The 72,089-nt window shown below is 41.3% G+C and overlaps 1 pseudogene and 1 gene segment (V, D, J or C); both read right to left on the bottom strand.

Moving 5' to 3' along the window:
- Positions 1-3,341: 3,341 nt before the first annotated feature.
- Positions 3,342-3,723, bottom strand: LOC116862302. The segment is given in 2 exon segments: positions 3,342-3,580; positions 3,678-3,723. Coding segments are annotated over 2 exon segments (285 nt in total).
- A 3,499-nt stretch (positions 3,724-7,222) lies between these two features.
- On the bottom strand, positions 7,223-40,783 carry LOC116862291 (annotated as a pseudogene).
- Positions 40,784-72,089: the final 31,306 nt, after the last annotated feature.

The raw sequence follows: 72,089 nt of genomic DNA on the forward strand, positions 1-72,089 counted from the left end.
ATACAATAGTTCATTAAAAGGTTTATCCATGACAACCAGTGGGATTTTCTCTGAGCTGCAAGATCCCTTCGACACTTGCAAATCAGCCAATGTGATAGAACAAACTAGTAAGAGAGGAGAGAAGAATAGCATGTTCCTCTCAATTGATGCAGAAATAGCATTCTGTAAAATACAGCATCCTTTCCTGATTAAAACTTTTCAGAGTGTAGGAATAGAGGGAACGTTCCTCAATTTCATAAATTCCATCTGTGAAAAACCCACAGCAAATGTCATCCTCAATGGGGAAAAGCTGAGAAATTTCCCCTTAAGATCAGGAACATGACAAAGTTTTCCCCATTTTGCCTCTTTTGTTCAACATAGTACTAGAAGTCTAGCAACAGCAATCAGACAACAAAAAGAAATAAATATATGGTCAAAGAGTTAAGCTCTCTCTTTTTGCAGATGACATGATACTTTATGTGGAAAACCCAAAGACTCCATCCCCAAACTGCTAGAACTCATACAGAAATTCAGTAATGTGGCTGGATACAAACTCAATACACAGAAATCAGTTGCTTTTTTATAAACTAACAATGAACCCGTGGAAAAAGATATTAGAGAATCGATTCCATTTACAATTGCACCAAAGATCATAAGATACCTTGGTATAAACCTAACAAAAGAAGTAAAGGATCTATACTCAAGGAACTACAGAGCACTTATGAAAGAAATTGGAGAAGACAGACAAAGATAGAAAAACATTTCATGCTCATGGTTCAGAAGAATAAATATCATTAATATATCTATGTCATATATCTGTGTCATAATATGCTGTCAAAAGCAACCTATACTTTAAATGCCATCCTGATCTAAATACCATTAGCATTTTTCAAAGTGCTGGGAATAATAATCCTAAAATTTACATAGAACCAGAAAAGATCCTGAATCAAAACGGAAATGTTGAAAAAGGAAAACAAAGCTGGGGGCATCACGTTGCAGGATTTCAAGCTTTACTACAAAGCTGTCATCACCAAGACAGCATGGAACTGGCACAAAACAGACACATAGACCAGTGGAACAGAGTAGAGAGCCCAGATATGGACCCTCAACTCTATGGACAAATAATCTTTGACAAAACAGGAAAAAATATACAGTGGAAAAAAGAAAGTCTCTTCAATAAATAGTGCAGAGAATATTGGACAGCTATGTGTAGAAGAATGAAACTCGACCATTCTCTAAAACCATACACATAGATAAGCTCAGAATGGATAAAAGACTTCAACGTGAAGCAGGAATCTATCAAATTCCTAGAGGAGAACATGGGCAGTAAACTCTTTGACATTGGCCACAGCAACTGCTTTCAAAATGTTTCCAAAAGCAAAGGAAACAAAAGTGAAAATGAACTTTTGGGACTTCATCAAGATCAAAATCTTCTGCACAGCATGGAAGATAGTCAACAAAACAAAGAGGAAAACCACAGAATTGGAGAAGATATTCACAAAACACATTACAGAAAAAGAGCTTATACCCAAGATCTATAAAGAACTTCTCAAACTCAACACCCAAAAAACAGATAATCATTTAAAAAAATGGGCAGAAAACAGGAAGAGACACTTCTCCAAAGAAAACATACAAATGGCTATCAGACACATGAAAAATGTTCATCCTCATTAGCTATCGGGGAGATTCAAATGAGAACCACATTGAGATATCACCTTACACCGGTTAGGATGAGCAAATTAACAAGACAATAAACAACATGTGTTGGAGGGGATGTGGAGAAATGGGAACCTTCTTACACTGTTGGTGGGAATGCAAGTTGGTGCAGCCACTTTGGAAAACATTGTGGAGATTCCTTGAAAAGGGAGTTGAGGGAAATTGGAGTGGGAGGTGAACCATGAGAGAGACTATGGACTCTGAAAAACAATCTGAAGGTTTTGAAGGGGCGGGGGGTGGGAGGTTGGGGGATCCAGGTGGTGGGTATTGGAGAAGGCACGGATCACATGGAGCACTGGGTGTGGTGCAAAAATAATGAATACTGTTATGCTGAAAAAATAAAAAAAAATTAAAAAAAGAAATTAAAAATAGAGCTACCCTATGACCCTGCAATTGCACTACTGGGTATTTACCCCAAAGATACAGATGTAGTGAAAAGAAGGGCCATTTGTACCCAAATGTTCATAGCAGGAATGTCCACAGTCAACGAACTGTAGAAAGAGCTAAGATGCCCTTCAACAGCTGAATGGATAAAGAAGATATGGTTCATATATACAATGGAGTATTATGTCTCCATCAGAAAGGATAAATACCCAACTTTTGTATCAACATGGGCCAGAGTGGAGGAGACTATGCTGAGTGAAATAAGTCAAGCAGAGAGAGTCAATTACCATGTGGTTTCACTTACTTTTGGAACATTAAGAATAACACAGATGGCATTAGGAGAAGGAAAGGAAAAGTTAATTGGGATAAATCAAAGGGAGAGATGAACCTGTGAGAGAATCTGTGCACTCTGAGAAATAAACTGAGTGTTTTGGAAGGGAGGGGGTGAGGGGATGGATGAGTCTGGTGGTCGGTGTTAAGGAGGGCATGCATTGTATGGAGCACTGGGCGTGGTACATAAACAATGAATCTTGGAACTCTGAAAAAATAAAATAAGATTTAAAAAAGTTTTATATTCACTTTGATGTGTGTGTGTGTGTGTGTGTGTGTGTGTGTGATCTTCAGATTCTGTACCCACACAACATCCTGGTGCACATTTCCTCTTCTTTCCCACGTTGTCATTAACATTGATACTGTGAGTATAGTTCAAGATTGAGACTGTACCAGGGCTGTTAATTCTCTTGCTTTGCTGTTGATGCCTCTGTAGGCTCATATCCAGCACGCACTTTACACTGGTTTTGACAAGTTTTCACATTGGGCTGGGTTCTCCTCTAATGAACAGAGAGAGTAGCTGGGACTCCTTATAAGGTTCAGGTGACATACATGGAGGTATTTATAATTCATTGGTAATTGGTAATTCATAGGCAAAGTTATATTCTTGTGGTTGGCTTCACAGAGAAGACGTGGTATTACAAATGGAAGAAAAAATAAATAAATATCCCTGTGGACAGCTGAGAGTCTAGAGAGGAAGTCCCTGATCTCAAAGAAGCCAACCCCACTGCACCTGCTCCTGGGTCTGATCTCTGCTGTGGATGCTGAGCACTCTCTGCTGCCCTGAGTGCACCTGCAGCTCAGCACATCCTGTGTCAACAGGGAGGTTTCTGTCCTGGCTCACACTGAGGACCCCTCACTGTGTCCTTCGCACAATAATACATGACCATGTCTTCTGCTCTCAGGCTGCTCATCTGCAGATACAGCGTGTTCTAGATGTTGTCTCTGGAGATAGTGAATCGACACTTCACAGAGTCTGTGTAGCTTGTGCTACTTCCATCATATCTAATCCATGCGACCCACTGCAGGCCCTTCTGTGGAACTTGGTGGAAGCTGTTCATGCTGTAGCTACTGAAGGTGAATCCAGAGGCTGCACAAGAGAGTCTCAGGGACACCCCAGACTTCACCAGGTCTCCCCCAGACTCCACCAGCTGCATCTCATACTGGACACCTGCAGACACAAGACATCTCAGTCAGGCTGTCACACACCCAAAGTTTCTCTCACTCATATCCACTCACATCCTCAACTTTTTTTCTCCATAAATTACCTTTTAAAAGAGCAAGAAGGAAAACCCAGCAGAGCACAAATTCCATGGTGAGTTGTCTGTATTCTGTCCTGAACACTGACTGGAATACCTGGGTATCCCAACCTGGGGCTCCTCTCCCAGCTGCAGGATCTTGGCTGTGTTGGTTAAATCAGCAGAGGGAAGGCCCTATTTGCATGTCCTCTGGCTATATATTCATCTTGGGGATCTATTGTTACAGAGAGGCAGTGACCCAAGCTGTTGGAATGTCTTTAATTTAGTGCTAATGACAAATTTTGGAAAAAAAAGTTTTTCATTATATAACTTTGCAGTGTGTATACTTGGGTTTGTAAGGTGTCCATGAACTCATATGGGGTGAGATTGACCCCAGGATCTTGGTCAGTTCTACCCCCACAGGAGCTTCTGCCCTCCATCCTGAATCATCTGCTGGACAGAATGTCAAGCTATGAGGAATGTGGAACCTCTCCTCCAATGGGGATGGGTTGATTTTCTTTATTTTAAAGTTTACTGTAAATACAGAGTAAATCAGGATCATGTAGGTGTATTTTCATATCTGTAACATTCCATTCTCTCTGCTTTCCTCCAGGATCACCTTTGTTATTACCTATAATAAGTTTGATGTGTATATTTGACACAAGATGAACGGCCCACATACGGAGTGTGTGATATGATAAACACAGGTGTCACAATCAACATTATTGACAGTGAGTGTACCAGTTTTCCCTAAAATTTTCAGCATTACTCCTGGAATTCCTCCTTCCCTTTTCCTTGTTTATCCTATTCCCACATAACTATTGTTCTTTCTCATGTCACCTTATACAAGCTTTAATTCTCTAGAATTCATAAATGGGTCATTGTACTCTATGTACTTTCTTTGTGGGCCTTCTTTGCCCCAGAATTAATCCTTGTGGATACAGTCGTGTTGCTGCCTGCATCAGGAATCACTGGTTTTAATGACGGACAACTCTGAAGGCAGCAGTTGGAAGCACCAGCTGGGGGAAGATCTGAAAGAGCAGAAAGAAGCCACTTGCTTCAAGCCTCACCCACATACCCTCTTGACCCTGCAATTGCACTACTGGGTATTTACCCCAAAGATACAGGTGTAGTGAAAAGAAGGGCCATCTGTACCCCAGTATTTATAGCAGCAATGGCCACAGTCGCCAAACTCTGGAAAGAGTGAAGATGCCCTTCAGCGGAAGAATGGATAAGGAAGATGTGGTCCATATACACTATGGAGTATTATGCCTCCATCAGAAAGGATGAATACCCAACTTTTGTAGCAACATGGAGGGGACTGGAAGAGATTATGCTGAGTGAAATAAGTCAAGCAGAGAGAGTCAATTATCATATGGTTTCACTTGTTTGTGGAGCATAGGAAATAACATGGAAGACATGTGGAAATGGAGAGGAGAAGGGAGTTGAGGGAAATTGGAAGGGGAGATGAACCATGAGAGACAATGGTCTCTGAAAAACTTCCTGAGGGTTTTGAAACGGCGGAGGGTGGGAGGTTCGGGGAACCAGGTGGGGGGTATTATGGAGGGCACGTATTGCATGGAGCACTGGGTGGGGTGCATAAACAATGAATTCTGTTGTGCTGAAAAGAAAATCACACACACAAAAAAATGATTCCATATAAACAACAAGATAAAGGATAAACAAGTAATGTAGGTGCCTTGAGGGTTTCCAGTAATGAACTCGTCAAGGGGAACCTACCCTCATGATCAGATGGCTAGTCACAGAAACCCACAACCTGGGTTTAATGTTGGGGACATGGGGTAACAACATTATGTCCAGTGACTGAGCTGCACAGCTCATGGCAATAGGCATAACACAACTCTGTAAAATGATGGTAAAACTCAAATCCTCTCAGTTATCACTGCCACAAACTCTGAAAAGGCCAGAAAAAATGTTTGGGTTCATGTGTCACTAATGTCTCTGTGTGTTCCAGCTGGTGTAACAATGTACACGAACTGGGTGGTTTTAAACATTAGACACACATTTCTCACAGTTCTGGAGTCTGGGAAGTGCCATGTCAAGGTTCAGGCAGATTTGGTGTCTGGAAAGTACCCACGTCCTAGGCGGTCCTTTCCCTGTAAACTTACATGGGGCCAAGGGGCAGAAAGCTTTCCCAGCCCTGGTGTATAAGAGCCCTAATCCCATTATGAGACTGCACGCTCCTGACCTAAGTGCTTCCCTAAGTCCTCACTCACTCATTCCATTAAATTGGTGTTAGGTTTCGACGTAGTGATGGTAGAAATTGTACACATTGAGCTGATATCAGTAACTGAAGGATCAATTAGTTATTCTCTGCAGGTGGAAGGCTCCTCCCAACCAGCACTTCAACCTGAGCATTCTCATAGATCCTGTTGAATCTTCTAGTCTCTATGTGCCCACAGAGTTCACAAGACCATCAGAACCTGCTGGTGACCTTGGGAACTGGACAGCTTTCACCTGAGACACTGGGTAAGACCCTTGTCCTCTATTCATAGGCTTCTTATTATTGTCTGCTTATATATTATCATTCATATTTTCAAGGGTCTCAGATGGTCTTCTACACCTATTTATCACTTATATTCCTTTTCACTCCTTTTTGTAGTTGTTGCATGGAATTAGTCATGAACTGTATCTTCTGATGACTTTTTACTGGCATCAGAAGTCTCATTCCTCCATCTTCTCATGCTCCATACATGGGTAATCTAATAAGAAAGCCTAGGTTCTAAGATGGGATTGGTTGGGAGACAACATAGTGACTCTTAATCTCACAAAACAAACTGAGGGTTGACGGGGGGAGGGGGGTTGGGACAGGGGGTTATGGACATTGGGGAGGATATGTGATATGGTGAGTGCTGTGAAGTGTGTAAACCTGGCGATTCACAGACCTGTACCCCTGGGGATAAAAATATATTATATGTATATATAAAAAAAACAAAAGCCTATGTTCTGTGCCCTTGATGTTCCAGATCCCTATTGAATTTTCCAGCACTAACAATATCACAATAAAAAAAAAATCCCTGATTTCGTGTCCTTTCTAAGGTTTATTGAAGCATTTCTGACATCCTGGGAGGCATCCCCTGAAATCAACAGACACTTCGATGATGGAGGTGATTAACATTTCATATTCTCTTGTAGGTGTGTATCGTATCATCTGATTCACCAACTGTACCAAGTGTGTTTGAGGTCCTCTGCCTCTGGATGGTGTCAGCTAAATAGATTCTGTGAGCATGTGGTCCACACAATGACCCCCCGACACTGGGGCCATTCTTCTCTGGCTTTGGCTTCATGACGGCCCTGTACCTGATATCCAGCATGAACTTGATGATGCTGGCTCACAGCTTGTACACTGGGCTGTATGATGCTGTGTTGTTGAGTCCAGCTGAAACTTTTACAGACTTAGCAGGCTTACATCAGAATGTCCGTAATTGTCATTGAGGGAAAAGATTCATCAAGTGTAAGTGACTTCCTGCCTTTCATATAGTTTTCTCCTATGATAGCCAACGTTTCTATTCACAGATGTAAGAAGTAAGAATAAATCATAATTCTAGAAAGTCTCATTGGGGAAACTGGTTTATGGAAAGGAAGCCCCAAACTGTGAAAGGAAACACACATTTAATCTCCACCTGCACCCGCTTCTGGTGTGGAAAGTGTATTCGTGGGTCTTGAGGTCCCCATGGTGACCTGAGTATCCCTTCTGTCCTGAGCGCCCCTTGTCTCTTGAGCACCCTGTGGTGACCTGAGCTACAGAAAGTGACCTGAGTTCCAGCTGGTGACCTAAGAGCTCCCTGGTGTCCTGAGCACCCCCTGGTGGATTCTGGGGCCACCTGCAGCCCCGCGCCTCCTGTGTCCCTGCAGGGAGGTTTGTGTCTGGGCTCACACTGATGTCTCCTCAGTGTGCCTCTAGCACAGTAATACACAGCTGTGTCCTCGGTGGTCACGGAACTCAGCTGCAGGGAGAACTGGTTCTTGGATGTGTCAGCGGTGATGGAGATGTGGCCCTGGAAAGCCGGGTTGTAGCTTGTACTACATGTCCAATAGTACAACACTCCAGTGCTCTCCCAGGGCACTGGCGGATCCAGTTCCAATAGTAACTGCTGGTGATGGAGCCCCCGGAGACAACACATATGAGAGAGAGAGTCTGTGAGGGCTTCACCAGTCATGGGCCTGACTCCTGAAGTGTAAGTTGAGACAGGACACCTGGGGACAAGGAGAGTCATGGTGAGTCTGTTCCATCCCACAGAAGGGCCACCGTCTATCCCAGAGCCCCCAGATCCTCACCCAGGGGAGCTGCCAGAAGGCAGAGGAGGAATCACAGCAGCTGCATGGTTGCCTGCAGAATGGAAAGCCAGCACGCTGACCTCTGCCTGTGATGTCTATTTCTTCTGGGAGCACTCCAGGTGATTTGCATGTGGGTCCCCACAGAGGAGGGGAGGCCTTAAAAGATCCTGAACCCTGGTGACAGTCACCAGTTCTTGGTGTCCCCATGTTGAGTGGTGTGAGGACCCACTGAGCCTGGTCCTAGTGATCTAGGCTCCAGCCCTGCCTGAAATGTTCTCTAGCACCAGTTGCTCAAGAGGGGTTGTGCTGGAGCTGATGAACGTTTAGGAACCTTATGAATGTTCTCTTGTATTCCATTGCCAGGCTGTCCAACAGTGGGCTGCAAGTTCAACCTGCAGAATTACCTGTTCATAAACCTGGAGGACAAGGCAGTTGTCCAGACTCCAGACCCTGACTGATTGCCCAATTTGCGTCATTTGCTTCCACAAATCAGATATGGGGTCTCAGATGATGGCAGTGGATGCGATCTCCAGTCTCCACCTACAAAAGGGATGTTTGGAACTATACTCGAGCATTTACATAAGGAAACAAGCTCATCCCTGTAGAGGGCAAGGCAGAGAGATTGGGTGTTATGTGGATATTATTTTCTTTTTTAAAATTTTATTTAAGTTCAATTAGCCAAGATAAAGTACATTATTATTTTCAGATGTAGTGTTCAGTAATTCATCATGTGTACAACATCCAGTGCTAATCATATCATGTGACTTCCTCAATGCCCACCACCCAGTTACCCCATTGCCCCCACCCACTTCCCTTCCATAACCCTCAGTTTGTTTCCTATGCTTAAGTGTATCTCATGGTTTGTCTCCCTGTCTCAGGACATCCCATTCAGTTTCCCCTCCCTTCCCCTATGATCCTCTACTTCTTATATTCCACATATGCTTGAAGCATATGATAATTGTCTTTCTTTGATTGACTTATTTCACTCAGCGTAATACCTTCCAGTTGCTCCATGGAACAGAAATCCATATATACAACGGAGGCATTATTGACCATGACATCTGAGTCTAATGATATATTATGTGTTGTTAGCTGAATTCAAACAACAACAACAACAACAAAAAAAAAACCCACCTAAAATCCAGCCCACATTGTCCTTTCCCCACCCTGAGCACAGATGGTTCTAGGGAGAAACCCACTAATCTGAGCTGGGAAGGGAAGCTCTGGTGTTCCTTTTCCACACAATCTGAGACATGGAGACCCTAATACACAGGCACCTTCAGGGGTCCTAGCACCAGGGCCCACCCACCACTCACCAGAGCCCAATTCCTGATGGGAAGGAGGAGGGTGACAGGGAAGCTGGACATGGGCTTAGGGGCAGTGTCTGGAGCATCTTGGTTTTCACCTTGATTTCTACATCAATGTGGACCTTACAGACAGGAACCACCAGGTGCTCTGAAGACTTTATGAATTATGAATTTATTACAGAAATGTCATTTTTCTCTGTTGCACATTCCCTCTTTCTGTCCTGCTCCTCTGCTTCTGTCTCTCACATATGACATGTAAGCACATATATGTTTGTAGAGAACAGATTCTCAGCAGGTTATAAATGACCAGGTTCACATTATCTCCTGATATAATTTACAACTATGTCCTGCATTCCTTGTATACTTTATCCCTTCCATATTCATCTCATCTTCTCTGGGCATTCGTTCTCTAATATTAGCAAGTACTTTACATAATTAACAATATCAAGGTCCCAATTTACAGTTTGCCCTGAGGTGTTAGAGTAAGCCAAGAGAAGGAAGTAACATTCCTAATTCTCTGAACACCCACAGATTCCAGCAGACACAGCGGATGGGACGTCCTTGTCCCCACAGGTAGGCCACAGTCCCTCAGATGTGATCTATGACCTCATGCTGCAGTGCATCCAGGGGGCAAGGATGTTGCCAATCCTGCACCCCACTCTGCACCTGCAACAGGATGCAGTTTTCTCACTGGGCTGTCTTGTGCTTAAGGAATGAGAGGTAACCTCTGGAGCAAACTGTGAAGGTCACATCTTACACCCAGTCCTTCTGGCTCACAGGGGTTTGCCATTAGAAATTATAATTCCTCTCCTCACGCAGGACCAGCACACCAGGTCACCACTGAGGGGTTGCATGACATATCTGTCTAAGGAGGAGATTGTAGGCATGCAAAGGGACAACAGCGACATCAGCTTGAAGACTGGGTCCCTACCTTTTCCTGATCAAGTCTTGGACCCTCCATCCTGGGCCACAGATCTGTTCCTTGGTTCCTAATCATCTTTACCAATACCTGTCCCTACTCTTAGTCCATCGTTTATCCAGGAATACCTATGAAGTCGCTGGCAGAAACACAGATCTAGGTGAAAGTGCTGCCTGAGATCCAAGGAGCAGGTGTCAGGAGTGGAGATGACCAGCAGAATGGAGCCCCCTGAATAGACAGAACCAGAGCAGTCCTAGTGATGAGTGGTCCTATGGAACTGAGGCATGTCTCAGAGAGAGCTGACCCCCTCGCCTGTCCCTCTGCTGTCCCACTTAGCAGGGGACCTGGATCAGTGTCCTCTGAGTCATCTGATTTGGCACTGCTCTTCATCGTCCAATTCTCAGGTCACCTTCCCCCACAGGCATGGGGTCACCAGGCCTCCCAGCTACAGTCCAATGATGGCCAGGTGATGACTGTTCCTGACTGTCTCAGCCACAGGACCAGGCTCACACCTGTTGGTGTCCACACTATGCCAGCAACAGCAAGCACAGCCCAGAGTCCCTGCAATATTCAGGCCTCCTCTTTCTGGTCATGAGTCCAGTGCCCAGACTCCTAGGCCTGGGGGACACAGGCCCTGCCTATGCTGGTGTACTTTGTGTGTGGTCCAATTGTCCATGGACCTGAGTACAGGCTGAAGGATGGCACATTGTTGCTGTCACCAGAGTGCTCCCAGACCCCAGCAGCACTGATGACCTTGAAGGAGATCCAGGAGGACCCTCTACACACAACATCAAGCTCTTGTGAGGAGATATTTCATCCAAATAAGAAGCAGACTCATCTCCTCCACTCTGGCTTTTCGTGTGTGGCACTTTCGTTCTGGAAACATAAACTAACACACTCAAGTTAGTGAGGAATTAAGGTGTGTTTGTACAGTCTTCTGGGCCTTAAACTTCCATTTCTGGTGCTAAAGACCTCTTTCTCATCCTGGTCCAGGGAGGGTGCCTTTTCCATGGGAGACTCATGTCCAGCTTTCAGGGGGACAGAGGAGATCAGGGTGTCTCTGCACAGGCCATTTCTTTCTTTTTTATATATATTTTTCTAATTTTTGTATTATCATATAATGTGCTATTAGCCCCAGGGGTACAGGTCTGTGATTCACCAGGTTTACACATTTCACAGCCCTCACCATAGCACATAACTTCCCCAATATCCATAACCCCAACCCCCTCTCCGTACCCCCTCCTCCTGGAAAGCCTCAGTTTCTTTTGTGAGATTAAGAGTCACTTATGGTTTGTCTCCCTCCCGATCCCATCTCGATTCATTTATTCTTTTCCTACCCCCCAAACCCCCCACGTTGCATCTCCACTTCTTCATATCAGGGAGATCATATGATACTTGTCTTTCTCTGATGACTTATTTCACTAAGCTTAATACCCTCTAGTTCCGTCCACGTCATCACAAATGACAAGATTTCATTTCTTTTGATGACTAAATAGTATTCTATTGTATATATACACCACATCTTCTTTATCGATTAGCTGTTGATGGACATTTAGATTCTTTCCATAGTTTGGATATTGTGGACATTGCTGCTATAAACATTAAGGTGCATGTGCCCTTTCAGATCACTACGTTTGTATCTTTAGGGTAAATACTCAGTAGTGCAATTGCTGGGTCATAGGGTAGCTCTATTTTCAACTTTTTTGAGGAACATCCATATTGTTTTCCAGAGAGGTTGCACCAGCTTGCATTCCCACCAACAGTGTAGGAGAGTTCCTCTTTCAAAAGACCCATTTTGTACCTAAGGATACAACCAGACTGAAAGTGAAGGGATGGAGAAGAATCTTTCATGACAATGGACCTCCAAAGAAGGCCAGGGTAGTGATTCTCATATCAGATAAATTAGATTTTAAACTAAAGACTGTAGTCAGAGATACAGAAGGAGACTACATCATTCTTTTTTTTTATTTTTAAAATTTATTTTCAGTGTAACAGTATTCATTGTTTCTACACCATACCCAGTGGTTCATGCAATCCATGCCATCCCTAATACCCACCACCTGGTTACCCCAACCTGCCACCCACCACCCCTTCAAAACCCTCAGATTGTTTTTAAGAGTCCATAGTCTCTCATGGTTCACCTCCACTTCCAATTTCCCTCAACTCCCTTCTCCTCTCTAACTCCCCTTGTCCTCCATGCTATTTGTTATGCTCCACAAATAAGTGAAACCATATGATACTTGACTCTCTCTGCTTGACTTATTTCACTCAGCATCATCTCTTCCAGTCCCTTCCATGTTGCTACAAAAGTTGGGTATTCATCCTTTCTGATGGAGGCATAATACTCCATAGAGTATATGGACAACATCTTCCTTATCCATTCGTCTGCTGAAGGGAATCTTGGTTCTTTCCACAGTTTGACGACCATGGCCATTGCTGCTACAAACATTGGGGTACAGATGGCCCTTCTTTTCACTACATCTGTATCTTTGGGGTAAATAGCCAGTAGTGCAATTGCAGGGTCATAGGGAAGCTCTATTTTTAATTTCTTGAGGACTCTCCACACTGTTCTCCAAAGAGGCTGCAACAACTTGCATTCCCACCAAGAGTGTAAGAGGGTTCTCCTTTCTCCACATCCCCTCCAATACATGTTGCTTCCTTTCTTGCTAATTTTGGCCATTCTAACTGGTGTAAGGTGGTATCTCAATGTGGTTTTAATTTGAATCTCCCTGATGGCTAGTGATGATGAACATTTTTTCATGTGTCTGATAGCCATTTGTATGTCTTCATTGGAGAAGTGTCTGTTCATAACTTCTGCCCATTTTTTTATATGATTGTCTGTTCTGAGTGTGTTGAGTTTGAGGATTTCTTTATAGATCCTGGATATCAACCTTTTGTCTGTACTGCCATTTGCAAATATCTTCTCCCATTCCGTGGGTTGCCTCTTTGTTTTGTTGACTGTTTCCTTTGCTGTGTAGAAGCTTTTGGTCTTGATGAAGTCCCAAAAGTTCATTTTCGCTTTTGTTTCCTTTGCCTTTGGAGACATATATTGAAAGAAGTTGCTGTGGCTGATATCGAAGAGGTTGCTGTGTATGTTCTTCTCTAGGATTCTGATGGATTCCTGTCTCACATTGAGGTCTTTTATCCATTTTGAGTTTATCGTTGTGTACGGTGTAAGAGAATGGTCGAGTTTCATTCTTCTACATATAGCTGTCCAGTTTTCCCAGCACCATTTATTGAAGAGACTGTCTTTTTTCCACTGCATATTTTTTCCTGTTTTGTCGAAGATTATTTGACCATAGAGTTGAGGGTCCATATCTGGGCTCTCTACTCTGTTCCACTGGTCCATGTGTCTGTTTTTATGCCAGTACCCTGCTGTCTTGGTGAACACAGCTTTGTAGTAAAGCTTAAAAATCAGGTAACATGATGCCCCCAGTTTTATTTTTTTTCCAACATTTCCTTAGCGTTTCGGGGTCTCTAAGGAAATGTTGAGACCCCAAGACTACATCATTCTTAATGGGACTATCCACCAAGAAGATCGAACAATTGTAAATATTTATGGTCCCATATGGGAAAAGCTAATTACATAAGACAACTGTTAATCAAGATAAAGAGTCATATTGATATGAATACATTAATAGTAGGATATCTTAACTCACCATTCTCAGTAATAGATCATCCAAGCAGAAAATCAGTAAAGAAACGAGAGCAATGAATGACACATTGGACCAGATGGACCTTATTGATATATATGGAACATTCCACCCTCCAACAACAGAATACTCGTTCTTCTCAAGTGCACATAGTACCTTCTCCAGAATAGACCACATACAGGGTCAAAAATCAGGGCTCAACTGATACTAAAAGATTGAGATTATTCACTGCATATTCTCAGATCACAATGCTGTGAAACTGGAACTCAACAAGAAGGAAAAGTTCAGAAGGAAATCAAACTCTTGGAAGCTAAAGACTACCTTGCTTAAGAATGCTTGGATCCACCAGATCAAAGAAGAACTTAAACAATTTATGGAAACCAATGAGAATGATGACACTTTGGTCCTATGGGACCAAACCTATGGGATACAGCAAAGGCAGTCCTAAGGGCAAATACATAGCCATCCAAGGCTCCCTCAAAACAACTGAAAAATCCAGAATACACCAGCTGTCTTTACATCTTAAAGAACTGGAGAAGCAACAATAAATTAAGCCAACTCCACACACAAGAAGGGAAATAATCAAGATTAGAGCAGAGATCAATGGGATAGAAAATAGTGATACAGTAGAACGTATCAATCAACCTAGAAGCTGGTTTTCTTAAAGAATCAATAAGATCGATAAACCATTGGCCACACTAAACCACAAGAAAAGAGAGGAGGCCCAAATTAATAAAATTATGAATGAAAAGGGAGAGATCACAACTAACACCAAGGAAATACATACAATTATCAGAAACTATTATCAACTATTATATGCCAATAAGTTAAGTGACATAGATGAAATGGATGCATTCCTGGAAAACTTTAAACTTCCAAAATTGAACCAGGAAGAAACTGACAACATGAATAGACCGATATCTAGTAATGAGATTGAAGCAGTCATCAAAAACCTCCCAAAAAACAAAAGCCCAGGACCTGACGGAATCCCTGGGGAATTCTACCAAACATTCAAGAAGGAGTAACACCTATTCTCATGAAACTAAACTATTGAAGCAGAAGGACAACTTCCAGACTCTTTTTATGAAATCCCCAAACCAGGCAAAAACCCCACCAAGAAGGAGAATTTCAAACCAATATCCCTGAAGAATATGGATGCTAAGATTGTCAACAAGATCCTAGCTGACAGGATCCAACAGGACATTAAAAAGATTATCTTCTGGGGCACCTGGTTAGCTCAGTGGGTTAAAGCCACTGCCTCCAGCTCAGATCATGATCCCAGGATCCTTGGATTGAGCCCTGCATTGGGCTCTCTGCAACTTGGGAAGCCTGCTTCCTCTTCTCTCTCTGACTGCCTCTCTGCCTACTTCTGATCTATCTATCAAATAAATAAATAAAAATCTTTAAAAAAATTATCTACCATGGCCAGGTGGGATTCATCCCTGGGTTAGAAAAATGGTTCAACATTCGCAAATCATTCAGTGTGATAGAACAAATCAATAAGAGAAAAGAGAAGAAGCACAGGGTCCTCTCTCCTGAGGCAGAAAAAAACATTTGAAAAGCTACTGCATCTGTTCCTGATTAAAACACTTCAAAGTACAGGGATAGAGGGAAAGTTCCTGAACTTCATAAAATCTATCCATGAAAAACCCATAGCGAATATCATCCTCAATGAAAAAAGCTGACAGCCTTCCCGTTGAGATCAGGAACATGACAAGGATGCCCACTCTCACCACTCTTGTTCAACATAATATTGGAAGTCCTAGCAACAGCAATCAGACAACAAAGAGAAATAAAATGTATTCACATTGGCAATAAAGAAGTCAAACTCTTTCTCTTTGCAGATAACATGATAGTTTATATGGAAAACCCAAAAGACTCCACCCCCAAACTACTAGAACTCATACAGCAATTCAGTAACGTGGCAGGATACAAAGTCAATGTACAGAAATCAGTTGATTTCTTATATACTAACAATCAAAATACAGAAAGGGAAATTAGAGAATCAATTCCATTTATTATAGCACCAAGAACCATAAAATACCTGGGAATACACCTATGAAAAGACGTTAAGGATCTGTACTGGAGAAACTTCAGAACATTCATGAAAGAAATTGAAGAAGACATAAAAAGATAGAAGACAATTCCATGTTCATGGATCCAAAATATAAACGTTGTTAAAATGTCTATACTGCCTAGAGCAATCTATACTTTTAATGCCATTCTGATCAAAATTCCACCGGTATTCTTTAAAGAGCTGGAGCAAATAATCCTAAAATTTGTATGGAATCAGAAGAGACCCCAAATTGTTAGGGAAATGTTGAAAAATAAAAACAAAACAGGTGACGTCACTTTGCCTGATTTCAAGCTTTACTACAAAGCTGTGATCACCAAGACAGCATGGTACTGGCATAAAAACAGACACATAGACCAGTGGAACAGAGTAGAGAGCCCAGATATGGACCCTCAACTCTAAGGTCAAATAATCTTCAACAAAGCAGGAAAAGTGTACAGTGGAAAAAAGACAGTCTCTTCAAAAAATAGTGCTGGGAAAATTGGACAGCTATATGTAGAAGAATGAAGCTCAACCATTCTCTTACACCGTACACAAAGATAAACTCGAAATGGATAAAAGACCTCAACGTGAAACAGGAATCCATCAGAACTTAGAGGAGAAACATAGGCAGTAACCTCTTCGATATCAGCCACAGCAACTGCTTTCAAGATATGTCTCGAAAGGCAAAGGAAACAAAAGCGAAAATGAACTTTTGGGACTTCATCAAGCTCAAAAGATTCTGCACAGCAAAGAAAAATTGTCAATGAAACAAAGAGGCAACCCACGGAATGGGAGAAGTTATTTGCAAATGACAGTGCGGACAAACGGCTGATAACCAGGATCTATAAAGAACACCTCAAACTCAACACACACAAAACAGATAATCATATCAAAAAATGGAAGAAGATATGAACAGACACTTCTCCAATGAAGACATACAAATGGCTAACAGACACATGAAAAAATGTTCATCATCACTAGCCATGAGGGAGATTCAAATTAAAACCACATTGAGATACCATGTTCCACCAGTTAGAATGGCCAAAATTAGCAAGACAGGAAACAACACGTGTTGGAGAGTATGGGGAGAAAGGGAAACCCTCTTACACTGTTGGTGGGAATGCAAGTTGGTGCAGCCTCTTTGGAGAACAGTGTGGGGAGTCCTCAAGAAATTAAAAATAGAACTTCCCTATGACCCTGCAATTGCACTACTGGGTATTTACCCCAAAGATACAGATGGAGTGAAAAGAAGGGCCATCTGTACCCCAATGTTTATAGCAGCAATGGCCACGGTCGCCAAACTGTGGAAAGCACCAAAGCACGGACGAATGGATAAGGAAGATGTGGTCCATATACACTATGGAGTATTATGCCTCCTTCACAAAGGATGAATACCCAACTTTTGTAGCAACATGGACGGGACTAGAAGAGATGATGCTGAGTGAAATAAGTCAAGCAGAGAGAGTCAAGTATCATATGGTTTCACTTATTTGTGGAGCATAACAAATAGAATGGAGGACAAGGGGAGGTGGGGAAGAGAAGGGAGTTGAGGGAAATTGGAAGGGGAGGGGAACCATGAGAGACTATGGACTCTGAAAAACAACCTGAGGGTTTTGAAGGGGCAGGGGGTGGGAGGTTGGGGGAACCAGGTGGTGGGTATTGGAGAGGGCATGGATTGCATGGAGCACTAGGTGTGGTGCAAAAACAAGGAATACTGTTATGCTGAAGAGAAAAAAAATAAAATTAAAAAAAAATAAGTAAAATTAAAAAAAATAGGCAAATGACTCCCTAACCCTACAAGTTATAAAACCTGAAAAATCTAATAATTAGTTATGTTTCCCAGAATAAGTCACTTTATAGTTATAGGAGTTCAGGAATTTGGATCTTGGTAATTTGTTAACCATTCAGTTTCACAAAAGTGGTAATTAGTAAATCCCTGAATAATATCAGCTTTGTTTAATCGGAAAATCCTTCAGTGGTATGTTGTGAAGTTCAGGAGAATGAACACAATCACTGTTTGCTGTTATCTTTTAAGTTTAATTTAATTTCAGTTATTTAACATAGGGCATATTTAACAAGACCCAAACCTACATAACCCACCTCAATCTTCCACGCCTATGGTCACCGTCAGTCTGTTATCTGTAGTTAAGAGTGTGTTTCTTGTTTTCTCTATTTCTTTTTCCCCCTTTATTCATTTATTTTGTTTCTTAAATTCAACATATGAGTGAAATTATATGGTATTTGTCTTTTCCTGACTAATACACTTAGCATAAAACGCTCCAGCTCCATCCAAGTTATTGGAAATGTCAAGATTTCATTCTTTTGTATGAGTGATTAACATTCCACTCTCTCTACATATAACACATCTTCTTTATCATTCATCAATGAGTGGACACATGGGCTGTTTTCATAGTTTGGCTATTGTAAATAATGATGCTGTTAATATAGGGGTGTGAGCTTCTCTGTGAACTAGTCTTTTTGTGCTCTTTGGGTAAATATCCAGTAGTGTATTTGCTGGGTCATAGTGTAGTTCTACTTCTAAGTATTCGGGGAATCTCCACCCTGTTTTCCAGAGTGGCTGCACCCTACACACTCCACATCCGACCAGGAAATTCCGCAGGGCCTCAGTTCTAAGGAATTGGTATCAGGTCTCATTTAGCAAGCCCAGCAGAGCACAGCTACTTAAAATTCCCCAGTTTCTGGCCAAGGACTGAACACAGACCATTGCAGGCTAGGAGGGGCTCTGTAGACAACTGGCCTGAAGGCAATTCCTGCTAAAACAGAAGAGCAGAGAACAAACAGTACACAGTACACACCAGTACACACCAGAGATCCCTCTGAAGCACCAAACCCTCAACATAACTGCGTTTTGTAGTACACCAAAGAAGGTAGAACCTTAGAGAAAATGACAAGATGGAGGAATTCAGTTTCAGGTGCAGTTCTGAAAACCTCAGTTTAGGTTTTCTTAGATCAGTCCCTTTGACCCCACAGGGTGAGCAGAAGACTTGTATTCTGTCTCCAGATCCAGTACTTTCCATTCCTGAAAGGATCCTGTGCATCAAGAACACTGCCATCCAGCCAAACCATTCACAATGTAGCAATGTCCACTGCAGTGGGATACTGAGTGCTGCTGACAATATCCCTGCCATTCTCGTCCTTTTGGAGCACCTCTGACTTCCTGTTCAAAGTGACTGTCTCATTGCTGACAAATGTTTTCTTCTCCTTGTGACTTGTTGGGTGAGAGTATGTGCCTGGACCTCAGGTGGCAACAGTCACTTACTGCAAAATGATATACTTATTGAATAATATTCATTGGGCTTTCCACATTAAAACAGCAGTTGGGTTCATAGGACCACTGGATCAAAGGAGGAAGGGAAATAAGATTAAGATATACTGAAATAAAACAGCAGAGTGCCGTGTTGTGCCTCAATATATAAAGCACTGGGTACTTATCACACCATCTTTGAAGCAAGAAAATATCGAAGATATTAAAAAAAAAGGAAGATATATTTCTTGGTCCCCTTAGAAACTTGAGGTCACAGAGGAGTCCATCCCCCACAGTACAGAGAGGCACAGACCTGGCTGAGTCTACAAGTCTTGCACAGAAACCTTGGATTTCCATAGAAGTCAGTGTGCTTCTAGGTGAGATTAGCATTGGATCCCTGCTGTGTAACAGATTTCCTTTCCTAGTGCAGGTGAGTATCCTCCAACCCACTGAGAACCTGAAGAGAACAAAGGCATAAGTAGGAGGAAGGCACCTTTTATGTCAATCTCATAGCCTGAACTGCTCATCTCCTCTTTTCTTATCCTACTCTTGGACTGAGCAATACATCAAAGGGTTCCATAGTTCTCCATCCAACATCCTGAGAATGATTTACTCCACCATCCCCACCAGCTTGTAGAGGACGAAGCCTGGGTCTTCTCAGGCTCTCTTACCCTGGGCTCTAATTAAATATGTTCTTTCTGCAGGTGAAATTTCAGCTGGAAATGAACAATAGCCCTCCATTCTGTACATGCTTGTTGGCATATGGTTTTGTCTGCCTTTTTGTATTGCAACCATTCTTAGTGCAGGTGTAGTGGTATCATGTGAGGATGAACATAATGATGTATATAATTACCTCTTTCTAGAATAGGACATTATGGTGAATTATGAATGAAAAGGGAGAGATCACAACTAACACAAAGGAAGTAGAAACAATCATCAGAACTTATTATCAACAGTTATATGCCAATAAGCTAAGCAACCTAGATGAAATGGATGCATTCCTGGAAAACTACAAACTCCCAAAATTGAACCAGGAAGAAATCGACAACCTAAATAGACCAATATCTAGTAACGAGATTGAAGCAGTGATCAAAAACCTCCCGAAAAACAAGAGCCCAGGACCTGACGGATTCCCTGGGGAATTCTACCAAACTTTCAAAGAAGAAATAACACCTATTCTCCTGAAGCTGTTTCCAAAAATTGAAGCAGAAGGAAAACTTCCAGACTCTTTCTATGAAGCCAGCATTACCCTGATCCCCAAACAGGCAAAGACCCTACCAAAAAGGAGAACTTCAGACCAAGATCACTGATGAATATGGAGGCTAAGATTCTCAACAAGATCCTAGCAAACAGGATCCAACAGCACATTAAAAAGATTATCCACCATGACCAGGTGGGATTCATCTCTGGGCTACAAGGATGGTTCAACATTCGCAAATCAATCAATGTGATGGAACAAATGAAAAGAAAAGAGAGAAGAACCACATGGTCCTCTCAATTGATGCAGAAAAAGCATTTGACAAAATCTAGCATCCGTTCCTGATTAAAACGCCTCCAAGTATAGGGATAGAGGGAATATTCCTGAACTTCATCAAATCTATCTATGAAAAACCCACAGCAAATATCATCCTCAATGGGAAAAAGCTTGCAGCCTTCCCGTTGAGATCAGGAACACGACAAGGATGCCCACTCTCACCACTCTTGTTCAATATAGTATTAGAAGTCCTAGCAACAGCAATCAGACAACAAAGAGAAATAAAATGTATCCAAATTGGCAATGAAGAAGTCAAATTCTCTCTCTTTGCAGATGACATGATTCTTTATATGGAAAACCCAAAAGACTCAACCCCCAAACTACTAGAACTCATACAGCAATTTTGCAACGTGGCAGGATACAAAGTCAATGTACAGAAATCAGTGGCTTTCTTATACACTAACAATGAAAATACAGAAAGGGAAATTAGAGAATCGATTCCATTTACTATAGCACCAAGAACCATAAGATACCTGGGAATAAACCTAACCAAAGTGGTAAAGGATCTGCACTTGAGGAACTACAGAACACTCATGAAAGAAATTGAAGAAGACACAAAAAGATGGAAGACCATTCCATGCTCTTGGATCGGAAGAATAAACATTGTTAAAATGTTTATACTGCCTAGAGCAATCTATACTTTTAAAGCCATTCCAATCAAAATTCCACCGGTATTCTTTAAAGAGCTGGAGCAAAAATCTAAAAATTTGTATGGAACCAGAAGAGACCCCGAATCACTACGGAAATGTTGAAAATCAAAAATAAAACTGGGGGCATCACATTACCTGATTTCAAGCTTTACTACAAAGCTGTGATCACCAAGACAGCATGGTACTGGCATAAAAACAGACACATAGACCATAAAAACAGACCCAGATATGGACCCTCAACTCTATGGTCAAATAATCTTCGATAAAACAGGAAAAATATACAGTGGAAAAAAGATAGTCTCTTCAATAAATGGTGCTGGGAAAACTGGACAGCTATATGCAGAAGAATGAAACTCAACCATTCACTTACACCGTACACAAAGATAAACTCAAAATGGATAAAAGACCTCAATGTAAGACAGGAATCCATCAGAATCCTAGAGGAGAACATAGGCAGTAATCTCTTCGATATCAGCCACAGCAACTTCTTTCAAGTTATGTCTCCAAAGGCAAATGAAACAAAAGCCAAAATAAACTTTTCTGATTTCATCAAAGTCAAAAGCTTCCGCACAGCAAAGGAAACAGTCAAGAGAACAAAGAGGCAACCCACGGAATGGGAGAAGATATTTGCAAATGACAGTACAGACAAAAGGTTTATATTGGAAGGGGACGTGAACAATGAGAGACTATGGTCTCTGAAAAACAATCTGAAGGGTTTGAAGAGGTGGGGGGGGTGGGAGTTTGGGGGAACCAGGTGGTGGGTATTAAAGAGGGTATGGATTGCATGGAGCCCTGGGTGTGGTACAAAAACAATGAATACTGTTATGCTGAAAATAAATTTTAAAAATGATTTTTAAAAAGTTTGTAATTTACAGATGGTATGAAAACATGCTATTAAAGACGAGTGTAGAATATTAAACTGAACATTTGGTTTTAATAAAGTAATATTTTTTCATTGAAAAAAATAAAAGTTGATATTCAGGATCTATAAAGAACTCCTCAAACTCAACACACACAAAACAGATAATCATATCAAAAAATGGGAAGAAGATATGAACAGACTCTTCTCCAATGAAGACATACAAATGGCTATCAGACACATGAAAAAATGTTCATCATCACTAGTCATCAGGGAGATTCAAATTAAAACCACATTGAGAAACCACCTTAAACCACTTAGAATGGCCAAAATTAGCAAGACAGGAAACAACATGTGTTGGAGGGGATGTGTAGAAAGGGGAACCCTCTTACACTGTTGGTGGGAATGCAAGTTGGTGCAGCGTCTTTGGAGAACAGTGTGGAGATTCCTCAAGAAATTAAAAATAGAGCTTCCCTATGACACTGCCATTGCACTACTGGGTATTTACGCCAAAGATACAGATGTAGTGAAAAGAAGGGTCATCTGTACCCCAATATTTATAGCAGCAATGGCCACGGTCGCCAAACAATGGAAAGAACCAAGATGTCCTTCAACGGACGAATGGATAAATAAGATGTGGTCCATATACACTATGGAGTATGATGCCCCCATCAGAAAGGATGAATACCCATCTTTTGTAGCAACATGGATGGGACTGGAAGAGATTATGCTGAGTGAAATAAGTCAAGCAGAGAGAGTCAATTATCATACGGTTTCACTTATTTGGGGAGCATAACAAATAGCATGGAGGACATGGGGATTTAGGAGAAGGGAGTTGGGGAAAATTGGAACAGGTGGTGAACCATGAGAGACTATGGGCTCTGAATAACAATCTGAAAGGTTTGAAGAGGGAGGTTGGGGTAACCAGGTAGTGGGTATTAGAGAGGGCATGGATTGCATGGAGCACTAGGTGTGGTATAAAAACAATGAATACTGTTATGCTGAAAATAAATTTTAAAAATGATTAAAATATTATTTAAAAAAAAAGATTTATTTTTTAAATTTCTTTTCAGTGTTCCAGAATTAATTGTTTATGCACCACACCCAGTGCTCCATGCAATACATGCCCTCCACAATATCCACCACCAGGCTCAACCAACCTTCTACCCCAGTCCCCTCCAAAACCTTCAGTTTGTTCCTCAGAGGGAACTCACTTGTCTTATCACGTTCTCTACCTCCCTGGAGCACCGTTTTATACGACAGAATTTCCCTCATGAACACAAGATTACAGCATTAATTCAGTGGCAAATCTTGCAAATTTGAGGCAAAGTTGAGATCCTTCTGGAATGAAGATGTTGGTCATCCTGTCAGGTAATGGGCTGGCACAGCTTGAAGATTTGGCTGACAACAGGGAGAATACATCGTTGGTAGAGTATGAAAACAGCTCTATTTCCCAGTTTTCAGTCTTTTCTAGTTACAGAAATGAGGACCTTAGCTATCATGCTTACGTCCTCCTTATTTTTTTTTAAATATGTGTATGTTTTGTTGTTGTTGTTGTTGTTGTTTCCTGTCTTTTTCTTTGCCAGGTAACATAAGATGTATTGACTTTATATCATTTAATTTAAGAATTCTTAATTATGCATCATAATATTTCAGTTGAATGATATCAATGAGAAGAGAAAACACCAATGAAGAGCTTCACCTCCTCTTCTGGTGAAGGTTTTAGATAGTTTTGGTTGTATGCAAGATACTTGTATCATATATGGTGAAATTGTGACTGTGTTATTTTCTTTGTTTGCAGAATGAGTGTGATTAAGGCAATGAGTGTGGAGGCCCAGTTTATGGGATGTTGATGGCTGATGGTTAACTCAATGTGTCAGTGTGACCAGGACATGGTTAAGGGGATTGAACATTGTTTCTCTGGGAGTCTATGGTGTTGTTTCTGGAATGGATTGGCATTTGCATCCATTGTCTCTCTGTATGTGGGCGTCATCCAATCCATTAAGGTTCTGAGTAGAATAAAAGGCTCAGGGAGGAGGAATTCCCTCATGTTTACTTCCTGTGTGCATGCTTGAGCAGGGACACTGGTCACCTGCTGCCCTTGGATACAGTTACACCTTCAGGTCCCCAGGATCTCTGACTAGATCCCACTGAGAATCTGATGAGAATTACATCCCTGGCTGTCCTGGGTCTCCAACTTTTGATAGTAGATCATTGGACTTCTCAGACTCTTCAGTGATATATCGCAGTGGGCTATGTGTTCCTTTCCTCAGGAGAACTATGACTAATACATGGAGCTTCTGGTATGTTCTTGTGGCTTGTAAGTGCCAAAATGTGTCAGACATATGAAGGGCTAACAGTCAAAGTTCATGAATGAAGTTTCATGATGTGTGTTTGGGGCAAGAGCTGGGTGAGGATAATGAGGAGTGAAGAGATGATGAAAAGATCATGAGATCTAAGAAGGGAGAGACCCCTGGTCCTTGGACAATGATGGGGAAAGACAGGTTCTGCTCATCCTGGGGGCGATTCTTAAAGCCCTGAAGAAGAAAGAGTGCAGATTAGAGTCTCAAGATGATGTCATCTTTCCAAAACACAACAATACTGATTTTGTCAAAAACAGTCTAATGAATGACTACATTTGAACTGAAAAATGAAAAATTAATTCATGTATGGTATGTGGATATATTGAAGTCAGTTAAGGGTAATCCCAAATACTGATACTTTGTGCATCATTCAATTTTATTACTTAGGAACTATTTATAGAAGTATTTAATTGAGAAATTTAATAATAAGTGTGTTTAAGAGTATTAAATAGTATTAAAATATTTAATAATAATATTCATTACAATATTTCATAAATAGGTTACTCTAGATATTTCTAAACTATGCATTCATTAATAGTTTTATATTAAAACCCAATTGCTTTGTAGTTAGAAATATCAATAAATATTCATAAAATCTGGAAGCATAAAAGGAAATAGTTGCACATTATTATTTCTTTGGAATATATATTTTTCACCTTTTATTTCCAGAGAACACATAAAATATATTTTAGTGTAAAAATTATTTCACCTTGAAACTCAATGATTATAACATAAAATACTAAAATGCTAAAATACTAAATAAGTAAATATTAAAATACTATAATATCAGAACCTGTACAAATCCACATCCCCTCAAGCCCAGTACATATTTTTCTAGTTGAGAAGGAAAAGAATTCACTTTCTTCACCAGCAGCTAGACCTACACTGTATTTGGTGGGTCTTAGAGCCCCCTGGTGTCCTGAGTGCCCCTAGTGACCCAAGCGCCCCCTGGTGACCCAAGCGCCCACTGGTGTCCTGACTGTTCCTGCAGCCCAGCCTCTCCTGTGTCCCTGCAGGGAGGTTTGGGTCTGGGCTCGCACTGACATTCCCTCACTATGTCTCTACCAGTAAAACATGGCCAGGACCTTGGTGGCACTGAGATCAGTCAGTTGCAAGACCTCGTTCTTGGATGTGACTCTGGAGATGTACATGTAGCTTTTGTTCGATGGAGTGTCATGTGTGCTTTACCTATGATTTATAAACCAACTCACTGCACCCAGTCATTTGGGGTTAGTGGATTCAGTGCCACCAGAAATTACTGCATGATACAGAGAATCCAGAGATGGTGATCGTGAGGTGCAGGGTCTGTCAGTCCTTCACCAGTCATGAGCCTGACTCCTGAAGCAGCACCTGGGACAGGACAGCTGGGCACAAGTCTCCATCAGTCACAACACTCACAACCATCCCAATGGTCCCATGTCTGACATCTGGACCATCTCTTTGGGGAGCTGTCACCAGACACAGAGAAGGGCCTAGAAACTCATTTTCCTCCAGACCACAGCTCTGCCTTACCCAGAGACCTTACCCTGTCTGAAGAGAGAGCTGTGAGCTCCCACACCTGAGAGTGAATTTTACCCTAGAGGTTGAGGAGAAGTTTGCATGTGTGGGAGGGAGCCTTTCCTGGAAGTCGACAGGGACAGAGTTAGCTCCTCTGGACCTTCCAGGACCACCTGTGGGTATCTCCTTGTTGAACTCACAAGGTATGCTGGTCTGGGATGTGTGAGCCCTTGGTCTATGAGCTGTGTTGGAAGCAGGTCAATAGATGGCCTCACTTTCTGAGCATAAGAATAAATGTTGAATAAACGAGTGATTCAAAATTCATTTTAATCTAAACTATTTTTCAAAAGGATATTTAATGGGATCCACACTTTGTAGCTACATCTTCCCAAATGAACAACTCCTTGCAGAGCATGGGTGCATCTGGAGACCTTTGATCCTAATAGTCTCTGCTGATGGGCTTTGTCTTCCAAGATGTCTACAAAACCTCTAAGTGGTATCTTTGTCCTCAAGTGCATGGACACCAACACAAGGCACCTATTCTGTTCCTATGCTTGGAGGGTGCCTCCCTTTTCCTGAGAAATCCACCTCACACAGGGGCCTGTTATCTCTGGGAGGAGGATCTTGCTTTAAAGAAAAGTGGGTAAATTTTCTCTTATGCAGCACAGAGATGATCATTAATTCAGGCATGGAGTTCATGACATTCAAATACTACCCTGAAGTAAATGGTGTTAATGACCCAGAAATTATTAGGATCTAATTATTAGAGGTCTAATAAGAGATTGTGCTGGTTATGCTCATATTCCTGAAAGACCTGCATCAAGAGGATAAATGCTGAGATAGATGAAGAGATTTCAAATAGAGATCAGATGACTATAGTACAGATAGATGACAGATGGATACTTAGATAAGTTTATATTATTTTAAAAGACACTACAGAGGAATCATAATATTATGAACACATAAAATGGCATGTCCATAATTGTCATTGTTTCTAAAACCATATTTTCATGATGAAAGAATATTTTGTTGTCAACGTTGGGTTGACACCCAAGTAAGGATATGTGTTAGTTTTTTTTTTTAATGAATAAGCACAGCTTCCACTTAGGGTGGTGATGCCTCCTTGTAGATATTGGTTGTTGTATAATTTTGTGTAAGCTCTGGAGCAGAACTTCCCCTATAACAGCCCATGGAATATGTCTTTGAAACCTAAATCATTACATAAGCAGGATCACATCTTTAAATGGAGAGGACGCAAATAACATTGCAAGATGTTATTTAGCATCTTGCAATGACTGAATCGATGAAGACTCAGGGGTACCTGAACCATTTCCCCAGAGTGTGAGGTTATAAGGGAAATTGTGACTCAGAGACAGGAATACAGAGGAGCCCTAAGCATGGGTTTGTTCCCAGCAATGGACACTGCAGAGCCCTACAGGAACCTATCACTTCCCAGCTTCTTTCTGCACCCGCATCTGTGACTGGGACTCGTGGTCAGAGGCCCCTGAGGGCCCCAAGGAACCCTATTCCTCCTCTCCTCCAGAGACACTACCTGTCATCCATGGTCTTACTTCCCATGGTGTCCTGAGCTCTGGGATGTGCACCGAGATATTGTTTCCAGAGTGGCTGCACCAGGTCGAATTCCCACCAATAATGCAAGAGGATTCCCCTTCTGCTGCATCCTTGCCAACATTTGTTGTTTCCTGTATTGTCATTGTAGCCATTCTCACCTGTGTTGTCATATCATATTGTGGTTTTGATTTGTATTTCCCTGATGCTGAATGATGTGGAGTATTTTTTCATGTGTCTCTTGGCCATTTGTATGTCTTCTTTTGAGAAATATTTATTCTTGTGTTCTCCACATTTCTTGACTGGATTAATTGATTTTTGGGTGTTGAGTTTGGTAAGTTCTTTGTAGATTTTAGGTATTAATCCTTTTTTTTTTATTAAGTACAACTATCTAATGTATAGTACATCATTAGTTTTTTTTTACATCATTGGTTTTTGATGTAGTGTTCAGTGATTAACTAGTTGCATTAACCCCCAGTGCCCATTAGATCATGTGCCCTCCTTAATATCCATCACCTTCTTACCCCATCTCCCCATCTCCTTCCCTTCTGAACCCTCAACATGTTACTCCGTGTCCAGAGTCTCTTATGGATTGTCTCGCTCTCTGATTTCTTTTTTTTTTAAGACTTTATTTATTTGACAGAGAGAGATCACAAGTGGGTGGAGAGGCAAGCAGAGAGAGAGAGAGAGGAGGAAGCAGGCTCCCTGCAGAGCAGAGAGCTGGATGCGGGACTCGATCCCAGGACCCTGAGATCATGACCTGAGCTGAAGGCAGAGGCTCAACCACTGAGCCACCCAGGTGCCCCTCGCTCTCTGATTTCTTCACATTCAGTTTTCCATCCCTTCCCCTATTGTCCTTTACACTGTTCCTTATATTCCACATATGAGTGAAACCATGTGATAATTATCTTTCTCTGCTGACTCATTTCACTTACAATAATACCCTCCAGTTCTATCCATGTTGATACAAATATTAGGTATTCATCCTTTCCAGAGGCTGAGCAATATTCCGTTGTATATATGAACTGCATCTTCTTTATCCATTCCTCTGTTGAAGTACATCTGAGCTCCTGACACAGTTAGTCTATTGTAGACGTTGCTGCTGTGAACATTGGGGTGCATGTGCCCCTTCTTTTCAGTACATCTGTACTATGGGGTAAATACCTAGTAGTGGAACTGCTGGGTTGTAGGGTAGGTCTATTTTTAACTTCTTGAGGAAACTCCTTACTGTTTTCTGGAGTAGCTGTATGAGCTTGCATTCCCAGTAATAGTGGGAGAGGTTTACCCTTTCTTCGCATCCCTGCCAACCAATGTTTCCAACTCAATAATTTTAGCTCTTCTGACTAGTGTGAGGTGGTATCTCATTGTAGCTTTGATTTCTTTTTCCCTGATGCCAAGTGATATTGAACAGTTTTTCTTGCGTCTGTTAGCCAGTTGTCTGTCTTCTGCGGATAAATATCTATTTGTGTATTCTACCAATTTCCTGCCTGGATCATTTGGGTGTTTTAGGGTGTTGAGTTTGTTAAATTCTTTGTAGATCTTGGATACGAACGCTTTATCTATAAGGCATTTACAAATATCTTCTCTCACTCTGAGGTTGCCTTTAGCGTTGCAGACTGTTTCCGTTGCTGGGCAGCTCTTCATCTTGATGAAGTCCCATCGGTCATTGTCCCTTTGTTTGTCTTGCCTTTGGAAATGTGACTGTCAGGAAGTCCCTGTGGCTGAGATCAAAGTGGTTGCTGCCTGCATTCTTCTCTAGGCTTTTGGTGAATTCTTGACTCCCATTTTGGCTTTTCATCCATTTTGAGTTCACCTTTGTGTATGGCGTAAGAGAACGGTCCAGTTTCATTCTTCTGCATGTTGCTGTCAAACTTTCCCAAACCATCTACTGAAGGGACTTTTTTCCATTGGATATTTTTTCCTGCTTTATCGATAATGGAAAAGCATGGAATGTTTTTTCCATTTCTTTATGTCTTTCTCAATTTCTTTCATATGTGTTCTGTGGTTTTTAGAGTACAGATCATTTGCCTCTCTATTTAGGTTTATTCTTATGTATCTTTTTTTGGGGGGGGTGCAATTGTCAAGGGGATCAATTGCTTGATTATCCTTCTTCTGCCTCATTGTTAGTGTATAGAAATGCAGTTGACTTCTGGTCATTGATTGTATATTCTGTCACTTTGCTGAATTGATGCATCAGTTCTAGCAAATTTTTTGCCAGAAATTTTTGGGATTTCTATATTGCGTTTCATCTGTGAAGCATGAATGTTTGACTTCTACTTTCCCAGTTTGGGTGCCTTTTATTTCTTTTTGTTTTCTGATTGCTAAGGCTAGTTTTCCAGTACTGCCTTGAAGAACAGTAGTGAGAGTGGACATCCCTGTCAGTTTCCAGTTCTTAAGGGACAAGTGTCATCATTTATTGCTTACAAGAGACTAATCTTAGAACCAAAACGTCTTCAGTTTGAAATTAAGGGGATGGAGAACTATTGATTATGCCAGTGGACATCAAAAGAAAGCTAGGGTAGCCATCCTTATATTGGACAAATAGTGTTTAATCCAATGATAGTAATAAGAGATGAAGAAGGACACTATATCATAATTAAAGTGTTTAGCCAATAAGAAGTTCTAAAAATTGTAGATATTTATGCCCCTATCCTGGGAGCAGTCATGTATATAAATAATTAATATCAAAATTCAGAAGCACATTGATGATAGTACAATAATAGTATGGATATTTAACACCCCACTCACAGCAATGGACAGATCATCTAACCAAAGATCTAAACAGATCAAGGGAACAAGGACCTTCTATTATTATGTTCAATCAGTCAATTATGGTACATCATCAGTTTTTGATGCAGTGTTCAATGACTCATTAGTTGCACATAACACCCAGTGCTCATTACAACACATGCCTTCCTTAATCATAACTCAGCTCCCCATATCTCCACCTACTCCCTTCTGTAACCCTCAATTTGTTTCCCAGAGCTAAAAGTTTCCTATGGATTTTCTCTCTCTCTGATTTCTTCCCTTTCACTTTTCCCTCCTATCCTTTATGATCTTCTGCCCTGTCTCTTCTATTCAACATAGGACTGAAACCATGTGATGATTGTCTTTCTCTGACTGACTTACTTCACTTTGTGTGATACCATCCAGTTCTATCCACATCGATGTAATTAGTAAGTATTCATCCTTTCTGTTGGCTGAATAATATTCCATTGTGTATATGGACCACATCTTCTTTATCCATTCACATGTGGAAGGATATCTCTGATCCTTCCGTAGTTTGGCTATTGTGGATATTGCTGCTATGAACATTGGAGTGCAAGTTGCCCCTTCTTTTCACTACAGATGTATCTTAGGGATAAATACCCAGTAGTGCAATTGGGTCAAAAGGTAGCTCTATTTTTAACTACTTGAGGAAACTCCATACTGTATTCCAGAGTGGCTACACCAGCCTGCATTCCTACCAACAGTGTGAGAGGGTTCCCCTTTCTCCACATCCTTGCCAACACTTGTTGTTTCCTGTTCTGTTGATTTTTGACCATTCTAACAGGTGTAAGGTGATATCTCATTATGGTATTGTCTTGTATTTCCCTGATGGCTAGTGCTGTTAGACATTTTCTCTTGTGTTTGTCAGCCATTTCTAAGTCTTTTTTGGAAAAGTGTCTTTTCTTGTCTTCTGCCCATTTTTTGACTGGATTAATTGTTTTTTTGGGTGTTGAGTTTGATAAGTTCTTTATAGGTCTTGGATACCAGCCCTTTTTCTGTAATGTCAAATATCTTCTCACATTCTGTGGACTCTCTCTTAATTTTGTTGACTGTATATTGCATTGTGCAAAAGCTTTTTATCTTGATGAAGTCCCAAAAGTTAATTTTTGGTTTTGTTTCCCTTGCCTTAGAGAGGTGTCTTGAAAGAACTTGCTGTGGGCAGTGTCAAAGAGGTTACTACCTGTGTTCTCTAGCATTTTGATAGATTTCTGTCTCACATTGAGGACCTTCATCCATTTGGAGTTTATATTAGTGTGTAGTGTAAGAGAATGGTCCAGTTTAATTCTTCTGCATGTGGTTGTCCCATTTTCCAAGAACCATTTATGGAAAAGACTGTCTTTTTTCCATTGGATGTTCTTTTGTGATTGTCAAAGAGCAATTCTATTTGACCATAGAATTGAGGGTCCTTTTCTAGGGTCTCTTTTCTGTTCCATTGATCTATGTGTTTGTTTTTGCTCCAGGACCATACTCTCTTGATGACTATGGGTTGGTAATATAGCTTGAAATCAGGCATTGTGAAGGCCCCAGGTTTTGTTTTCTTTTTCAACATTTCCCTGGTGATTTGATGTCTTTTTGGGCTCCAACAAATTGTAGGATTGTTTGTTTCAGTGCTGCAAAAACTGTCAATGGCATTTTGATACAGATATTATTTGATACAGAAAGTGTAAATTGTAGGAGAGGGCAAGATGGCGGAGAAGTAGGAGATGCCTTTTCAGCTGGTCCCCTAAAGTGAGTTTATTATCTATCAGACCACTCTGAACACGCATGAAATCAGCCTGAGATGCAGGCTTATACCCTTCTGGATCTCTTTGGGGGCAGAGGACGTCAGTGATGAGTTTAAGCAGTGGAGTTTGAATGATGGGACTGATTTTGGAGGATAAAGAGATGGGGGAGAGAGCCTACCAAAGCGACCCTTTGAAAAGTAATACCCCAATACAAGAGTGTCCTGTGATGGGGAACAGCATTAACTTGGAATCTGGTTAAAAGCACTCAAAAAGAGCAAAAGATCTTAAGGGGCAACTGGTGGAATGGGGTGGCTATGGGAACAGGCTTAAGCCCACTGATGCAGGATGGCTCCCACCAGCCAACACAATGCCAGAGAGAGTGTGGTGAAGCATCCATGCCATGGTCCCTGAGTCACTGGCACATGTGAGAGAGTCCAGGTGCATGCCAGCCAGTGCTTTCTAGAACCACATCTTGTTGCACTCTGTACCCACACTGCACATTGGGGTCCTGAGCCATGCTGCACACCCTCCCCTAAGAGAGATCCACTCAGGCTCTGGCCGGTGGTCTTATGACCAACCAAGAGTCTGAGCACTCCCAGCCCAGGCCAACATGAAAATCTCAGCATGCTGTCTCTGCTTGGGATCTCTCCGGCTCTCTGGATCTGCCCAGACAGCAGCCCGGCAAAGGCAGTCACTGGAAATGGGCTCTCCGGACTGATATTCCTCATGGTTTTAGTAGTATCAGGGTGCAGAGACAAGTGGGAGCTCCTGAAACACCTGAGATGGTGGCTGGGTATGTGTTTCGCTGGGGCAAGGTGGCAGAGGGGGAGTCTATGTGCTGTGGACCTCCCAGAGGGGAACAGACTGAGGCTTCTCTCTGAGACAGAGGTCTGGGTGCAGTTTGCTTTCCTCTAAACCTCTGAAGAACCACCAAAAGCGACCAAAGGGAAAAAAAAACAAAAACAAACAAAAAAAAAAAAAACAGAACAAAAGCCTGAAAAACCGGATTCCTCAGAGCCCAGCCCTTTTATAGGGGCAGGAGGAGTCAATGTAAGCAAGACTGCCTGAAAAAACAACCCAGCAGATACCTCCCCCAGAGAGCCAACCAAAAAAAAAAAAAAATGAGACGACAACCAACACAGTGTCCCCATAAAACTGTAAGACCCCTATATGAGGGGAAAAGAAGATATTAAACTCCCAGCATTGCCCTAAAACTTGTACACTTCATAGATAAAACTTTTATTTTTAATTCATTCCCACTATTTTCATTCTTTTAATATTTAATGATTTTTAACCTATTTATCATCACAATGAGATGTTCAGTAAAACAAATTCCATACTAACCTTTCAACTTGAACTTTCTTTTGATACATATACCTGTTTTTCTTTTCCTTTTCTATTTTTAACTATTCATATAGAGATAACCTTCAAGGTAATTTTTACCCTATCAATACTAACCCTACATATAAATCAGTTTTAATCCCCCTTTATTATCGGAAAGTTGAGTCCTTTAACAAAGATATCAAGATAAACCCAGGAGAATCAAAATAACCATCCTCGCCCACACTGAGAATTTATAACCACCCTCCAATCTTTTTCTTCTGTCAGTGTTTCTGTGTTTGTTTTTGTTCTGGTAGTATATAAATCTTACACTTGGGGTTCATTTTGGCTGGGTTCTATTTTTTCTTGTCATTTAGTTTTGTTGTTCTTTTTGTTTGTCTGATTTTGTTTGTATACTTTATAAATCTTACCTTTGGGGCCCATTTGGACTGGTTATTCTCTTTTTTTTTTCTTCAATTTTTTCGTGTCTCTCTCTCTCTTGTTTTCTTTTTTCTTTATCTTTGCTGGGGACACCCGATAGCTCAGAAGCGTTCAGGGATGCACCTTGCCTGGATCATGGTTGATATATTCAGCTACACTTCCACTCAGCCATCTCTCACAACAATGACTGGGAGGAGGAATGTCCTCAGAGGAAAAATTCAGAGACTGTGCCCTTTCCATCAGAGCTATTGGATATGGATAAACAGTAGGCTGGAAAGGGAATTCAGGCTAACAATTATCCAGGCAAGGGCTAGGTTAGAGAAAACCATTACAGACAAAATGGAATTTATTAGGGTAGAAGTGAAAGCCACCAGGGATGATGTTAACGATGCTCTCAATGAGTTCCAATCCAATGTAAATTCTCTAATAGCTAGGGTAACTGAGGCAGAAGGTAAAATTAGTGATCTAGGGACACACTGAGAGAAAAAGGATCAGGAAGAGGCCTGGAACAAACAGCTTAGAAGCCATGAAAACAGAATTAAGGAAATAAATGATGCCATGAAATGTTCCAATGTCAGAATTATTGGAATCCCTGAGGGGAGGAGAAAGAAAGAAGACTAGAAGATATAGTGGAACAAGTTATCTATGAAAATTAACCCAATCTGGCAAAGGGAATCAGCATTTGTGTCACAGAGGCAGATAGATCCTCCCCCCCTACAAGAACATAGAATCTAGAAAGACTCCAGACACCTGATTGTGAAAATGATGAATTATAATTTTAGAAAGGAGATTTTTTTATTTTTTTAAATTTCTTTTCAGCCTAACAGTATTCATTGTTTTACACCATACCCAGTGCTCCATGCAATCTGTGCCCTCTCCAATACCCATTACCTGGTTCCCCCAACCTCCTATCCCCCGCCCCTTCAAAACCTTCAGATTGTTTTCCAGAGTCCATAGTCTCTCATGGTTCACCTCCCCTTCCAATTTCCCTCAACTCCCTTCTCCTCTCTATCTCCCCTTGTCCTCCATGCTATTTGTTATGCTCCACAAATAAGTGAAACCATATAATAATTGACTCTCTCTGCTTGACTTATTTCACTCAGCATAATCTCTTCCAGTCCTGTACGTGTTGCTACAAAAGTGGGGTATTCATCCTTTCTGATGGATGCATTATACTCCATAGTGTATATGGACCCCATCTTCCTTATCCATTCGTCTGTTGAAGGGCATCTTGGTTCTTTCCACAGTTTGGTGACTGCAGTCACTGCTGCTATAAACATTGGGGTACAGATGGCCATTCTTTTCACTACATCTCTATCTGTGGGGTAAATACCCAGTAGTGCAATGGCAGGGTCATAGGGAAGCTCTATTTTTAATTTCTTGAGGAATCTCCACACTGTTTTCCAAAGTGGCTGCACCAACTTGCATTCCCACCAACAGTGTAAGAGGGTTCCCCTTTCTCCACATCCTCTCCAACACATACTGTTTCCTGTATTGCTAATTTTGGCCATTCTAAGTGGTTTAAGGTGGTTTCTCAATGTGGTTTTAATTTGAATCTCCCTGATGGCTAGTGATGATGAACATTTTTTCATGTGTCTGATAGCCATTTGTATGTCTTCATTGGAGAAACGTCTGTTCATATCTTCTTCCCATTTTTTGATATGATTATCTGTTTTGTGTGTGTTGAGTTTGAGGAGTTCTTTATAGATCCTGGATATCAATCTTTTTTCTGTACTGTCATTTGCAAATATCTTCTCCCATTCCGTGGGTTGCCTCTTTGTTTTCTTGACTGTTTCCTTTGCTGTGCAGAAGCTTTTGATTTTGATGAACTCCCAAAAGTTCATCTTCACTTTTGTTTCCTTTGCCTTTGGAAACATATCTTGAAAGAAATTGCTGTGGCTGATATCGAAGAGATTACTGCCTATGTTCTCCTCTAGGATTCTGATGGATTCCTGTCTCCATTGAGGTCTTTTATCCATTTTGAGTTTATCTTTGTGTACAGTGTAAGAGAATGCTCGAGTTTCATTCTTCTACATATAGCTGTCCAATTTTCCCAGCACCATTTATTGAAGAGACTTTCTTTTTTCCACTGTATATTTATTCCTGTTTTGTCTAAGATTAATTGTCCATAGAGTTGAGGGTCCATATCTGGGATCTCTACTCTGTTCCACTGGTCTATGTGTCTGTTTTTATGCCAGTACCCTGCTGTCTTGGTGATCACAGCTTTGTAGTAAACCTTGAAATCAGGTAACGTGATGCCCCCAGTTTTATTTTTGTTTTTCAACATTTTCGTAGTGATTTGGGGTCTCTTCTGATTCCATACAAATTTTGGGATTATTTGCTCCAGGTCTTTGAAAAATACCAGTGGAATTTTGATCAGAATGGCATTAAAAGTATAGATGGCTCTAGGCAGTATAGACATTTTAACAATGTTTATTCTTCCGATCCAAGAGCATGGAATGGTCTTCCATCTTTTTGTGTCTTCTTCAATTTCTTTCATGAGTGTTCTGTAGTTCCTCGAGTACAGTTCCATTACCTCGTTAGTTAGGTTTATTCCCAGGTATCTATGGTTCCTGGTGCTATAGTAAATGGAATCAATACTCTAATTCCCATTTCTGTATTTTCATTGTTAGTGTATAAGAAAGCCACTGATTTCTGTACATTGACTTTTATCCTGCCATGTTGCTGAATTGCTGTATGAGATCTACTAGTTTGTGGGTGGAGTCTTTTGGGTTTTCCATATAAAGAATCATGTCATCTACGAAGAGAGAAAGAGTTTGACTTCTTCATTGCCAATTTGGATACCTTTAATTTCTCTTCGTTGTCTGATTGCTGTTGATAGGACTTCTAATACTATGTTGAACAGAGTGGTGAGAGTGGGCATCCTTGTCGTGTTCCTGATCTCAACGGGAAGGCTGCAAGTTTTTTCCCATTCAGGATGATATTTGCTGTGGGTATTTCATAGATAGATTTGATGAGGTTCAGGAATGTTCCCTCTATCCATATACTTTGAAGCTTTTTAATCAGGAACGGATGCTGGATTTTGTCAAATGCTTTTTCTGCATCAATTGAGAGGATGATGTGGTTCTTCTTTCTTCTCTTATTCATTTGTTCTATCACATTGATTGATTTGTGAATGTTGAACCATCCTTGTAGCCCAGGGATGAATCCCAACTGGTCATGGTGGATAATCTTTTTAATGTGCTGTTGGATCCTGTTTGCTAGGATCTTGTTGAGAATCTTAGAATCCATAAGATATTTGCAAATGACAGTACAGATAAAAGATTGATATCCAGGATCTATAAAGAAATCCTCAAACTCAACACACACAAAACAGATAATCATATCAAAAAATGGAAGAAGATATGAACAGACGTTTCTCCAATGAAGACATACAAATGGCTATCAGACACATGAGAAAATGTTTATCATCACTAGCCATCAGGGAGATTCAAATTAAAACCACATTGAGATATCATCTTACACCAGTTAGAATGGCCAAAATTAGCAAGACAGGAAACAACATGTGTTGGAGGGGATGTGGAGAAAGGGGAACCCTCTTCCACTGTTGATGGGAATGCAAGTTGGTGCAGCCACTTTGGAGAACGGTGTGGAGATTCCTCAAGAAATTAAAAATAGAACTTCCCTATGACCCTGCAATTGCACTACTGGGTATTTACCCCAAAGATACAGATGTAGTGAAAAGAAGGGCCATCTGTACCCCAATGTTTATAGCAGCAGTGACTACGGTCGCCAAACTGTGGAAAAAAACAAGATATCCTTCAACGTCGAATGGATAAGGAATATGTGGTCCATTTACACTATGGAGTATTATGCCTCCATCAGAAAGGATGAATACCCCACTTTTGTAGCAACATGGACAGGACTGGAAGAGATTATGATGAGTGAAATAAGTCAAGCAGAAAGAGTCAATTACCATATGGTTTCACTTATTTGGGGAGCATAACAAATAGCATGGAGGACATGGGGAGTTAGGAGAAGGGAGTTGGGGGAAATTGGAAAGGAAGGTGAACAATGAGAGACTATGGACTCTGAAAAACAATCTGAAGGGTTTGAAGAGGTGGGGGAGGTGGGAGATTGGGGGAACCAGGTGGTGGGTATTAGAGAGGGCAGGGATTGCATGGAGCACTGGGTGTGGTAGAAAAAACAATAAATACTGTTATGCTGAAAATAAATTTAAAAAAAAGATTAAAAAAAACAAAACAAAACAAAAAACAAAAAGAAGTTTTTTATGGTATTTGATGGACTGGATAGCTCACTGTGATGGTAAATAGGTTAAAATTATTTATTTAAAAATATGAGGCAGAATAGTGGGAACAAATTAAAAATAAAAGTTGTCCTATGAAGTACTGGTGGTTGTTCTCTTGTAGGCTCTCTCTCTTTTTTTTTTTTTTTTCTGTCCTGGTTGGTTTTCTGGGGGAGGGGCCTGCCACGTGGGTTTTTAGTCAATGGTGTTCCCTGAGTTAAGTCCTCCAGTCCCCCTCAAGGGTGTGGGCTCTGAGGAAACCGGTTTTTTCAGGCTTTTGTTCTCTAGAGGTTTTTATGTTTGTTCACCTTTTTTTTTTTTCCTCTTGCCTTGACCGCCTTTGATGGTTTTTGTAGGTTTAGAGGAAAGCAAACTGCACCCTGACCTCCTTCTCAGAGAGAAGCCTCAGTCTGCTCTTCTGTGGGTGTTGCAGAGCCCATATAAATTCCCCCTTGGCCACTGGCAGAGCAGGTTCCAAGTCCCGGTCCCTGGGGACGCAGGATCTTCTGCTTATACCCAAAACTACAGCAGCGGCAGCTGTCTGGGCAGCTCCAGACCGCCAGAGAGGTTCCAAGCAGCGATTGCACACTGAGATTTTCCCGCAGGCTCAGGCTAGGACTGCCTGGTCTTTCTGGGTCTAAGAGTGCCCGGCTTGCGCGCACCTCTCTCAGGGGAGTCTGTGGGTCGTGCACGTGTCTCAGGCTCTGAGATCGGGGTGCAGGTCCGAAAACACCAGATAGGGCCTTCGCGCACCACTCTCAGGGGAGAGTTTAGGGCAAGCATCTCAGGCTCTGAAACAAGGTCTAAGAGCGCCGGGGGCCTTCACGCACATCTCTCAGGGGAGGGTAAGGGGCGCGCGTGTCTCAGGCTCTGTAGCAGGGCTCGTGTGTTCTGCCATCTGGCATGGCTCCCAGCCCCTCACTGGAGACAGACCCCATGCAATCTCGGGCTTGCAGGCGGCTCAGGGACCAAGACCTGGTTTCTCCGCAGCACTCTCTATGGCTCAGCAACAGGGGAGTCTGTCCTGGGTCCAGGGACTTAAACCCCTGTCGCTAGCCGCCCCGATTCCCACAATTTCCCCCCCCCCATGATCCTTTGTTCTTTGGAGTACTTTCAACGAGTCTCCAAGTTAATGCTGGTCCCCAGATGCAGGGCACTCTCATATTAGGGGTATTACTTTCCAATCAGTCACCTCTGGTGGCTCCCTCCCCCTTTTGTTTATCTTCCGGTATCAGTCCAAGGTTCCCACTCAGCTTTACCTGCCTACTGGCATCTTCTGCCCCTGTAGAGATCCAGACATGTATAATTCTGATCTCAGGCTGATTTCATGGGTGATCGGAGTTCTTTGGTAGGTAATCAGCTCACTTTAGGGTACAGGTTGAAAAGGCGCCTCCTCCTACTTCCCCACCATCTTGTCTCCCCCTAACTGAATATAATTTTAAAAAAGGAATTTAAGGACGTAGTGTTGTGAGAAAATAAATAATTAAAGCTAGAATTCTAGGAGAAACATTTCCCAATCCAAATCCTGAAATTATACTCAAAATTTGTGTTCAGCTAAAATTATAGAAAATAATGACTGAGAAGATGATGGAAACCAAGATAATGGATTGCAAAGGTAGACTTTGGGACCTCAGTGTCTTATTAAAAAAAACATAATAAAAGTTGGGTACCCAACTTTTGTAGCAACATGGATGGTAATGGAAGAGATTATGCTGAGTTAAATAAGTCAAGCAGAGAGAGTCAATTATCATATGGTTTCACTTATTTGTGGAGCATAACAAATAGCATGGAGGACAAGGGGAGATGGAGAGGAGAAGGGAGTTGAGGGAAATTGGAAGGGTAGGTGAACCATGAGAGGCTGTGCACTCTGAAAAACAATCTGAGGTTTTTGAAGGGGCGGGGGCTGGGAGGTTGGGGGAACCAGGTGGTGGGTATTAGAGAAGGCAGGGATTTCATGGAGCACGGGGTGTGGTGCAAAAACAATGAATATTGTTATGCTGATAAGAAATAAAAAATTATAAAATTATAAAAAAAAGTAAGTGCATGGCCCGCAGTCATAGAGTGTCTGTAGCTTTGTTGTCCCTGTCACCTCTTCAGCCCAGCACAGCTGCACGTTTCACAGGGTTTCTGGCACAGGCACAATGTGGGTTCTCACACCATGTCTCTTGCATAGTAATACACACCCGTGTCCTCAGAGTTCAGGCTGCTTATCTGTAGATAGGCGGTGCTGAGTGAGGTGTCCATGAAGAAACAAATTGATGGAGATGCCGTAGGCATAAACTGGATTCCCAATGTTTGTGTTTATCCATCCCATGGACTGCAGTCTCTTTTCTCGTCCCTGTCACACCCAGCTCATTGCATAGCTGGTGAAGGTGTACCAAGATGCCTTACAGGAGACCTTCACGGATTCCCCCAGCTTCCTCACCTCAGCCTCAGATTGCAGCAGCTGCACCTGGGAGTGGACACCTGTGGATAGGGAACAGGAGGGTTTGTAGTCATGCTGATTGGTCCTGCCCCATCCTCTGCCAAAGGACTGGGGGAAATCCCTTACCTGTAGGCAACACCATCAGGAAGAGGATTCTCCAGCTCCAGTCCATGGTGAGGTGCTGTGCTCTCATGGTTTCTGCAAATGATTGTGTGCAGCTGTTGGGTGATGTTCTCAGGGCCCAAACACATGTATATTTAAGTGAATACACCTTGGTTCATTTGCATATTCACAAAGCAGAATATTTCATATCAGGAAATGCTGATTCAGAGAGAAGACACATCAGAGGGGAAACACATTCCTGGGATGCTGAGGTCCCACATCTAAGCCTCTGTCTGAGGATATACACCCTGACCTCATCCCTGACTCTGTGTTACCAGAGGTTCTTCCACTGAGAATGAGTTCAAGTACAGAGCTGTGGAGGCCACTGGGTAAGGCAGTTTCCTTAGGAGCAGAAGCGGGTGCTGATCTGGTACCAGCAGACCAGGGATGGCAAACCTGGTATGTCAGCCCCTGTGGACCTGTGTCTGTGATGCCCTGAGCACCTCCCTTCTCAGGTGGAGAAGTGGGGTCTGGATAGAGAAACACCTGAACCTGAATCAGGTCACCTGGATGATGTTTCTGATAGACTCAAATGCACATATTATAATGAAATGCTGGTAAGTCTAACATAACTATGTGTATAAAAATTACATATTCGTACAGAGTCTCTTCTTATCAGGTAATGTGTTAAAATGTAAACATCCAGAAGTCATCCACCTATTTAAGCCAAAAAAGTCATGATCATCAAACTAAAAATGCTTTAATTAATAAAAGATGTCTCATTTAATGGTGAATGACTAAACCATTTCCTTGGAAGCCATGAACAAGTCAGACAAGCTCCGTGATACCCTGTATCAACATTTTCATGGATAAAGAAGATGTGGTATGTAGATATACAGTGGAATTTACTTCACCATAAGAAAATTTGCAAAGACATGGATGGAACCAGAAGGTATTATTCTAGAGTGAAATAAGTCAACCAGGGAGAGACAATTATCATACAATTTCACTTATATGTGAAATTTAAGAAACAAAACAGGGTCATAGGGGAAGGGAGGGAAAAATAAAATAAGATGAAACCAGAGAGTGAGACAAAACATGAGAGACTCTTAAGTCTAGGAAACAAACAGTGTTGCTAGAGCAGAGGGGCTGGTGTCTGGGGTAAGTGGGTGACGGACATTAAGCAGGATATGTGATGTAATGAGCCCTGGATGTTATATGTAACTGATGAGTAACTGAACTTTACCACCAAAACTAATGATACACTTTATGTTAATTAAGTGAATTTAAATAAAATTAAAAAAATATGTTCCTGCAGCCCAATGTTCATAGCAGCAATGTCCACAATAGCCAAACTGCATAAGGAGCTAAGATATCCGTCAACAGATGAATGAATATAGAAGACATGGTTCATATATACAATGGAATAGTAGCCATCAGAAAGGAGAGCACCTGCCATTTACATTGACATGGATGGAACTGGAGGGTATTATGGTAAACGAAATAAGTCAATCAGAGAAAAACATTTATCATATCGTTTCACTCCTATGTAAAATATTAGAAATGGGGCAGAGAACAATGGGGGAAGGGAGATAAAACTGAATAGGAGGAAATCAGAGAGGGAGATATCCATGAGAGACCCTTGACTCCGGGGAAAAAAAACTGAGGGTTGTGGATGGTGGGGGGAGGGGGTAACTGGGTGATGGGCATTAACGAGGGCGGGTAATGTGATGAGCACTGGGTATTATATGCAACTAATGAATCTTTGAACATTATATCAAAAAATAAATAAAAACATTTTCATTTGGAGAAGCAAAGTAACAAGTACTAAATATGTAACAACAAACCAAATCCCCATTATTCACGTGTGACATGAGGAATTTGGTTTCTGGTCAGACCTGTCAAAGTCTGGAAGTCTTTAGTCTGCCCATAAGCTGAACAACTGAAAGTCACCAGCTCTTCTCAGACCCAAGAGAGATATTGTGATAGGATATCTTTGTCTGATAGGCGGCTATGACAAAAAACACTGGGTAGGGAATAAACTATAATAATGAATTCCATCAGAGTTATAAAAGATGGAAGTCCAATGTCAAGTGATGCAGCATATGCAGGCCCCCTCACTCAGTCTGTGCTGGGAGGGGGTCAGTCCCAGTGATCCCCAAAATGTTGTGGACAGTAGGTCCAGGCTTCTCTTTAGAGGCTCATTATGCTCTCAGGGTCTTGACGAGTAGCTTCTGGGTTATGCTGAGATGGTCAACCCATAACCACCCCCTCATCAAGTATTTCCACATCCTTCCAGATTTCTCAGGAACAAGATCTCTCCTTCCTTCTAGTAGGAACAGGCTGGGAATTTTCCAAAATTCTCAGCTCTGTTTCATACTGATTAATGATTATGTTTTCATATCATTTGTTCTTCCCACACTTTACCATAAGAATTCAAGAGAAACCTTCTGATGCTTTAAGACTTTGCTCAGAAATTCCCTCAGCCTCTTATCAAGTGGGACCTCTCCCAAGTTCTTCCTTTCAGATCTCAATGCAAGAAAGCTCACTACCTGACTACAGCTTAGGTCACCTTCTCTCCATTTCGTAAAGGCTCATTCCTCGCCTTGTGTGTGACATCATCAGAGTGGCCTGTACTGTTCATATCTTACCAGATACAGTTCACAAACATTTAGGTACACTCTAGGAATCTTGGGGCTTTCACTGTAGGTCTCTTCTTTCCTTCTGGGGTCTCCCATGAATCACCCTTTATGACCACTTCCTGACTATGTAGGCTTCTTCTGCACACATCACAGAAGGCTACCAGCCTTACCCATTACTCAGATCCAAACCTCTTCTATGATTTTGGTCTTTGTTACAGCAGTACCACACTTCTCAGGATGGTATAACAGAGAGCATAAACCAGGTAGCTTAGAAATCAATTTCTCAGAGTCTGAAAAACAATCTGAGGATTTTGAAGGGGCGGAGGGTGGGAGGTTGGGGGAGCCAGGTGGTGGGTATTATGGAGGGCACATATTGCATGGAGCACTGGGTGTGGTGCATAAACAATGAATTCTGTTATGCTAAAAATAAATAAATTAAAAAAATTAACACACACCAAAAATAAATCAATTTCTCACATTTCTGAAGCCTTCAAAGTGCAAGATCAAGGTATTGGCATATTTATTGTGTAGTGAGTGCCTCCATCTGGATCATAGGGCATGTCTTTAAACTTCATCATCATATGGTAAATGGAAGTTTCATTATGTGAAACTTATGGGTTACATTATGAATCTTCCATTTATATGTGGGATAAATGTGGGATCATAACAGTTCTGATTCAATTCATAACCTAACACTCTCCCAGAAACTCTTACTCTTTTGCCATCTTATTGGACATTACATTACAACACTTGAATTTGCAGATGACACATATATTCATATCATAGTTCAGGAAAAACTGTGACCCCAAAATTGAGTTTACAAATGCGCATGTGCAGGGAATCACAACTTACAAGGGAAGAAGCCACCGACAGATATATCCCCAGGATCCACAAGAAAGTAGGAAAATTGAACTGTAGATGGTGAGTTGATGAAGGTTCAGTGTGGAGATGTCTGAGTTGAGGCTCCTGTGGAATTGGTGACAACCTTGGGGGTGTCCTACAAGTTTGTGTTTTAGGTCCAGAAGTCCCACCTCATTCCCCCAGGAAAGAATGAACAGGGGACAAGATAGCGGGGAAGTAGGAGGAGGCGCCTTTTCAACCTTTACCCTAAAGTGAGTTGATTACCTACCAAAGAACTCCGATCACCCAAGAAATCATCCTGAGATCAGAATTATACACATCTGGATCTCTACAGGGGCAAAAGACACCAGTGGGAAGACCCTAAGACACGAGCCCCAGACTCTCCCCTGAAAGAGGTGCGTGCAAGCCTGGCGTTCTTAGACCCAGAAAGATGAGGCACTCCCAGCTTGGGCCAGCGGGAAAATCTCAGTGTGCAATCGCTGCTTGGAACCTCTCTGGCGGTCTGGAGCTGCCCAGACAGCCGCCGCTGCTGCCATGGTTTTGGGTACAAGCAGAAGATCCTGTGTCCCCAGGGACCGCAACTCGGAACCTGCTCTGCCAGTGGCCAAGGGGGGATTTATATGGGCTCTGCAACACCCACAGAAGAATAGACTGAGGCTTCTCTCTGAGAGGGAGGTCAGGGTGCAGTTTGCTTTCCTCTAAACCTACAAAAACCATCAAAAGTGGTCAAGGAGAGAGGAAAAAAAAAAGGTGAACAAACATAAAAACCTCCAGAGAACAAAAGCCTGAAAAAACCGGTTTCCTCAGAGCCCACACCCTTAAGGGGGACTGGAGGACTTAACTCAGGGAACATCATTGACTGAAAACCCACGTGGCAGGCCCCTCCCCCAAAAAACCAACCAGGAAAGAAAAAAAAAAAAAGACTACAATAGAACCACCACCACTACTTCATAGGACAAATTTTATTTTTATTTTGTTCCCACTATTCTGGCTCATTTTTATAGATAATTTTTAACCTATTTACCATCACACTGAGCTCTCCAGTACATCAAATTCCATAATAACGTTCTAACCTAAACTTTTTGATACATACACCTGTGTTTTTCTTTTGCATTTCTATTTTTTGAAATTTTTTAAATTTTAGTATAGTTTAGTTTATTCCTTTTTTATTTTTATTTTCTAATATTCATATAGAGTTAAACTTCAAAGTAATCCCCTTTCCCCAATCAATACTACCCCTATAGGTAAACCAATTTTTAATCCCCCTTTAGCCTAGGTAAGTTGAGTCCTTTAAGAAAGATATCAAGATACATCCAGGAAGAATCAAAACAACCTTCCTCACCCACACTGAGAATTCATACCCACTCTCCCATCTTTTTCTTCCACCAGTGTTCCTGTGTTTATGTGTTTTTCCTGATAGTATATAAATCTTACACTTGGGGTTCTTTCTGACAAGGTTCTTCCTTTATTTGCATATATATAATTTATTTCTCTTGTTATATACTTTTATCAGTCTTTTTGTTTGTCTGTTTTTGTTTGTAAACCTCATAAATCTTACCTTGGGGCCCATTTGGGCTGAACTTTCTCTTTCATCTTCCCTTTCTTTCCTGTCTCTCTCTCTCTCTCTCTTTTTTCTTTTTCCTTTCTTTTTTTCTCTCATTTGGGTGGGGAATCCTGATTCCTCAGAAGTGTTCCAGGGTGCACCCAGACTGCACCACGGTTGATGCAACCAGATACACCTATTCGTTCATCTCTCACCAAAATGACTAGGAGGAGGAATGCCCAACAGAAGAAAAATACAGAGGATGGGCCTTTTGCAACAGAGCTAACGGATATCAACATAGAAAATATGTCGGAAAGAGAATTGAGGCTAACAATTATCCAGGCAATAGCTAGGTTGGAGAAAGCCATAGATGACCAAACTGAACTGATTAGGGACGAGCTTAAAACGACCAGACAGGATGTTCACAATGTTAGGGCAGAACTAAAAGATACCAGGGCTGAGGTTCACAATGCTCTCAATGACTTCCAATCTAATCTAAATTCTCTCAAAGCTAGGGTAACTGAGACAGAAGATAGAATTAGTGATCTGGAGGACAAACAGATAGAGAAAAAGGATCAAGAGTAAGCCTGGAAAAAACAGCTTAGAAGCCACGAAAACAGAATCAGGGAAATAAATGATGCCATGAAACGTTCCAACATCAGAATCATTGGAATCCTGGAAGGGGAGGAGAAAGAAAGAAGTTTAGAGGATATACTGGAACAAGTTCTTCATGAAAATTTTCCCAATCTCGCGAATGGAACCACCGTTCATGTACTACAGGACAAATGGTCTCCATCCAAGATTATAGAATCCAGAAAAACATCAAGGCGCCTGATAGTCAAATTGAGGAATCATAATTGTAGGTATAATCTCTTGAAAGCCGCTAGGACAAAGAGACTCCTTACTTACAGAGGAAAGCCCATCAGAATAACGTCAGACCTGTCCACAGAGACCTGGCAAGCCAGAAAGGGCTGGCAAGATTTATTCGGGGCACTAAATGAGAAGAACATGCAGCCAAGATTACTTTATCCAGCAAGACTGACATTCAAACTGGATGGAGAGATAAAGAGTTTCCAAGACCGGCAAGGCTTAAAAGACTATGCAACCACCAGGCCAACACTGCAGGAAATATTAAGGGGGGTTCTATAAAAGAGGAGAAATCCTAAGAATAGCATTGAACAGAAATATAGAGACAATCTACAGAAAGAAAGACTTCAAAGGTAACACGATGTCAACAAAAACGTATCTATCAATAATCACTCTCAATGTGAATGGCCTAAAAGCGCCCATAAAATGACACAGTTTTGCAGATTGGATAAAAGGACAGGACCCATCCATATGTTGTCTACAAGAGACCCAATTTGAACCTAAAGATACACCCAGACTGAAGGTGAAGGGCTGGAGAAGCATCTTTCATGCCAATGGGCCTCAAAAGAAGGCCGGGGTAGAGATTCTCATATAAGATAAGTTAGATTTTAAACTAAAGACTGTAGTCAGAGATAGAGAAGGACACTACATCATTCTTAAAGGGACTATCCACCAAGATGATCTAACACTTGTAAATATCTATGCCCCCAATATGGGAGCAACCAATTACATAAGAAAACTGTTAATCAAGATAAAGAGTCATATTGATATGAATACAATTATAGTAGGAGATCTTAACACGCCTCTCTCAGAAATACACAGATCATCGAAGCAGAAAGTCAATAAAGAAGCAAGAGCATTGAATGACACATTGGACCAGATGGACCTCATAAATATATACAGAACATTCCACCCTAAAACAACAGAACACTCATTCTTCTCAAGTGCACATGGAACCTTCTCAGTAATAGACCACATACTGGGTCACAAATCAGGACTCAACTGATACCGAAAGACTGAGATTATTCCCCGCATATTCTCAGATCACAGTGCTGTGAAACTGGAGCTCAATCATAAGGAAAATTTCAGAAGGAACTCAAACACCTGGAAGCTAAAAACCACCTTGCTTAAGAATGCTTGGGTCAACCAGGAGATCAAAGAAGAACTGAAAAAATTCACGGAAACCAATGAGAATGAAGACACTTCAGTCCAAAACCTATGGGATACAGCAAAGGCGGTCTTAAGGGGGAAATACATAGACATCCAAGTATCCCTCAAAAAAATTGAAAAATCCAGAACACACCAGCTGTCTCTGCACCTTAAAGAACTGGAGAATCAACAACAAATCAAACCAACTCCACACATAAGAAGGGAAATAATCAAGATTAGAGCTGAGATCAATGAGGTAGAAACCAGAGATACAGTAGAACGTATCAATGAAACTAGAAGTTGGTTTTTTGAAAGAATCAATAAGATCAATAAACCACTGGTGACACTAATCCAAAAGAAAAGAGAAAAAGCCCAAATTAATGAAATTATGAATGAAAAGGGAGAGATCACAACTAACACCAAGGAAGTAGAAACAATCATCAGAACTTATTATCAACAGTTATATGCCAATAAGCTAAGCAACCTAAATGAAATGGATGCATTCCTGGAAAGCTATAAACTCCCAAAATTGAACCAGGAAGAAATTGACAACCTAAATAGACCAATATCTAGTAACGAGATTGAAGCAGTGATCAAAAACCTCCCGAAAAACAAGAGCCCAGGACCTGATGGACTCCCTGGGGAATTCTACCAAACTTTCAAAGAAGAAATAACACCTATTCTCCTGAAGCTGTTTCAAAAAAATGAAGCAGAAGGAAAACTTCCAGAATGTTTCTATGAAGCCAGCATTACCCTGATCCCCAAACCAGGCAAAGACCCTACCAAAAAGGAGAACTTCAGACCAATATCACTGATAAATATGGATGCTAAGATTCTCAACAAGATCCTAGCAAACAGGATCCAACAGCACGTTAAAAAGATTATCCACCATGACCAGGTGGGATTCATCTCTGGGCTACAAGGATGGTTCAACATTCATAAATCAATCAATGTGATAGAACAAATTAATAAGAGAAGAGAGAAGAACCACATGGTCCTCTCAATTGATGCAGAAAAAGCATTTGACAAAATCCAGCATCCGTTCCTGATTAAAACGCTTCAAAGTATAGGGATAGAAGGAACATTCCTGAACTTCATCAAATCTATCTATGATAAACCCACAGAAAATATCATCCTCAATGAGAAAAAGCTTGCAGCCTTCCCATTGAGATCAGGAACACGACAAGGATGCTCACTCTCTCCACTCTTGTTCAACATATTATTAGAAGTCCTAGCAACAGCAATCAGACAACAAAGAGAAATTAAAGGTATCCAAATTGGCAATGAAGAAGTCAAACTCTCTTCGCAGATGACATGATTCTTTATATGGAAAACCCAAAAGACTCCACCCACAAACTATTAGAACTCATACAGCTATTCAGTAATGTGGCAGGATACAAAGTCAATGTACAGAAATCAGTGGCTTTCTTATACACTAACAATGAAAATACAGAAAGGGAAATTAGAGAATCGATTCCATTTACTATAGCACCAAGAACCATAAGATACCTGGGAATAAACCTAACCAAAGTGGTAAAGGATCTGCACTCGAGGAACTACAGAACACTCATGAAAGAAAATGAAGAAGACACAAAAAGATGGAAGACCATTCCATGCTCTTGGATCGGAAGAATAAACATTGTTAAAATGTCTATACTGCCTAGAGCAATCTATACTTTTAATGCTATTCCAATCAAAATTCCACCAGTATTCTTCCAAGAGCTGGAGCAAATAATCCAAAAATTTGTATGGAACCTGAAGAGACCCCGAATCACTAAGGAAATGTTGAAAAACAAAAATAAAACTGGGGGCATCACATTACCTGATTTCAAGCTTTACTACAAAGCTGTGATCACCAAGACAGCATGGTACTGGCATAAAAACAGACACATAGACCAGTGGAACAGAGTAGAGAGCCCAGATATGGACCCTCAACTCTATGGTCAGTTAATCTTAGACAAAACAGGAAAAAATATACAGTGGAAAAAACACAGTCTCTTCAATAAATGGTGCTGGGAAAATTGGGCAGCTATATGTAGAAGAATGAAACTCGACCATTCTCTTACACCGTCTGCAAAGATAAACTCAAAATGGATAAAAGACCTCAATGTGAGACAGGAATCCATCAGAATCCTTGAGGAGAACATAGGCAGTAATCTCTTCAATATCAGCCACAGCAACTTCTTTCAAGTTATGTCTCCAAAGGCAAAGGAAACAAAAGCCAAAATAAACTTTTGGGACTTCATCAAAGTCAAAAGCTTCTGCACAGCAAAGGAAACAGTCAAGAAAACAAAGAGGCAACCCACGGAATGGGAGAAGATATTTGCAAATGACAGTACAGACAAAAGATTGATATCCAGGATCTGTAAGGAACTCCTCAAAGTCAACACACACAAAACAGGTAATCATATCAAAAAATGGGAAGAAGATATGAACAGACACTTCTCCATTGAAGACATAAAAATGGTTATCAGACACATGAAAAAATGTTCATCATCACTAGCCATCAGGTAGATTCAAATTAATACCACATTGAGATATCACCTTACACTAGATAAATGGCCAAAATTAGCAAGACAGGAAACAACATGTGTTGGAGGGGATGTGGAGAAAGGGGAACCCTCTTACACTGTTGGTGGGAATGCAAGTTGGTGCATCATCTTTGGAGAACAGTGTGGAGATTCCTCAAGAAATTTAAAATAAAACTTCCCTATGACCCTGCAATTGCACTACTGGGTATTTACCCCACAGATAGAGATGAGTGAAAAGATGGGCCATCTGTACCCCAATGTTTATAGCAGCAATGGCCACGGTCGCCACACTGTGGAAAGAACCAAGATGCCCTTCAACGGGCAAATGGATAAGGAAGATGTGGTCCATATACACTATGGAGTATTATGCCTCCATCAGAAAGGATGAATACCCAACTTCTGTAGCAACATGGATGGGACTGGAAGAGATTATGCTGAGTGAAATAAGTCAAGCAGAGAGAGTCAATTATCATATGGTTTCACTTATTTGTGGAGCATAACAAATAGCATGGAGGACATGGGGCGTTATGAGAAGGCAGTTGGGGGAAATTGGAAGGGGAGGTGAACAATGAGAGACTATGGACTCTGAAAAACAATCTGAAGGGTTTGAAGAGGTGGGAGGTGGGAGGTTGGGGGAACCAGGTGGTGGGTATTAGAGAGGGCAGGGATTGCATGGCGCACTGGGTGTGGTACAAAAACAATGAATACTGTTATGCTGAAAATAAATTAAAAAAATGAAAAAAAAAATCCAAAAATAAAATAAAATAATGTACCGTTTTTGTGCTTCAGAGGTGGGAAAGATCTTCTTGCTTTACTTGGCAGATAAATCAAGACCTGGGTGGCAGTAAATGTCAAAATCCAGTCCATTCTAGATTTCTGGGTGGGGTAAAGGAAGAACACCCTTCTCTTCCCTCCTCTTCCCTTAGGCTTTCCTTGTCACCTCAGTGAGGCCTAATGTGAGATTCTCTTCTGAGTATGACATCAAAAGTCTCAGGTCAGGGATAGTAAAACCAACCATATAAACACCTGTCTACACCCACAGATTATTCCCCTGCCATTGGACTCTTCTATAATAATAACAGAAGAAAATGCAAAGAGAGCTAGAAAACTAGAAGTTATTTTTGAATTCTATATGGAAATCCAGGTCCAAATGAGACAATAGTAGGAACTTAAGAGGAAATGTCAGTCTTTTCTCATTAATAGTTGATATTTTTCTTCTGAATCAATTTTATGCTATAAGTCCCATTTCAGCCCCACTTTAGGGGTCTGTCATCATGGTCGATATTCATTATTGAGCCTCACTTTACAACTGGCACCTGGTGGGGATCAGGAAAGAGTCACAGGCCTCCAGCCCCATTGGGCTCAGGGTCCAGGACCGGTCCAGTGACTGGGTAGTGAGTACATCGTGACTTTCTGTGGGATACTTGAAGGATAGCACCATATGGGCAAGGATCCAGGCTCTATCATCCAGGTCCAGGGTTCATGTGGGTTTCCTGTGTAGAAGCCAGGAAACACGTTTCAGATACACCACCAAGGCTGCTCTCATAGACTCCCCCCAGAGCAGGACTCAACAGGACTGTGATGTCTGATGTCTTTTTCTCTCTGGCTTGTCACCCTGCCTGTTTCATTGTAGAAATCGTAGAGCCTATCCCATCAGGTGGGCTGTTTTTCCAACCAAGAGACAGAACAGTGCCTATAGAGGAGGCAGTTCCTGATCACCAGTGTCCACCCACATGGATAATGAACCAGAGGATAAACTGTACCTAGGAGGACTAGGACCCAGTTCAGGCAGATGTCCTCGGGGTATTTTCTAATGATGTGGAGGCAATGTGGGCCAGCCGAGGGCAGAGAACAGGCACGAAGCTTTCAGAAAGCCTGGGCTGTGTGGGTGCTTCTCAGGGATGATGAGAATTCCTGCAGGTCCTTTTGTGGAGAAAGAAAAACAGGATATGGATGAGGTTAATTAAGGAAATTTCCCTAGTGACTGGAGAGATCTAGTCTACACGTAAACACTGTTATCTCATTCTGGTTAGCTGCATGGAAAATATGGGAAATTAGAGATCAAAAATATAATGATATATATATCCCCGAGTGAATATAGAGAGGCTAGAAGGGAAACCCCCTATCTCAAAAGAATGCCCCCCCACCACTGCACCTGCTCCTGGGTCTGACTTGTGTCTGTGGATCTTGAGTGCATCTTGCTGATGTGAGCATAACCTGGTGTCCTGAGCACCTCAAGAGCCCTGAACTATCTGATCTTTCTGTCCTAACCACTCCATGGTGCTCTGAGAGACCCCTAGTTGCCTGAGAGCTCCCTAGTGTTTTGAATAACTCCTGGTGACTTGAGCACCTGTTGGGGACCTGAGCTCCCTCTGATGACCAGAGGGCCTCCTGGTGCCTCGAGCATCCTTGCAGCCCAGCTACTCCTGTTTCCCTGCAGGAAAGTTTGTGTCTGGGCTCACCCCAAGAGTGTACACACTAGGTACACACATTACAGTAACACACGGTGGTGTCCTCAGCACTCAGGCTCTTCATCTGCAGAATCAGCATGTTCTTGCCATTGTCTCAGGAGATGGTGAATTGGCCCTTCACAGTGTCTTCATAGTATATGTATCTACCACCACTCATAAAGGCTGAGACCCACTGCAGCCCCTTCCCTAGAGCCTGGCAGACACAACTCATGCCATAGTCCCTGAAAGTTAATCCAGAAGCTTCACAGGATAGTCTCAGGAACCCCCAGGCTTCACCAGGTCTCCACGAGACTCCACCAGCTACATCTCACACTGGACACCTGTAGACACAAGACATGCTGGTCAGGAAACTGTCCTTCACTCACTGTTTTTCTTACTCATATCCACTTTCTTCTTCAATGTCTCTTGTTCTCTCTAAATTACATTTTAAAAGAGTAACAAGGAAAACCCAGTCAAGAATAACCTCCATTATGAGCTGTCTGTGTTCTGTCCTGAACACTGAATGGAAAACCTTGGAATCCCAAGACTCAGGCTCCCATCCCAGCTGCAGTCTCGGGGCTGGGCTGGTTTAATCAGCAGAAGTTGAACCCTATTTGCATGAACCTAGACTATATAGCCAGCATGGTATCTATCCTGACAGAGAGGACAGTAACCAGAGCAAGTGTGACTGCCTTTGATTTGGTGATGCTGACAACATTTGGGAAAAGATGAAGTTTAAGTATATGATTTTCAGGGTATACACTTGGTTTCCATTTACTAGTTTGTTTTCACATAGTCACACATATTGGGGTGTAGGAATCATATTTCCCCTTAAAGTGACATGATCCTACACCCAGAATTGTGGAGGGTTTGTAAGGTGTCCAAGAACAATTTGAGGTGAGAGTGAGCCCCGGGATTTGGACCTGTGCTCCTCCCATAGGATTTACTACCCCCCCCCAAGCCCCCTGCAGCACAGAGTGCACAGGCTCATGGGGAACGTGGAATCCTGCCTGTAGTAGGGACAAAATGAATTTGTTTATTCTGGAATTTATCTGGAATACAGAATCAGGGTGTATGCAGGTGGTCTTTCAAGTCTCTAAGCTTTCACTATCACTGGGTTCATCCCAAAGCATCTCTGGAATTATTTGTAATAGCTTTGATGATTGTGCTCGATCAGGATGAACTGCACAGAGGCAAAGAGTGTGAGATGAGAAACACAGGTGTCAGAATCAACAGTATCCAGAGCAAGCAAATCCATTTCCCACAATATTTCCTGTATTTTCTTTGCAATTCTTCCTTCCTCATTCCTTCTTCACTCTGTCCCCACATTACTATTGATCTTCATGTTACCTTACACTAGCTTTAATTTTCTAGAATATATAATTTTGTAATTATATTAATGTACCTTTATTTCTAGGGCTTCTATTGCTGAGCCCTAGTGATACATGATAGTGTATCATGTGATACACTGATACACAGTGATACATGAAGGCCTCCCTTGACCCAGGTTCCTGGGAGCACCTGAGCTAAGGTTACATCATCAATTCAGAGGCCTTGCAGTCTGAAGCCTTCCACCACATTAACGACTGTCACCTGAGTAAAGCAGAGGAGTGTACTGGAGAGTGGAAGTAGATTCTATATGGGGGAGATCAAGGAGATCACAGCGCTGATTCAGGATTCTATTGACAATACCCCCATATTTATTATGTTTGTTTATAATGGGCAGCTTTCCAAAGATGACATAGAGCACACTATGTCCACTTTTAAGCTGATGATTGAGCTTGGAATTGTTCCCATATTTCTGTATTTTATTTTCATTTATGTATTTATTTATTTATCTGTTTATTTTAGTTAACATACAGACATCATTAGTTTTGATGTAGTGTTTCTGTATTTCAATAAACTCACTGCTCAGATTGGAGTTGCAAGAGCTAAAGAAATAAATAGAACAAACTTCAGATCAACAAATTTGTGTCAATATACCTCTTAATTGTGGTCATGAGACAAACAATAAACTTAAACTTTCAGGAGTGACAAGTACTCACAGGGGCTAAGAACCAGCATCTTGGCATATTGTGAATGCAGATCCCTGATGACAAATAAACTATCACAAGGTTTAGACAGAACATTTAATGGATTTCTTGACCTCATGTGTGTTAATGGTGTTATAGTGTGAGGTTCTCCATGACCATATCATTAAATCAATCCTGTCCTCGTGCATTCCTATCCTGCAGCATGGGGACAAATCATGAAAAGCCTCCCCACACCCCAGTGGTCCTGGCAGGATGGGAGGAAGATGACTTAGAGAGAAATTCATGGAGATCCACGTATCCTGTGTCCACCACAGAAATAAAGAATTTTCTGCAGAGGAAGCCCTCAGAAGCAGCATCCTGGTGTCACAGGTTGAGCCCCATAGGATATGGGAGAGGAACAGACATCACAGTCTCAGTTCTGTTGAGGACCACACACACTTTTAACTTGGAATGAGAGCCTTAGTCTTCAGGGAAAGGTAGGGAAATAGGAACCTGAGGACACCCAGGGACCACTGGAGCTGTGGGAGGGGACAACCAGGAAGAACAAAATGACTGTGTACCCGGAAACAGGCAAGGATGCATGTACTTGGATCACTGGTGGAGGAGGGACAGTGATACATGAAGGCCTCCCTTGACCCAGGTTCCTGGGAGCACCTGAGCTAAGGTTACATCATCAAGTCAGAGACCTTGCAGTCTGAAGCCTTCCACCACATTAACGACTGTCACCTGAGTAAAGCAGAGGAGTGTACTGGAAAGTGGAAGTAGATTCTATATGGGGGAGATCAAGGAGATCACAGCGCTGATTCAGGAACAGAAATGGGATCTCTGGAGGAATCTGAACTCTTGTGTGGCTACAGCAGAGACACATTTCACTGCTGCTACCCAGATAGCCCATTTACCAGTGGAGCCAGGAAGAGAGTCACACACTCCACAGCATAGACCTCCCAAAGGGAGGGTGTGATCATCTACAGGAAGCATAAAACATAACAATATTATACCAAGTGCCCTGTGCATAGTAGACATTCATGAAGCCCCGCCATAATTCCAGGGGCTCCGTACTGTTAGGGAACCTCTCTGTTCCACCCGCCACTCTATTCTCTTATGGTTCAAGTCCTGGGTGTGCAAGTTTGGGGACAGCAGCTCCATGTACAAATCATGTGGACATTTGTCAAAGCTGCATCAATCCACTGTATTTGGTAACTCAGAGCTGCTCCACTCATCATGAGCGGATTTAACTTCCCTGAAACACCTTCGCTACCAGGAATGTTCACGTGTAAAGGACGGAATAGGATGGCAGAGATATCAGATTTTGTCATCACTCCTATCAGTGTCACCTCCCTGGGAACTTCCTGGGTGAACCCTCACCTCTCAGTGACACATTTACACAAGTAACGCCTTCTCTGGTCCCGCAATGGCACTTCACACCTGTGTGACAGAGACGGGTCACCCCCTTTAACCTGTGTCCTCATCACTGCACTCACTGGTTTAGATCAGTGCTCTGTGAAGGCGCTTCTCTCAGTATCTTCATGAACAGAGCTGTGGATGCATATCTTGTCTCCTGGCTCCCCTGTAGTTTAATGTGCATTAAGTAATAAATTCACTACTTTCCTGATAGAGGGATTGAAGACCATGAGAAGTTGGCAGATCCAGTTATGTTGACACATCTGGACACTGTGTTAGGGCCTGGAAGAGTGGGCTGACCAGCTTGGGGATTGTAGACAGGAAGAGATACCCACAGCATCAGGTTCTGTAGGAGTCTGAAACTCACAAGGTGTTCTCTGGGCCCTTAATCTTCACAGACAGAAGTGAGTGTCCACCCTAGCTCCAGGGTGTGTGTGGACCTGGATAGAGACCAACTGACATCATTGCTCAGAGGGAAGGCAATAAAGAGGAGTGTTTATATTTATGTGGGTGCATTTGGGTTGCTATGGTGTTCCCATATCCAGGAACAGAACAACTGGCATGTGGGGGTAACAGGTTTCTGTGATGTGGACGTTTTCAACGACAACTATTTGGCTGGATACTAGGATATGTTACCTAAGAAGTTCAGAGACCCATTAAGAAAAGGACTGCATCAAAATCTGAGAGGAGAACAAAGATAGTAACCTCTTAGATCCTCAACTGCAGCAACTTATTGCAAGATGGGTCTTTAAAAGCAAGGGAAACACAAACAGAAAGGAACTTTTGGGACTCCATCAAGATAAAAATCGTCTGCAATGCAAAGGAAACAGTCAACAAAACTAAAAGGCAACCTATGGAATGGGAAAAGATATTTGTAAATGACACTACAGACAAAGGGTTGATATCCAAGATCTATAAAGAACTTACCAGGCTGAACACCCAAAAAACAAATAATCCAGTCAAGAAATGGGCAGAAGGCATGAGTAGACACTTCTTCAGAGAGACATACAAGTGGCCAACAGACACATGAGAGAATGCTCGACATCTCTTCTCACCATGGAAATATAAATCAAAACCACAATGAGATATTAACTTATATGAGTTAGAAAGGCTAACATTAACAAGAAAGGGAACAACAATTGTTGGAGAAGATGTGGAGAAAGGGGAACCCTCCTATGCTGTGGGTGGGAATGCAAGTTGACACAGCCACTTTGGGAAAACAGTTTCTAGGTTCCTCAAAAAGTTAAAAATAGAACTACCCTATGACTCAGCAATAGCACTACTGGGTATTTACCCCAAAGATACAGATGTAGTGAAAAAAGGTGCACATGCATCCCAATATTGATAAGAATAATGTCCACAACAGTGAAACTGTGGAAGGAGCTGATATGTCCTTCCACATATGGATGGGTAAAGAAGATGTGGTCATATATATAATGGAATATTAGTCAGCCATCAGGAAGGATATATACCTACCATTTCATCGACTTGGATGGAACCAAAGGGTGTTATGTGAAGTAGAATAAGTCAGGCAGAGAAAGATAATTATCCTATGGTTTCACTTCTATGTGGAACATAAGGAATAGTGAGGAGGACCACAGAGAAAGTCAATTATCATATAGTTTTACTTACTTGTGGAGCATAAGGAGTAACATGGAGGACCTTAGGAGAGGGAAAGGAAGAGTGAATTGGGGGAAATTGGAGGGGGATATGAAACATGAGGCACTGTGGACCATGAGAAAGAAACTGAGGGTTTTGGAGTGGAGAGGGTGGAGGGATGGGTGAGCATGGTGGTGGGTATTAAGGAGGACATGTATTGCATGGAGCACTGGGTGTAGTGCATAAACAGTGATCTTGGAACACTGAAAAATAAAATAAAATAAAATTACAATAAAATAAAATAAAAGAATTCAGGGGGAGACAAACCATGAGAGACTCTGGATTCTGGGAAAGAAACAAGGATTACAGAAGTGAAGGTGGTGGGGGGATGGGGTAGCCTGGTGATGGGTATTAAGGAGGTCAGGTGTTGTGATGAGCACTGAGTGTTATACACAACTAATGAGCCTTGGAACACTTCATCAAAAACTAATGATGTACTATATGTTGGCTAAGTGAATATTAAAGAAGAATATAGACCTTTTATTCATTTTTAAAAAAAATTATTTTCAGTGTTCCAGAATTCCTTGTTCATGCACCAAGGAAATAAGGACTTTGAATGACACACCAGACCAGATAGACTTTATTATTTATTTGGGCCTTTTCTCTTTTATTTTGATAAATTTAGGTAGAGAATTCTCAGGTGTATTGTGTGTTTTTTTTCTCAAAGTATCACATGACGTGATGAGCACAGTGTTTTATACTGAACAGATGGAAGATTGAATATTATATCAATAGTCAATGATGTATTATACTTTGGCTAATTGAGTTAGAAAAAAAATACACAGACCCTGGTTTCTTTGATCTGTTCTGTGTTCTTAGTTTCTATATAATCTCTTTCTGCTCTAATCTTGCTATTTCCTTCCTTCTGCTATATTTAGGATTCAGTTGCTCTTTCTCTAGCACCTTTAGGTGTAATGTTAGGTTGTTTATTTAAAATTCTTTTTGTTTCTTGAGGTGCTTCTGTATGCTGTGTATTTCTGTCTTAGTACCACCTTTGCTGCAGAGAAATTACAGCGTGGTGATAAAGGTTTTCTACTCTTTTCTTAAATTTAATTTTATTGTTTCAATGGAGGTTTTATACTGTGTGTGTGTGTGTGTGTGTGTGTGTGTGTGTGTGTGTGTGATATCTTCTGGCTACGCTGGTGGTTCTTGTGATCCACAGTGAGTGCCCCTGTGATTCTTATAAAGGTTTTGTTGACCTGCATTAGGATATTTGTAATGTATTGGTATTTAAGGACAAGAGTAAACTAATGTAACTGATTCTTTTTTTTTTTTTTTTTTGCATGTTAGTATATTTGTCTTCTGGTTACAACTAAGTTTCTAAGTCAGAGAGTGAATAGGTAAGCACAGAATAATGTCAAGGAAGTTCCCTTGGGGAAACTGCTCTATGGAGAGGAAACCCCAGATCCTGACTGGAAACCTGCCATAACCACCATCTGCATCTGCTCCTAGGATTAAAGACAGAATTGGTGAGTAGTGTGCACCCCCTGCAGATCTGACATTTTTGTAGTTTGAGGTTAGTGTTTGGGCTCACACTGATGTCCCCTCACTGTGTCTTTTGCACAGTAATACAGGGTCGAGTCCTCGGCTCTCAGGCTATTCATCTGCAGATACAGCGTGTTCTTGCCATTGTCTCTGGAGATGGTGAATCGGCCCTTCACAGAGTCTGTGTAGTATGTGCTACTTCCATCATAGCTAATACTTGTGACCCACTGCAGCCCCTTCCCTAGAGTCTGGCGGACCCAGTATTTCCAGTAGCTACTGAAGGTGAATCCAGAGGTTGCACAAGAGAGTCTCAGGGACCCCCCAGGCTTCACCAGATCTCCAGATTCCATCAGCTGCACCTCACACAGGACACCTACAGACACAAGACATCCTAGTCAGGAATCTGTCACCCACCCATGGTTTCTGTCACTCATATCCACTCATATACTCAATGTCCCTTGTTCTCCATAAATTAAATTTTAAAAGAGCAACAAGGAAAACCCAGCCAAGCACAAAGTTTTCTGTGTTCTGTCCTGCTCGGTGAATGTGGACACCTGGAAATCCCAGGCTTGGGGCTCCTCTCCCAGCTGCATGGTCTGGGCTGGGCTGTTTTATTCAGTGGAGGGAAGACCCCATTTTCATGTCCTCTGAACATATAGTTAGCTCCAGGCGTAGGTTCAGTTCATTACAATTTAAAAACAAAGATGACATTGTTTGTAGACCACTTTGTTTAGACAGCACTTTGACAATATGTAGTCATCTTTGTTTTTGTGTAGAAAATGCATTTATTGTTAAGAAACGTTGGAACAGGATATCAATATTGTAAATTCCCATTCAGAGTTAATAATTCTATCAGAGCCAAGTTTAAACATACCTTTAAAATGTGAATGAATAAACTTTGCCAAAAGTACTAGGATTTCAGTTTCCAAGCTTTCTGTTGTGTTCCATTGTCCTGTGTGTCTGTTTTTATGCCAGCACCATACTGTTTTGATGACAACAGCTTTGTAATCTAGCTTGAAATTGGAGTGCAGTGATTCCAGGTGGCTTAGTTGCTTGTTTGCCATCTTTCTTTCTTTTTTTTATAAATTTTTATTTATTTTTTTAAAATTTATTTTCAGTGTCCCAAAATGCATTGTTTATGCACCAAACCCATACTCCATGCAATATGTGCCCTCCAGATTATCCCCAACCAGGCTCAACCAACCTCCCATTCCCCTACCTTCCAAAACCATCAGTTTGTTTCTCTGAGTGCCCAGTCTCTCATGGCTCATCTCACTCTCTGATTTCCCCCAACTCCCTTCTCCATTCCATCTCCCCATGTCCTCCATGTTATACTTTATGCTCCTCAAATAAGTGAAACCATATGATAATTGACTCTCTCTGCTTGACTTATTTCACTCACCAGTATTCTATTGTGTGAAGAGAATTGTCTTTTCTTTTCATTTCTTTTCTTTTTGCTATTACGGCATTTTTAAAATCCCATTTTATTTTATTTTTTTAAATTTATTTTCAGCATAACAGTATTCATTTTTTTGTACCACACCCAGTGCGCATGCAGTCAGTGCCCTCTCTAATACCCACCACCTGGATCCCCCAACCTCCCACACCCCCACCTCTTCAAACCCTTCAGATTGTTTTTAAGAGTCCATAGTCTCTCATTGTTCACCTCCCCTTCCAACTTCCCCCAACTGCCTTCTTCTAACTCCCCATGTCTTCCATGCTATTTGTTATGCTTCACAAATAAGTGAAACGTTATGATAATTGACTCTCTCTGCTTGACTTATTTCACTCAGCATAATCTCTTCCAGTCCTGTCCATGTTGCTATAAAAGTTGGGTATTCATCCTTTCTGATGGAGGCATAATACGCCATAGTGTATGTGGACCACATCTTCCTTATCCATTCGCCCGTTGAAGGGCATCTTGTTCTTTCCACAGTTTGGCAACCGTGGCCATTGCTGCTATAAACATTGGGGGTACAGATGGCCCTTCTTTTCACTAATCTCTATCTGTGGGGTAAATACCCAGTAGTGCAATTGCAGGGTCATAGGGAAGTTCTATTTTTAATTTCTTGAGGAATCTCCACATTGTTCTCCAAAGACGCTGCACCAACTTGCATTCCCACCAACAGTGTAAGAGGGTTCTCCTTTCTCCACATCCCCTCCAACACATGTTGTTTCCTGTCTTGCTAATTTTGGCCATTTTAACTAGTGTAAGGTGATATCTCAATGTGGTTTTAATTTGAATCTACCTGATGGCTAGTGATGATGAACATTTTTTCATGTGTCTGATAACCATTTGTATGTCTTCAATGGAGAAGTGTCTGTTTATATCTTCTGCCCATTTTTTGATATGATTATCTGTTTTGTGTGTGTTGAGTTTGAGGAGTTCTTTATAGATCCTGGATATCAATCTTTTGTCTGTACTGTCATTTGCAAATACCTTCTCCCATTCCGTGGGTTGCCTCTTTGTTTTCTTGACTGTTTCCTTTGCTGTGCAGAAGCTTTTGATTTTGATGAAGTCCCAAAAGTTTATTTTGGCTTTTGTTTCCTTTGCCTTTGGAGACATATCTTGAAAGAAGTTGCTGTGGCTGATATCGAAGAAATGACTGCCTATGTTCTCCTCAAGGATTCTGATGGATTCCTGCCTCACATTGAGGTCTTTTATCCATTTTGAGTTTATCTTTGGGTATGGTGTAAGAGAATGGTCGAGTTTCATTCTTCTACATATAGCTGTCCAGTTTTCCCAGCACCATTTATTGAAGAGACTGTGTTTTTTCCACTGTACATTTTTTCCTGTTTTGTCGAAGATTAACTGACCATAGAGTTGAGGGTCCATATTTGAGCTCTCTACTCTGTTCCACTGGTCTATGTGTCTGTTTTTATGCCAGTACCATGCTGTCTTGGTGATCACAGCTTTGGAACTCAAACACCTGGAAGCTAAAGACCTACTTGCTTAAGATCGCTTGGATCAACCAGGAGATCAAAGAAGAACTGAAACAATTCATGGAAACCAATGAGAATGAAGACACTTCGGTCCAAAACCTCTGGGATACAGCAAAGGCGGTTCTAAGGGAGAAATACATAGTCATCCAAGCCTCCCTCAAAAAAATTGAAAAATCCAGAACTCACCAGCTGTCTCTGCACATTAAAGAACTGGAGAATCAACAACAAATCAAACCAAACTAACTCCACACAAAAGAAGGGAAATAATCAAGATTAGAGCTGAGATCAATGAGGTAGAAACCAGATATACAGTAGAATGTATCAATGAAACTAGAAGCTGGTTTTTTGAAAGAATCAATAAGATTGATAAACCACTGGCCACACTAATACAAAAGAAAAGAGAGAAAGCCCAAATTAATGAAATTATGAATGAAAAGGGAGAGATCACAACTAACACCATGGAAGTAGAAACAATCATCAGAACTTATTATCAACAGTTATATGCCAATAAACTAAGCAACCTAAATGAAATGGATGCATTCCTGGAAAGCTATAAACTCCCAAAATTGAACCAGGAAGAAATCGACAACCTGAATAGACCAATATCTAGTAACGAGATTGAAGCAGTGATCAAAAACCTCCCGAAAAACAAGAGCCCAGGACCTGACGGATTCCCTGGGGAATTCTACCAAACTTTCAAAGAAGAAATAACACCTATTCTCCTGAAGCTGTTTCCAAAAATTGAAGCAGAAGGAAAACTTCCAGACTCTTTCTATGAAGCCAGCATTACCCTGATCCCCAAACAGGCAAAGACCCTACCAAAAAGGAGAACTTCAGACCAAGATCACTGATGAATATGGAGGCTAAGATTCTCAACAAGATCCTAGCAAACAGGATCCAACAGCACATTAAAAAGATTATCCACCATGACCAGGTGGGATTCATCTCTGGGCTACAAGGATGGTTCAACATTCGCAAATCAATCAATGTGATGGAACAAATGAAAAGAAAAGAGAGAAGAACCACATGGTCCTCTCAATTGATGCAGAAAAAGCATTTGACAAAATCCAGCATCCGTTCCTGATTAAAACGCCTCCAAGTATAGGGATAGAGGGAACATTCCTGAACTTCATCAAATCTATCTATGAAAAACCCACAGCAAATATCATCCTCAATGGGAAAAAGCTTGCAGCCTTCCCGTTGAGATCAGGAACACGACAAGGATGCCCACTCTCACCACTCTTGTTCAATATAGTATTAGAAGTCCTAGCAACAGCAATCAGACAACAAAGATAAATAAAATGTATCCAAATTGGCAATGAAGAAGTCAAATTCTCTCTCTTTGCAGATGACATGATTCTTTATATGGAAAACCCAAAAGACTCAACCCCCAAACTACTAGAACTCATACAGCAATTTTGCAACGTGGCAGGATACAAAGTCAATGTACAGAAATCAGTGGCTTTCTTATACACTAACAATGAAAATACAGAAAGGGAAATTAGAGAATCGATTCCATTTACTATAGCACCAAGAACCATAAGATAACCTGAGAATAAACCTAACCAAATTGGTAAAGGATCTGCACTCGAGGAACTACAGAACACTCATGAAAGAAAATGAAGAAGACACAAAAAGATGGAAGACCATTCCATGCTCTTGGATCGGAAGAATAAACATTGTTAAAATGTCTATACTGCCTAGAGCTATCTATACTTTTAATGCCATTCCAATCAAAATTCCACCGGTATTCTTCAAAGAGCTGGAGCAAATAATCCAAAAATTTGTATGGAACCTGAAGTGACCCCGAATCGCTAAGGAAATGTTGAAAACAAAAATAAAACTGGGGGCATTATGTTACCTGATTTCAAGCTTTACTACAAGGCTGTGATCACCGTGACAGCATGGTACTGGCTATTACAGCATTTTTTAAAGTATTGTGTTATGTTAGTCACCATACAGTACATCATTAGTTTTTTTCCTCTGTATAATTTTTCCTGCTTTATTGAAGATTATTTGACCACAAAGTTGAGGGTTCATATCTGGGGTCTCTACTCTGTTCCCCTGGTCTATGTGCCTGTTTTTGTGCCAGTACCATGCTGTGTTGTTGATCACAGTTGTGTGGTAAAGCTTGAAATCAGGTATCATGATGTCCCTCCCCCCAGTTTTGTTTTTCTTTTACAACATTTCCTTAGCAATTTGGGGTGTTTTCTGGTTCTGTACAAATTTTAGGATTGTTTGCTCCAGCTCTTTGAAAAATGCTGCTGGAATTTTGTTCAGAATGGCATTGAAAGTATAGATTACTCTAGGCAGTATAGACATTTTATCAGTGTTTATTCTTCTGATCCATGAGCATGAAATGGTATTCCATGTTTTTTGTGTTTTCAATTTCTTTCATAAGTGTTCTGTAGTTCCTCGAGTACAGATCTTTACGTCTTTGGTTAGGTTTATTCCCAGGTGTCTTATGGTTCTTGGTGCTATAGTAAATGGAATTGATTCTCTAATTTCTCTTTCTGTATTTTCATTGTTAATGTATAAGGAAGAGACTGATTACAGTACATTGAATTTGTATCCTGCCACAATACTGAACTGTTTTATGAGTTCTAGTAGTTTGGGGGTGGATCCTTTTGGTTTTTCCATATAAAGTATCATGTCATTTGTGAAGAGAGTTTGGCTTCTTCTTTGCTCATTTGAATACTTTCTATTTCTCTTTGTTGTCTGATTGCTGTTGGTAGGACTTCTAATACTATGTTGAACAACATAGTGAGAGTGGGCATCCTTGTCTTGTTCCTGATCTCAAAGGGAAGACTGTCAGCTTTTCCACATTGAGGATGATATTTACTGTGGGTTTTTCATAGATAGAATTCATGAAGTGTAGGAATGTTCCCTCTATCCTATAGTTTGAACGTTCTAACAAGGAATGGATGCTGTATCTTGTCAAATGCTTTTCTGCATCAATGGAGAGGACCATGTGGTTCTTCTCTCTTCTCTTATTGTTTTGTTCTATCACATTGATTGATTTGTGAGTGTTGAACCACGCTTGCATCACAGGGATAATTCCCACCTGGTCATGCTTGATAATTTTTTTTTAAGATTTTATTTATTTATTTATTTATTTGAGAAAGAGAGAATGAGAGAGAGCATGAGAGGAGAGAGGTGAGTGGGAGAAGCAGACCTCCTGCTGAGCAAGGAGCGTAATGTGGGACTTGATCCCAGGACTCCAGGATAATGACCTGAGCCGAAGGCAGTTGCTTAACTAACTGTGCCACCTAGTTGCCCTGATAATCTTTTTAATGTACTGTTGGATCCTATCAGTTAGGGTCTTGTTGAGAATCTTAGCATCCATATTCATCAGTGATATTTGTCTGAAATTCTCCTTTTTGGTGGGGTCTTTGTCTGGTTTGGGGATCAGTGTCATGCTGGCTTCATAGAAAGAGTCTGGAAGTTTTCTTCTGTTTCAGTTTTTTAAACAGCTTCATAAGAATGGGTAATATTTCTTCTTTGAAATTTTGGTACAACTCCCCAGGGAATTTGTCAGGTCCTGGTCTCTGTTTTTTGGGAAATTTTTGATCACTACTTCAATCTCGTTACTAGGTATTGTTCTATTAAGGTTGTTAATTTCTTCCTGATTCAGTTTTGGAAGTTTATACATTTTCAGGAATGCATCCATTTCATCTAGGTTGCTTAATTTATTGGTATATAACCATCAATAATAATTTCTGATGATTATTTCTACTTCCTTGGTGTTGGTGTTGTTCTTTGCAACTTGTGTCTTCCTTAATATCCATCACCAGGCTCACACATTTCCCCACCCTCCTGCCTTCTACAACCCTCAGTTTGTTTTCCTGAGTCCATAGACCATTGTGATTCATCTCCCTCTCTGATTTACCCCCCTTTATTTTCCCCTCTATTCTCCTAATGTCCTCCATGCTATTCTTTATGTTACACAAATAAGTGAAACCATATGATAATTGGCTTTCTCTGTTTGACTTATTTAACGCAACATAATCTCCTCCAGTCCCATCCATGTTGATACTAAAGTTGGGTATTCATCCTTTCTGATGGCTGAGTAATACTCCATTGAATAAATGGACCTCATATTCTTTATTCATTCGTCTTTTGAAGGGCATCTTGTCTCTTTCCACATTTTGGCTATTGTGGACATTGCTGCTATGAACATTGAAGTACATATGGCCCTCCTTTTCACTACATCTGTATCTTTGTGCTAAATACCCACTAGTACAATTGCTGGGTGATAGGGTAGCTATATTTTTTACTTTTTGAGGAACCTCTACTCAGTTTTCTGAAGTGGCTGCACCAACTTACGTTCCCAACAGCAGTGTAAGATGGCTCCCCTTTTCCATAACTTCTCCAACATTTGCTGTTTCTTACTTTGTCAATTTTTGCCACATAATTGTCTTTTCATTTCTCTGTGCATTTTTAAAAGTCTTTCATCAATGTCAGTCATTTTTAATATACATTATTTTACCTCTTTAATGAGCTTTAAACCTTATTATTTTATTTATGATGCAAGTGTAAAAGGAATAATTTTGTTAATTTCATTTTTAGAGAGTTTCTTATTAGTATATGGAAGCATTGCCCTATTTTGAATGTTTGTTTTGTACCCTGAAGTTTCATTGAAAGCATTAATTAGTTCTACATTTTTTTTGAGTTTGTGGGGTTTGACTATATTTAAGATCATGTCAGATGGAAACATTTTTTTATACTTTTCTATTGATTTTAATATTTTTTTTTAATTGCCCAATTTCTCTACAGAGGTTTTCCAGGTGAAGGCCAGAAAGTTATCCCTTCTTTTCTTCTGGGTTTTTGGTGTAATACCTCAGTGGACATAGGACAGGTATAAGGGGAAAATAAAATTCAGTTTGCATATGCATGAGCTACCGAAAATACGTCAACAGAGAATGATCAAAGTAGGTAGCACTTGTGCCTCTTAGACAACAAAGCATTGGATTTGTGAAGATTTGATGCCAAGATACAGGTTTGGGTTAGTAAGTAGTGAAGAACTAACAAGACTTGTTTGTACAGTGTTCTGGGTCCTATGTTTCCTATTCTGTGGCTGAGGATGGTTCTCACCTCCTGGTGTAGGGAAGGGAACTTTCCCACAGATTTGTTTCCTGCTGTTATGGATAAAGCAAGCTCAGTCTCTCTGACCATCTCAAGTGACTTTCATTCACAATAACCCAGGGACCAGATGACATACTGGGATTGCACATTTTACTCTCATTTATGATACCATGTTGAATCCTTCTGGTATGAATGAGCATCCTTGTCTGGCTTCTCATGTGACAGGAGAGGCTTCACGTTTTCACTGTTGAATATGGTGTCAGGTGTATTAGGCTTTTCATATATGGCCATGATTATGTGGAGTAATTTCCTTCTGTTCCTCAATTGTTGAAATTCTTAAATGATAAATATGTGTTGATTTATTCAAACGGTTTTAGGCATCAATGGAGAGGATGATGTAGATTCAATCCTTCATGCTGTTGATGCTATTTGTCCCATTTACTGATCTGTGTATGTTGAAGGACCCTTGCATCTGAGGGATGATTCACACTAGGTCATTATGTACAATCATTTCAGTGTGCGTTTGTGTTCAGTTGGCCAGGATTTTTGCAGGTATTTTCATGCGAGATATTAACCTGAAGGTTCCATTCCTGTGGGGTCCTTACCTGGCCTTTGTGTGCAGTAATGCTGGTGTCATACAAGGAATTTGAGCATGTTCCTTTCTCATCGGTTTCTTAGAAGTGATTGAAATGTATTGGCCTTAATTCTTCTTTATTTACTTTTTGTGTTTTCTTTAAAGTTTTATTTATTTTTAAAATTTCTTTTCAGTGTTCTAAGATTCATTGTGCACTACACCCAGTGCTCCATGCAATAAGTGCCCTCCATAATATCCACAACCAGGCTCACCCAACTTCCCACCCTCGCCCCTCGAGTTTGTTTCTCAGAGTCCACAGTCTCTCATGTTCATTCCCCCTCCAATTTCCCCAACTCCCTTCTCCTTTCCATCTCCCCATGTCCTATATGTTATTCCCTATGCTCCACAAATAAGCAACACCATATGATTATTGACTCTCCCTGCTTGAATTATTTCACTTAACATAACACCGAAATAGATAAAAGACCTCAACATAAGACAGGAATCCATCTGAAACCAGAGAAGAACATCTCTTAGATATCAGTCACAGCAACTTCCTTCAAGATATGTCTCCCAAGGCAAAGGAAACAAAAGTGAAAATGAACTTTTGGGACTTCATCACGATCAAAAGCTTCTGTAGAGCAAGGAAAGAGTCAACAAAAGAATGAGGCATCCCAAGGAATGGGATAAGATATTTGCAAATGACAGTACAGAGAAAGGGCTGATTTCCAAGATCTATAAAGAACCCCTCAAACTCAGCACTCAAAAAACAGATAATGAAGTAAAAAAAAATAAAGGGCAGAAGACATGAGCAGACACTTCTCCAATGAAGACATACAAATGGCTCACAGACCCAAGGAAAAATGTTCATCATAATTAGCCATCAGGGAGATTCCATTCAAAACCACATTGAGATACCACCTTACACTAGTTAAAATGGCCAAAATTAATAAGACAGTAAACAAGTGTTGGAGAGGTTGTGGAGAAAGGAGAATGCAAATTGGTGCAGCCACTTTGGAAAACAGTGTGGAGATTCCTTAAGAAATTAAAAATAGAGCTTCCCTATGATCCTGTAATTGCACTTCTGGATATTTACCCCAAAGGTACAGATGTAGTGAAAAGAAGGGCCATCTGTACCCCAATGTTGATAGCAGTAATGGCCACAATTGTCAAACTGTGAAAGAGCCAAGATGCCCTTCAATAGATGAATGGATAGAGAAGATATAGACCATATATACAGTGGAATATTATGCCTCCATCAGAAAGGACAAATACTCGACAATTGATTCCATTTGTACTGGACTGGAGGAGATTATGTTGAATGAAATAAGTCAAGCAGAGAGAGTCAATTATCATATGGTTTCACTTACTTGTGAAGAATAAGGAATAACATGGAGGGCATTAGGAGAAGGAAAGAAAAGTTAATTGGGGAAGATCAGAGGGGGAGACAAACCATGAGAGACTGTGGACCCTGAGAAACAACCTAAAGATTTTGGAGTGGAGGGGAGTAGTGGAATAGGTGAACCTGGTGGTGGGTATTGAGGAGGGCATGTATTGCATGTAGCACTGGTTGTAGTGCATAAACAATGAATCTTGGAACACTGAAAAAATAAAATTAAATTGTAAAAAAAGTCCTTCTTTTGAGAAAGGGGTGCATGATGACAGCCGAGTAGAGGATCTCATTTTAGCCAATCACTCGATTTAGCTCAATGTCTATCAAACCATTCTGATCACACATGAAGTCAACCTCAGATGGAAGAATTATCTGGATTTCTACAACAAGCAAAATGAAGATTTTTGTGAGGTTGGAGGTGCAAAAAAGAGACACTTTGGGGGAAATATCAGGAAAGAAAAAAGGTGACAGGAGGGAGCCTCCATAAGCCAGCCAAAGGAAAGTGATATAACATCAGAACAAAAAATCTGAGCTGTTAGAAAACTGCTCAAGCGAGAGTCATCCATTGCTGAAAAGGGCACAGGGGATGAATAGGACAGAATTCTAGGTGAATCACTATGGTCTCAGATCACAAGAGAATCAGAAGGAATGAGGGAACCTGAACCAGAGTGCCCAAGCAGTGGCACAGGGAGACTGGTTATGATCAGCAAGCCCAGAAAGGACTCTCAGCTCCAGTCACAATAAAGTGGAAGCCAGACCAGTTGGGCGACTGCTGTCTGCCTGCCCATGTTGAAAAGGACTAGAAGGTGCCGGCTGTTTAACATCCCAGGGGAGATATAAAATGGCTTGCAACCAAACAGGGTAAGAGTTCTCAGGGTGATGTGGCCCATGAAATGACACTGTAAGGGACACAGCTGTGAACTGGGAGCCATGGAAGAGGGTGCATGTGCGAGCCCATGGCCAATCAAAATTGCAAATTCACAAAGCACAGAGATGCTCATGGATCCCCATAATTCACCCTGGAGAGGTGCAACAGGGCGGGGGGTGGGTGTAGGGCATGGGGAATCCACAGGATTCGGTGGTTTAGTACACAAAATGGCTACATCCACAACTGGGCAATAGCTCTCAGAACGATGTGACCCCTGACAGGACACTAGGGTGGCACCCAACATGACCTGGGAGGTGCAGAAGGGGGTGTACTCACAAGACCACAGCCACTAACGATTGCAAAGTCAGCACAGATACACTTATGGGTCCCTGGAACTTTCCCCAGAGGGTTGCAGTGGGCATTAATGGAGCAAGACTGTGGAGTTTTTTACACAAAATGGAGATGGTTTGACCTGGAGGGTTTACTGAACAAGGGGGACTGGGACATTGAGGCACTGAGACAGAGATTCCTGCAGGGCCATATTTACTTTGACCCTCTAAAGAGAGGCAGAAAGCCACCAGGGGTAAAAAGCTGCACACAGGGTCAGGTCACATTAAGCTGATGCCTGTGATAAACCTGGGGCATCTCCACCCAGGCAATGATGCCTGGAGAGAGAAAGAGGACTAGAAGATATATTTCAGCAAATCATAACTGAGAACATCCCTAATCCACAAAGCAAGATTTGTGTCCTAGAGGCAGAGAAGACTCTTCCCAACATCAAGGAGAATAGACCAATGCCTCGTCATGTTATAGTAAAACTCTCAGATTGTAGAACCAAGGAAACCATCTTATCAGCAGTTAGGGGGAAGCGATTCCTTACATACAGAAGGAGGAACATCAATTAATGTCAGACCTTTCCACAGAGACCTGGAAAGCCAGAAAGGGCGGGCAAGACATATTCAGGATACAAAATGAGAAGAACATGAAACAAAGGAGACTTTATTCAGGAAGGCTGTCATTCAGAACAGATGGAGAGATAAAGAGCTTCCAGGACTGGCAGAAACTGAAAGAATGGTTTCTCAAACTCACCACTCAAAAAGCTAGTAACACAGTCAAAAAATGGGCAGAAGACATGGGCAGAGACTTCTACAAAAAGAAAAGACATACAAAGGGCTAACAGACAAAAGGAAAAAATGCTCAAAATCACTAGCCATCAGAGAAATACAAATCAAAACCAAAATGACATACCACCTTACAATATGTAGAATGTCAAAAATTTACAAAACAGGAAATAACAAATGTTGATGGATATGACAATGTGGATAAAGGGACACAGTCTTACACTTTTGGTGGGAAGGGAAGCTGGTACAGCCACTCTGGAAAGCAATATTGCAGTTCCTCAAGATGATAAGAATAGAGTTACCCTAAGACCCAACAATTGCACTACTAGGCATTTACCCCAAAGGTACACATGGAGTGAAAGGAAGGGGCATGTGCACTGCAGTTTTCATAGCAGTGATGTCCGCAATAGCCGAACTATGGAAGGAGACAAGATACTCTTCAACAGATGAATGGATAAAGAAGATGTGGTATCTATATACAACTGAATATTTTATTCAGACATCAGAAATGATGAAACCTACCATTTGCATCGACATGGATGGAACTGGAGGGGATTATGTTAAGTGAAATATATCAAACAAAGAAAGACGATTATCACATGGTTTCACTCGTATGTGGAACATAATCAATAGCACAGAGGACCACAGGGGAAGAAAGGGAAATCTAAAGGGGGAGAAATCAGAGAGGAAGATAAACCATAGGAGACTATGGACGCTGAGACTCAATCTGGGAGTGTCAGAGCAGAGTACAGGAGCAGAAGGGATAACAGAGTGATGGGTATTGAGGAGGGCACATTCTGTCTTGAGTCCTGGGGGTT

The sequence above is a fragment of the Lontra canadensis genome, unplaced genomic scaffold (genome assembly GCF_010015895.1).
Source record: "Lontra canadensis isolate GAN:19392208 unplaced genomic scaffold, GSC_riverotter_1.0 scaffold231, whole genome shotgun sequence".
NCBI lineage: Eukaryota > Metazoa > Chordata > Mammalia > Carnivora > Mustelidae > Lontra > Lontra canadensis.